Below are 72,089 nucleotides of genomic sequence, written 5' to 3'. Positions count from 1 at the left end.
TTCTTCCCTCTCTCCCTCTCCCTTCCTCCATACCCCTTCTTCTCTCCCACCCCCCTCTTCTCTCTCTCTCTCTCTCCCTCTCTCTACCTTCCCTCCCCCTCTTCTCTCCCTCTCTCCCTCCCTCTACCTCTCCCTTCCCCCCCTCTTCTCTCCATCTCTCCCTCTCTCTCCCTATCCCCTCTCTCTCTCCCTCTCCTCTCCCTCCCTCCCCCTACTCTCCCTCACCCCCCCTCTTCTCTCTCTCTCTCTCTCTCTCTCTCTCTCTCTCTCTCTCTCTCTCTCTCTCTCTCTCTCTCTCTCTCTCTCTCTCCTCTACCTCTCTCCCTCTCTACCTTCCCTCCCCCCTCTTCTCTCCCTCTCTCCCTCCCTCTACCTCTCCCTTCCCCCCCCTCTTCTCTCCCTCTCTCCCTCTCCTTCCCTCTCCCTCCTTCCCTCTCTCCCTCTCCCTTCCTCCATACCCCTTCTTCTCTCCCACCTCTCTCCCACCTCTCTCTCTCTCTCTCCCCTCTCTTCTCTCCCACCCTCCCCCCTCTTCTCTCCCTCTCTCCCTCCCTCTACCTCTCTCCCTCTCTCTACCTTCCCTCCCCCATCTCTCTCTCTCTCTCTCTCTCTCTCTCTCTCTCTCTCTCTCTCTCTACCTTCCCTCCCCCCTCTCTCTCTCTCTCCCTCTCTCCCTCCCTCTACCTATCTCCCTCTCTCATCTTCTCTCTCTCTCTCTCTCTCTCTCTCTCTCTCTCTCTACCTTCCCTCCCCCCTCTCTCTCTCTCTCCCTCTCTCCCTCCCTCTACCTATCTCCCTCTCTCATCTTCTCTCCCTCTCCCTCTCTCTCTCTCCCTCTCCCTCTCCCTCTCCCCTCTTCCTTCCTCCATACCCCTTCTTCGCTCCCACCATCCCCCCTCCTCTCTCCCTCCCCCCCTACTCTCCTCTCTCTCTCTCTCTCTCTCTCTCTCTCTCTCTCTCTCTCTCTCTCTCTCTCTCTCCCTTTTCATTCACATCTTTTCTACTACCAATAGCGCGTACGGGGTACTAAAACTATTAGTTCACTACCCTGCCATAACTTTTTTAAGGCAAAGGAGCGTGTACGTGGTACTTATTACTTATATGCGCGTACGGGGTAATATTCCCATTATTCATTACCCTGCGATAATATTTTTTAGGCTTAGTAGTGCGTACGCGCTACTTATCAGTCCAAAATGAGAAAAAAGAATACCATTGGGCTTGTCAACATTTTATGGTCTAACTGCGTGTACGCAGTTATTAATGTACCCCGTACGCAGTTTATAGACATAGTTTTAGTTGCCCAAGAGCCTCAATGGCCTCAAAAGAATTTTTTGAGGTCATTGAAGGCCCCACTGGAACTGTGTTTGCACTTCTATCACTGTTGTATACATAAAAGTAAATGAATTTTTTGTTTTTGCATGATTTCAAATGATTGAATTGTTGTTTTTATTAGATTTTTGTTTTTGCATGGTTTCAAATGATTGAATTGTGATTGTTTAATAGTTTGATTCCAAAAAATAGTGATAAGATGCATATTTATGGTTATTTGTTTATTTATGAATTTTTCTTTACATATATATGTAATATGATTCTATTTAGGTCAACCGATATCAACCATGGAAAAGAACAAGCGAGGAACGATGGAACAACGAGAGGCTCAAAGGGAAAGACAAAGGCAGCGTATGAAGAAATTGCGTGACATAAGAACAATGGGAGAAGAAGGTATGTCATCCTCAACATCTCAATTCGATTTACCAAACGAATATAATGCACCTAATGCAATTGAAGAAGAAACATTTGATAATTTACCGTTTGAACCTAATGCAATTGAAGAAGATACCACATTGAATAATCAATTAAATGATGAACATATTACACCTTCTCTACTTGATGAATTGAATGTACATAATGCACCGATGTTAACACCTCCTAGAATCATTCGTAGGAAACCAAAGTATCTAATTGACATTGATGAGAATATATTGAAGTCAATGCCCAATAAAATGAATGAATGAACATGTAGGAGAATGGTTAAAAGAATATGGCAAAACTATTTTAAAAACAAATCAAACCGCAAGATGTCAATTAATTGTTCAAATGATTAAAAATTTGAATTTTAGAGAGACAATGAAAATTCTAGGCCTAAGATCATCTGAAAGTAACAGTGAAAGAACTATTGTCAGAAATCTATTTGATGCATATCAATCTATTGGTTCAAAATCACGTTAAAGATTCTAATGCTACTTGATGTGTCATTACATCAACCATAATGAGCAAGAAAATAAAAAAAGATCGTTTGATAAGCAAAATAAGTAAGTCATTAAACGTTAGTAGAACAACATTAAGTAAAGCATTAAAGAGGTGGGAACAAATAGAGGAACCTAACAATAATTCCCTTTGGGCATTCTCGAGTAGACTACCACGCAAAGACAAGGTTGTTGTTGATGCACTAAAAACATTAATTGAAAATTTTTGGCATGACAACACAAGAGTATCGCCCAACCAAAGAGATGTTGTTAGAAGGCGAACTGGGTCTAAAAATCGTGAGCCACATGCCAAACACTATTTGGATATGACTCAAACTAAATTTTATGAAAGATTCCTTCAAAAGTTTCCTCAAATAAGAATTTCTCAAAGATTTTTTGAAATGGAAAAACCTTTTTATATTAAGATTAATCATGTACGCACCACGTGTTGTTGTAGGATGCATATTGAATTTTCCATGCATTATGATATTTTTTCATCATATTTGTTCTACTTTGCACACTAACGATGTTTTGCAGGAATGTAATATACAAGCACCTCCTAAGTCGGTAAGAGAATTTATTTCAAGTGTGCTATGTAATAGACATGATGGTTGCATTTATTATAAGATGCCTTGTTTGGAAGGTTCTTGTGCTATATGTGGTGGTTTGCAATGTTTACCAAGATGTGTACATCTGGAGAGCATACATGAAATTGGTACGAAACTAGTTTCTTTCAGAAAATACAAGACAGACACATATGGAGTTAAAGATGGAAAAGATTTGAAGAGATGTGAGCTAGTGAAAAATGATATATGTGTAGCTCAATTTATGAAAATGTTTCAAGAGAAACTAGTTTATGAGTACATATTGCATACACATAGAGCTCAATAGTTAGATGAGCAATTCAACTTATGTAAGGACACATTTCCTCTTGGGACCATTGTCTCTATCATTGATTTCGCTAAAAATTATACACTACAACCTCAAAATGAAGTGCAATCCATGTATTATCACTCTACACAAGTTTCTATTTTTGTACACCTAGCATTCATGCATGCAGATGATAGCACAGAGGAGGATAGAAAGGTTGTAAGAGAGTATCACTTCTACATAAGTGATGATCATACTCATTCATCGGAGTTTGTACAAGGAAGCTTTAAATTTTTCTATGATAGTTTAAGGGAAAGGAACATACGATACAACCGACACTTAATATGGTCAAATAATTGCACCGCACAATTCAAGAATGCAAGGATGTTTTATTGGCTGACAAGGATCCATGTGACAAGCAGTGTACAACATTTTTGGAATTTCACCGAGGCTGGACATGGTAAGGGAGAGCATGATGGTGCATGAGCATGTGTGAAAAGAGCCTTAGCTAGGGAAGAGTTGAAGTACGAAGGTGGTGCTAAGTTGGTAGATGCAGAAACAATTGTGCGATGGTGTAAGTCTACAATGGGTCCAGGTATTCCAGGTATATCATTGGTTCGTAGATATTTTTGGTTAATCACTGAATCTAACATTGAAAACTATCTAGATTGTTGTACAGTTGAAGGATTGAGTGACATGCACTCATTTATGAGTTCAAATTCAAGTTCACTACTAATTTATACGAGACAAATGGTATGTTTTTGCTCTTCATGCATGTATTGTTTGTGGGAAGGATGTGAATCACAAGAGTGGATTGACAAATGGTCTTGTAGATCATTGGTTCCCATTGATTCATATCAAATTCCCAAAGCACTATAATTGACCCAAATGGAGACATCAGTGGATTTTGACCATGTATCCGACCTCGTGGATTCAGGTGATTTTTTGAGTTAATTTTTTTGCAAGTATTTTTTTTGGTTCATTTTGTTGTACATCATACTTTATTTTTGGTATTAATTAACACTTTATAAAATGCAAGTCATGTGTATGCGGTTGTTGCAAAAGAGAACAATGAAGAAGGAACAGATTACTATTTGTGTCGTTGTGTTGAGCCTAAAAGAAAATTGACAACCACAATCATTGGCGGAGAGGGTATTGAGTACCCAATAGGGTCTGTTATCATGACAGGAACATGGCTTCGGAGATACCTTATCAATAATTCTAATGTTTGGTTGCTCGAGGACTTTGAAACACACTGACATATTCTATTGCATGCAACTGACGGTTTTTGGAGTAGGCGAAAAAATGCTACTAATTGAAAATAGCTCCAAGTCGTCGAAAATCGAGATAGGCCATTGTAGAGGAGCCTCATGCGACCCCACGGGATCAAACAGATCGATCATATGTGTCCTGGATTGGAAGAAACAATTTGTCAAGTTTTGACAATTTTTTGGACTCGAGGCACTTGAGAGATCGCACCGGTACGGTATGACTCTCGATGTTCTGGTGCTTTGGGATGCACAACAAGGGCATGCCTAGCATAAAACTGCCCATCCGAACGCGCTCGCAACGTCGGTTTGTGCACACGACGAACTGAATCAATTCTAGTCAATCTTGCAACTTTTCATTGCATGCAACTGACGGTTTTTTGAGCAGGCGAAAAAATGCTACTAATTGAAAATGGCTCTGAGTCGTCAAAAACTGAGATAGTCCATTGTAGAGGAGCCTCAAGCAACCCCATAGGATCAAACGGATCGACCATATGTGTCCTGGATTGGAAGAAACAATCCGTCAAATTTTGACAATTTTTTGGATTCAAGGCATTTGAGAGATTGCACCGGTACGGAATGACTCTCGACGTTCTAGCGCTTTGGGATGCACCAAAGGGGAATGCCTAGCATAAACCTGTCCACCCGGATGCACTCACGATGTCAGGGTGTGCACACAACGAACCAAATCAATTCTAGCCAATCTTGCAACTTTTCATTACATGCAACTGACAGTTTTTGGAGCAGGCGAAAAAATGCTAATAATTGAAAATGGCTCCCAATCATCGAAAACCGAGATAGGCCATTGTAGAGGAGTCTCACGCGACCCCACGGGATCAAATAGATTGACCATATGTGTCCTGGATTGGAAGAAACAGTCCATCAAATTTTGACAATTTTTTAGACTCAGGGCAATTAAGAGATCACACCAATACGGTATGACTCTCGATGTTCCAGTGCTTTGGGATGCATGAAAGGGGCATGCCTAGCATAAACCTTCCCACCCGGATGCGCTCGCGACATCGGTTTGTGCACACGATGAACAAAATTTGACCATTGCGAGCATGAGGGTTCTCTCGCACCAAACACGTTGTTTATATTCATATTGTCGATTTTTGTTGTTTATATTCATATTGTTGATTACATATGCAAATATTCATTTAAATTTATAAAAGGGCAGCCACCAAATACAGCGAATACACAATAATGAACTGAATACAAGGAGTTTTGTAGGGTTAATTCAACATTTTACAAATTTTATCAAATCATATTCCACAATTGCAATGTTTTATCATATATTTTTGTTGTTTATATTCATATTGTTAATTACATATGCAAATATTCATTTAAATTTATAAAAGGACAACCAAAAAATAATGAACTCATTACACATTTATTGGATCGAATATCGATATTTATATATATATAAAAATGCATGTCTGCCAAATCAATACAAGTATTACAAAATTGTGGCATATGTCATGTCCAAATCGATATACAATATAAATGTAGGATATACCTACATGTATTGGTCATTCTATGACCAAAACTAACACTATATGATCCTAAACTTGTGGTGGATCATCAAAATCAAGCCTCTTCGATGCAGTACCTGGCTCTGTAGATGGTAGCAAAACCACAATTGAAAAGCCAAGTTAGAATTCTTTTGTAGAAAATAGTTCACAATTAACAACATAACTATGCATTTAACTTTAATTCTTTTGCAATTGAAATGTAGATTACCTCATCGGTTGATCTAGGAGCTATGTCTTCGCTCTCCTCTCTTTGTCACTCTTAGGAGTTTTCTTGAAGACATACTTAAATGGATCCACGTTATGGCCATATTGCAAAGGGGTCTATTGTAGATTAAATGTACAATTAATACAATGTACTAACATAAATATATCAAAAACACTTAAAAGCTATAATATAGAGAACAATGACATACCTGTGCTTGAGATGCTTCTCCAATGGATTGAGGATGGCTCACCATCGATGTAGAAACTATCGCTATTACCTATACAAAAAATATTCAAAGATTAAATACAATTAATATAATGATAAGTATTGAAGGTTAAAAACAATTAATTTTACATATCAAACAAAAGTGTACCAGATCTTGAGATGCTTCTCCAGTGCAAGGAGGAGGGTTCACCATTGACGAAATAGGTATGGATATTTCCTGTATGACAAAATTATAAGATTATAATATATCACAAGTTCACATGTACGTGTGCATATAATCATGAAATCAAGAAAATAAAGTAGAGATACATACCTTCGCCCTCTCTTGATCCGCGGGTGAATCAGGGGCATTCAACAAATCCACAAAGCTCAATGGTCGATGTACATGTAAAATAGACAAAAAACACTAATCAATCTACAAACCCCAACTAATACTTGATTTCAACATTTTCAAACAATTGTACAACTAAAAATGTGTTCAATTACCTTCTTCCCACGTTTTGGCGTCTTCGATAAATTCTTTTCTTAGGACGAGCCCTAGATGTGGAGAGGGTACCCTAAAAAAATAAAATTAACATGAGATATTAGTACAGATAATAAATTAAACATAATTTTAAAAATCTAAAATGAAATGACTTGCATATTCCATCAAAACAATACATAAAAAGAGTTGTACAAAATATGATACTGTATAGCCTTGTAGGCCAAAATCGATCGTTGAGAGCATGATGTCATCAATCTGGGACATTTTGTCCCTTGTCAACACCTACAAACCAGAAATTGGACCAAGCATTAAAGATAGTTAGTATATCTTGTATTTTTTTGAATTAAAAGTGTACTATTCTATTTTAACATGTTACAAAATTTATACCTCAGGCATCGAATTTGCAGCTATAATAACTAGGGGAGGTGTATGGGATACCATTGCTGCATCCTGAAATGCATATTATTTGTCTCAATTTAAATCGATGTATAAATGAAAATTCATTTATGTAATTACAAATTTAAAGTGACTGATAAATAAAATGTTATGAATTCAAATCAACACACCTATGTCTGTGGCTCATGGACAAACACCATGTCCATCAACTCATCTATCAGCGCGACATCCTCAATCATGTGATCTTGACATCTATAGCCGCAAATCATGCACAGATGATATGAGGATCCATCTGCACCGGCTGCATCATCTATCCCCGAGCAACTAACACACATATGTTGGATGGGCTCTCTGTCACCCTCTAATGGCTCATCATCCAATACAATAGGGTGTGCTAATGACATCTCATGCTAGATGATGGCACCAATCAATGTTGTGGCTGCCTGAAGAGTTTGTAGCTCCATCAACTCTTTCAGCTCTAATGGGACAGCTTGATGCACCTTGGGTTTGGGTGCTAGGGGCGGCGACTCTCCGCGGGTAATCACCTACGAGCTCCAGGTCCATCTTGGGTAGAGCCACCACCTCTACCATGAAACTCTCTCATGTCAAAATAGTTTGGCCGCACATTGAGCACAAACTCACAATATATTTTTCTCAAAAAATATAATGGCACCTCATAGTTTGGGCGCACATTGCATAAACCGGAAAGAAAGACAAAAATAAACAAAAACTAACCTTGATCCATAGCTTGGAGGACAAATCTAGCACCTCATTCACGGTTTAGGAGAGGAAATGGGGATAAAACGAAGTTAAAAATGCGCTATTCATGGGTAAATGAGACCCAGTTTTTTTTTTAAACTTTTTTTACCAGGGACCGCGTACGCAGTTTTATTTGGATTATTAGCGCATAGGCGCTCATTTTCCTATGAGCAGCGCATACGCACTCAATTTCCTAGGTGTAGCGCGTATGCGCTCATTTTCCTAAAAGCAACGCGTACGCACCACCTTTTCTAGCCTTGGGAAGAACAAACCTAAGCGTGTACACGAGAATTTCAAATTTTAAAACCGCGTATGCGCTGCTTGTTTTTCCATGTTTTTTTTGGGTGGTGTCCACTTTTCTGACCACCATCTTTGTGCACACACCTTCAAGCCTAACCTTAACTCCTAAGCTAACCTTTATGTCATTTCAAACATTTAATGCTTCTTCCCTCTCCTCTCAAGCCATTTCATATTGACATTTGTCATCTTGCGATTGCATTGAAAGCCTTCACATGGATCATAAATCCATCAATCCTGGCCCTTGTTGAGATTACTCAATCTCAACCATCCATTTCTCTATAAACAGAGCCCATTCCTTCATAATCCAGATCCAGAAATCTTGTATGCATATAATCTATAGTGAAATTTAAGAGATCATTTTAAGAGCCATTTAATCTACATTGTTGTTTTGGTTAAAATCAATATAGCTTAATTAGGTGCTTTCTCATATTTAGCTTGCATTTGCATCATTTTAATCATTTTCATAAATCTTGAATCTTCATAATAATTCCATAGCAGTGCAAAAAACTGAGGGCTACACTCATGTGGAACTTGGAGGGGAGAGGAACAAGGGAGGAGCAGCTATGAACATGTTGGCAAGCATTTGGAGAAGTTTAGTATCTTTCTTTTGTTTTTGCATGTTTTCCATTAAATGTTTGATATCTCTCTTGATATGCTTGCTTAGGATCGTATTTTGTTTATGATACTAACACTAACGTTTGATTATGTGTCTTGTGTTTGTGTTTCCTAACATCCTTTTTGCAGAGCATCATTTAGTAATCAGACTAAAAGTAAATAATTGAGATTGAAAATGCAACACATAACAGTACAAAACAACATAGCAGTACCCTGGGAAAACCTCCCTCTTGGAGGTGAAAAACCCAGCAAGCAATCTTAGATCATATTAGAATAAACACAGAAGAAAATTACAACTTTGTCTTCTCAAGGCATAGATCAATTAGGGCACAACTTCTCTAAGACAATCTGATCAAAATATCCTTGAAGTGCAGTTCATTGTCACTGGTGTCTATACGAGACCTCTAGGATAATATGCCAACCCTTTGACAAGTTCTGCAACCTTGGAGAATGATTCACTCAACCTTGAACCAAAAAATCATTGTTCCTGGATGATTCACCCAAGTGATAGGTTGTTGATCTAACTAAAGTAATTCATCGCTGATACTTAGGAGAAATTTGTTGCTAATCAGAACTAGATCGTTGAATGAATGAATATTTAAGTTGTATGTTTGATTGCCTAGATTACATTTCTTATATAGGTGATTATGTCCTTAATCACCCTTGGTCGGCCTTGTATATTTTGGAGCCAAGTTACATTTCAAATATGGGTCAAGGCTCATTCACAAGTTACATCAATTGTTGCTTATTACAAGTTTCATTTGGGGTAGGACTCAATATGAGTCTCACTTAATTACAAGTTACATATACCAGTTAGTTATACAAGTTACACCCATCGCCCAAATAGGGTTTACACAATAAAGTGATCTGTCAAAATGTGAAGGTCGACAGGCCACTCAGCATTTTGTGTACTAGGTCGGCCCTAGAAGGGATCTGACCTAGCTACAAATCAACACTCCCTCTTAGCTAGGGAGGATTCCTTCTGAATAACCAAGTCACATAGTGACAACCATAATGGCTACTCCCATGAAAAATGCAAATGAACACAACCACCATGGCTACTCTCATGGATGGAAACCAAATAAACATGATGCTCATCATAGCTACTCCCAGAGGGTGAACAAACACATCATGGAATTTCTTCCATGACATCCACCATACCTACTCGTAGAGGGTGGATCCACCATGCCTACTCGCAGAAGGTGGAAGAGGGCTTTCACCTCACACTTCTCCCAGAGAAGAATGCAACTCCACCATGCCTACTCGCAGAGGGTGGATCCTAAGTACATCATGGACTCTTTCATGATGGCCATCATGCACACCCGCAGAGGATGGATCCACCTTGCATTGCCTGCAGAGGGTGGAAGAGGTCTTACACCTCAAAACTTCTCTATAGAGAAGTATAAACTATCACCTTACACTCTGCAGAGGGTGAAAGAGGTATTATACCTCAAAGAAACTACCACCTTGCACTCCACAGAGGGTGGAAGATACACACAATGTTATCATAGGAGCTGAAAACTCCCTCTTGGCCAAAGTATATTTCAAAGAAACAAGGAACACATGTTAGTTCTATCATAGAATCATAGTCAAGAACATCCTTGCAATAATCAAATAACAATTATAAATTCAGAACTGATTTAAATTCAAATGGTTAGCCATACTTCTCAAATCCACCACTAGAGATATCAATTTGTGTGTAAATTAGTTTTCAACATCAATGGTTAGAAAACAGCAACAAATTTAAGCTTTACTAAATATAATCAAAAACAATGCATGCACTGAGGATTATGGGAATATGTAACTCCCTCTTAATCCTTATCTAAGTAATAAGTTCACATGATTCAAAAAACTAGTTGATTTACTCCTATCATAGTTTTAAGAATCTATCAACGATATCCTTAATTGAAAGTGTGAGTTGAAAGCTTGTATAGGCTTTCATATCTAATCCGGATGGCACGAGTTGATTTGATGATGGACTCCTTAGGCCATGCAAGAACTCTTCCTTCAGAAAATACAACCTGATAACCTTTATCTTCTAGAGCAGATATAGAAATTAGATTCCTTTTTATTCCAAGTACAAACAAAACATTACTGAGATGAAGGGAAATACTAGAATATAATTTTAAGGAAGTAGAGCCAAAACCTCTTATGCATAATGAGCATTGTTACCAATAGTCACATGAAGGTTGGACTCCTTCTCCACCAAATCTAAGAGATGCTCCTGATAGCCTGTGATGTGTCTAGATGCACCGTTGTCAAACAACCAAGTGTTACTGACTGATTGAACATTGTTTGACAATGCTAAGACAAAGAGGAAGTCTTCATTATTCTATTGCTCCGAGACTTCATTTAGGTTCACCTCTCCTTGCTCAAGCTGAGATTGACAATCATTTGCAAAGTGACCAAACTTTTTACATCGGATGAGAGACAAGTCCTTTGGTTTCTTCCTTGAATCAGAAGTAGAGGGTCTAAAATCTCTATTTCTCTTGAAGTTATTCTTCTTCCAATGGTCACCTTCCTTCTTAGCTATGAGGACATGATGATCATTGTCATGAGGACTTCTAATTTTTCCTTTCCCAGCCAAACAAGATTCCTCTTGAATGCAATCTCCTCTCAATTGATCAAATTGAGGAAGCTCCACTCTTGCATTGATTCCTTGAAGGCTCCCATGTAGAAGGAAGACCATTTAGAGTCGTCATAGTTAAGTCATTGTCTTCAACATTCTTCCCAACGGTAGAAAGTTGATCCCTTAGCTCAAAGATCCTCATGAAGTAAGCAGCTACAGGTTCTCATTTCTCCAATCCAATGTGAGAGAGATGATTCCTTAAGGCAAGTATGTAGCTAGTGTTGTTGACTTCGTACATCTTCTCCAATGTGTTGAAAATCTCTCTCGCAGTCTTCTTCTTGGAGATGGATGACGCAATGTGATCTTTCATGAAAAAAAATAATCATCCTTTGTGCTTGGTATTCCTTCCATTCTTCCTTCTCCTTTTCATCTTGAGGTTCAACAACATCCTTGCTGACGTATTCAACAAGGTCATTTAAGGTCATCGTTTTTCTGACCTTCCATGAAGTGTAATTGGCGAAACCTTCCAACCTATCTCTAGCCCTAAGATAAGAAGCCATGTTGACCTGAATTGTAATTGATGAATTTGATCACAACTATTACGAACCAAGCTCTGATACCATGTTAATTTTTAATAATCAGACGGAAAGTAAATAACTAAAACTGAAAATGCAACACGAAACAACATAGCGGTAGCCTGGGAAAACCTCCCTCTTGGATGTAAAAAACCCAGCAAGCAATCTCAGATCATATTAGAATAAACACAAACAAATTACAACTTTGTCTTCTCACGACATAGATCAATTAGGGCACAACTTATCTGAGACAATTTGATCAGAATATCCTTGAAGTGCAGTTCGTTGTCATTGAGTGTCTATCTAGGACCTCTAGGATAATATGCCAACCCTTTTGACAAGTTCTGCAACCTTGGAGAATGATTCGCTCAGCCTTGAACCAAGAAATCGTTGTTCTTGGATGATTCACCCAAGTGATAGGTTGTTGATCTAACTGAAGTAATTCACCATTGATACTTAGGAGAAATTTTCTACTAATCAGAAGTAGATCGTTGAATGAATGAATGTTTAAGTTGTATGTTTGATCGCCCAGATTACATTGCTTATATAGGTGATTATGTCCTTAATCACCCTTGGTCGGCCTTGTATATTTTGGAGCCAAGTTACATTTCAAATATGGGTCAAGGCCCATTCACAAGTTACATCAACTGTTGCTTATTAGAAGTTTCATTTGAGGTAGGATTCAATATAAGTCTCACTTAATTACAAGTTACATATATCAGTCAGTTATACAAGTTACACCCATCGTCCAAATAGGGCCAAACCCAAATAGGGTTTACACAATAAAGTGATGTCAAAATGCGAAGGCCGACAGGCCACTCAGCATTTTGTGTACTAGGTCGGCCCTAGAGGGGATCAGACCTAGCTACAAATCAAAATTGTAGAAGGTTTCCTTGAGAGCTACAACAAACCATTCCATGTGTCCATAAACACATCTATATCATCCTCATGTATTGTGCAATAGTTATTCCACTATTTTTGCACGAGGTAAACCTCACACTTCCCCTTTTCTAAAGGTGAGCTTTAGATAGTTCCCTTTGTGGGAGTGGTTTTGGAAGCCTTCTTGTGAGCATCGTGGGCATAGAAAGCGTCAATGTGTTGACATTTTTCTCCCATCTAAGAATATTAAGGAAGGCACGAGGAATGGTCACATCTCTCAAGCCCTAACTTCTTATATTCAAACCTTGTGTAAGTGTGCATTAAGAAAAATATTACTATTTAGTATCACCCCAATATCAATAAAAAAAGAACAAAGTGAAACTATTGTGGCACTAATAATCTAAGGCCCAAGTGTAAGGCTCAATGGACAATCCAATGAAAGAGATTTAATCGAGTTATAACGTGAAAGAATTAGTTACAAAAGAACATTACAATAACAAAGAAAAGAGAGTCACATCGAAAACTATGAGAACAAGATTGTTTTATGCTTAGTTATATTCAATGATATGTGAGAATGCATGCATTGTCCTTATGTTCCTTATTGTGTCTACAATGTCTAGTCAAATATCTAGCCTTACAAAGAATGGCTACCAATTGGAGACATAACATTTCAGATTTCTATTGTAACTATTACAACCACTCACAACTACCAACAAGAAATCAAACCATGTGGTATTGAGGAGATGGGGTTATTAAGTGTAAGCGTAAGTGTTGTCTAGGATAAATATTATGCTAACAAACTTGCTAAGACGACCATACAACACCCAAGACTTGTGATAAGATTCAGTGGCATAAATCCTCTTAAATCAATTGAATTGAAGATGGAAATGGGAGCATGTGATGCTTCTTGATCTTTTGCACGAGGTAAACCTCACACTTCCCCTTTTCTAAAGGTGAGCTTTAGATAGTTCCCTTTGTGGGAGTGGTTTTGGAAGCCTTCTTGTGAGCATCGTGGGCATAGAAAGCATCAATGTGTTGACATTTTTCTCCCATCTAAGAATATTAAGGAAGGCACGAGGAATGGTCACATCTCTCAAGCCCTAACTTCTTATATTCAAACCTTGTGTAAGTGTGCATTAAGAAAAATATTACTATTTAGTATCACCCCAATATCAATAAAAAAAGAACAAAGTGAAACTATTGTGGCACTAATAATCTAAGGCCCAAGTGTAAGGCTCAATGGACAATCCAATCAATGAGATTTAATCGAGTTATAACGTGAAAGAATTAGTTGCAAAAGAACATTACAATAACAAAGAAAAGAGAGTCACATCGAAAACTATGAGAACAAGATTGTTTTATGCTTAGTTATATTCAATGATATGTGAGAATGCATGCATTGTTCTTGTGTTCCTTATTGTGTCTACAATGTCTAGTCAAATATCTAGCCTTACAAAGAATGGCTACCAATTGGAGACATAACATTTCAGATTTCTATTGTAACTATTACAACCACTCACAACTACCAACAAGAAATCAAACCATGTGGTATTGAGGAGATGGGGTTATTAAGTGTAAGCGTAAGTGTTGTCTAGGATAAATATTATGCTAACAAACCTGCTAAGATGACCATACAACACCCAAGACTTGTGATAAGATTCAGTGGTGTAAATCCTCTTAAATCAATTGAATTGAAGATGGAAATGGGAGCATGTGATGCTTCTTGATCTTTTGCACGAGGTAAACCTCACACTTCCCCTTTTCTAAAGGTGAGCTTTAGATAGTTCCCTTTGTGAGAGTGGTTTTGGAAGCCTTCTTGTGAGCATCGTGGGCATAGAAAGCGTCAATGTGTTGACATTTTTCTCCCATCTAAGAATATTAAGGAAGGCACGAGGAGTGGTCACATCTCTCAAGCCCTAACTTCTTATATTCAAACCTTGTGTAAGTGTGCATTAAGAAAAATATTACTATTTAGTATCACCCCAATATCAATAAAAAAAGAACAAAGTGAAACTATTGTGGCACTAATAATCTAAGGCCCAAGTGTAAGGCTCAATGGACAATCCAATCAATGAGATTTAATCGAGTTATAACGTGAAAGAATTAGTTGCAAAAGAACATTACAATAACAAAGAAAAGAGAGTCACATCGAAAACTATGAGAACAAGATTGTTTTATGCTTAGTTATATTCAATGATATGTGAGAATGCATGCATTGTCCTTATGTTCCTTATTGTGTCTACAATGTCTAGTCAAATATCTAGCCTTACAAAGAATGGCTACCAATTGGAGACATAACATTTCAGATTTCTATTGTAACTATTACAACCACTCACAACTACCAACAAGAAATCAAACCATGTGGTATTGAGGAGATGGGGTTATTAAGTGTAAGTGTAAGTGTTGTCTAGGATAAAGATTATGCTAACAAACCTGCTAAGACGACCATACAACACCCAAGACTTGTGATAAGATTCAGTGGCATAAATCCTCTTAAATCAATTGAATTGAAGATGGAAATGGGAGCATGTGATGCTTCTTGATCTTTTGCACAAGGTAAACCTCACACTTCCCCTTTTCTAAAGGTGAGCTTTAGATAGTTCCCTTTGTGGGAGTGGTTTTGGAAGCCTTCTTGTGAGCATCGTGGGCATAGAAAGCGTCAATGTGTTGACATTTTTCTCCCATCTAAGAATATTAAGGAAGGCACGAGGAATGGTCACATCTCTCAAGCCCTAACTTCTTATATTCAAACCTTGTGTAAGTGTGCATTAAGAAAAATATTACTATTTAGTATCACCCCAATATCAATAAAAAAAAAACAAAGTGAAACTATTGTGGCACTAATAATCTAAGGCCCAAGTGTAAGGCTCAATGGACAATCCAATCAATGAGATTTAATCGAGTTATAACGTGAAAGAATTAGTTGCAAAAGAACATTACAATAACAAAGAAAAGAGAGTCACATCGAAAACTATGAGAACAAGATTGTTTTATGCTTAGTTATATTCAATGATATGTGAGAATGCATGCATTGTCCTCATGTTCCTTATTGTGTCTACAATGTCTAGTCAAATATCTAGCCTTACAAAGAATGGCTACCAATTGGAGACATAACATTTCAGATTTCTATTGTAACTATTACAACCACTCACAACTACCAACAAGAAATCAAACCATGTGTATTGAGGAGATGGGGTTATTAAGTGTAAGCGTAAGTGTTGTCTAGGATAAAGATTATGCTAACAACCCTACTAAGACGACCATACAACACCCAAGACTTGTGATAAGATTCAGTGGCATAAATCCTCTTAAATCAATTGAATTGAAGATGGAAAAGGGAGCATGTGATGCTTCTTGATCTTTTGCACGAGGTAAACCTCACACTTCCCCTTTTCTAAAGGTGAGCTTTAGATAGTTCCCTTTGTGGGAGTGGTTTTGGAAGCCTTCTTGTGAGCGTCGTGGGCATAGAAAACCCAAATAAGGTTTGCATCTGTCCTAATTGAATAATTTATTTTACTTTACATGTTTATTTTCCCTCGGCTTGGGAGTCGCTAAGAAACACTTATTGGTTAGACGAGGCCTATGCTAGGGTGGCAAGCTTTTTGTTTCGTGCCACTACTTGAGGTTTGAAGATTAAATCTTGTAGCTTGGCTTTAACCCTTTACCCTTTGTGTTCTTTTGGTTGAAATATTACAACAAAGTTGTATTAAGTCTATGTTATAGTTGGTTATTGAGATTCTAAGAACTTAAAGTTGAACATGTGGTATACATAATTGTCATTAATTCTCTCTTCTTGTGTAAATGTATGTAATGATATGTGACATTTTCTTGTATTACATTATGACAAGATAAGAAACTCCATTGAATCGGTAACCTTTTCCTTCTCTTATTCTAACCTTTATCACAAGAAAGAAAGTAGTTTTTAATGAGAGTTGATTGGTAAATGTAATGATGTGTTATTTAAGTTGGAAATAAATTTCCCTTTACTTCTCTTGCTGATTTATTATGAATGAGAGAAGTTTTCCTTTTATCTTGAGGAAACAGATACAAATTGGTATAGTTACAATGTTTACTCCACACTCAATGTTTTTGATTGAAAAGCGGCATTGGGTGAACTCACAAAGCTAGTTCCCACTTTTTGGTACATCCTGATTTTTGCTGAAATCATACATTTTTAAAAAAATATAATGATTTAAGCTTTAAGAAGTCTCATTTGAAGTAATTAATTGAAGAGAGTTAAATCAAAGGCTCTTAGATCAAAATTTCTTAGATAGAACCTCTCTACTTCTAAATCATACTTGCAATCGAGTTTCCTTTGCATCTATCAAATGCTGATAAAAAAACAATTTTACATTAATTTTTGGGGGATAAAATTAATTCATTTAAAGTTTTTTTTTTATAACTATTTAGTCCGTATTATAAACTTTCCAAATAGTATAACTTTTAATATATTTAATTTCATTAATATATTTTTATTTTATTTCTTATGAATGTAGGTTTTTCATCGAACATGAACTTCTTTGTTCAATCCATTGGGAAAAATAGTAAAATAATTCAAAAAAATTCTGAAAAATATAAATGCACTAGGTATTGGTGTTTCTTTCTAACAAAAAACAGAAAATTGAATTTTGATATATATAGAACAAGTTATGTGTTCAAACGTACACCTATATCCAAATTATAATTAGTCAAACTTCAAAACTTAATAAAATACAAAATATTCAACATATCACTATAAAACCAAGTGCATGCCCTGGGTATTGATGTTACAAACCAAAATTCAAAAGAATTAAGTTTTTATCATTTGTAGAAAAAAAAATTATGCATTTTAGGATACATATCACTCTTAAAAAATGTTGTTTGCTGTAAACAACTACTTTTTGAGGGAGATGGAAAAATCAGTAAAATTTTATTCAAACAAATTTGCAAAAAATATATTTAGAATCTACAAACAAGATGTTAAAAATCACTAGTTTATATCATCTTCAAATTCTTAATGGTTTAAAAGTTATAGGTGTCAGAAAATGAAGGTTTTTTTCAAAATATTCATCTAAATGTCAAAGTTGGTCAAAGAGTGGGAGAACCAGTATTGTCAGTTCACCCCGTTAACTAGGGTGTCGACCCTTAACATAGTCAGAGACTATCAAAAAGACAAAACTAATCAAGGGAGCAAGCTTGGAAGTTGAGAAATTAAGAGGTTCTCCCACAATTTCCACTTTTCTTGATTACAGTGGTAGTGGAGGAGGTGGCAACACTTTTGGTGGTGATCATGAACATACCTCTTTTATTGTAATTAAGTATGCGAAGGGGTATGAATGCAAGACTATGCAGGCGGACTTGTCACTTTGTCAAGGTACTAAAAATTCGGCAGGAGATGAGACCAATAAGATCAGATCTTCAATATCTGGAGACGGAATATACAAGAAGTTGATCCCAAAGCCATGCTTGATATAATGAAGGGAATACCAGTGGGTGTTGCCAGTCAACAAATCCCACCATCAAATGCAATTTGCTAGCCTAGTGCAGCAACAATGATGAAGAAGCTCCAGAAATTGAAGTAAACAAGAAACATGTTCAACAAGACTAACATTTCACTTGTAACCAACAGTATGCTAAATAAACCAGTTTCAGATTCCTATCTTAGTTGGATGTAGGTCATCAATAAGTCTTCATGCCCAGCTAGTTTATGTTGAAGTTCTGAAAGATCTATGATGTAATTGCTGGACGTTATTGCATTTTTATAAAGACATTTTTACGTGGTGAAAAACACAGTTTTGGAAATTTGAAAAAGAATAACATAGTAAAAGATATATCAAGTTACATTAACCACATGAATGAGGAAAATAAATTGAAAGGACTAAAATAAATAAACAATAGCAACAAAAGAATGATTAAAAACTAGCTTACCTAAGAAAGTACAATAGAGGCAGATTTATTACAATGGCAGAGGGAAAACTTGTCCCATGTTATTCCACCAAAGCTGGCAGTAAATTAACGCAACTCATTAAAATCAATGTGCCTGAATAGGTAGTAATATGTATAAATATGTCCGTAGTCATCAAACAACAGTAACACAAGGAGTGATTAAGAAATCTCTTTCCTAAGAAGGTACAAAAGAATCAGCCTGATGTAATGGCAGAGCGGCCTTGCTGGCCAGTGGTTATTTATACAAGAACTTCCCCATGTTTTGCCAAACCAATATGCTTGACATGCTAATGGTTAGGTAGAAGGCTAGTTGAACTAATATGAACTAATAATATGACTGATCCATTTATGACTTACCAAACAGAAAGGTGGTAAATGATCTTATTGCTGAGCTGTAATCCACATCTGGCCTGAGCTTCCGCAGCTTTATTTGGGCTAAATAATCAACAGAAATCCATGCAAAACTCAAAAGAGGAGCACTGGGAGAATCATCTGGCTCTGTTAGTTGTTCCATGGTCTTTTGCAACCATGTTGGATGATACGTTACATGGTACCATGCAGATGCTTTGGCTTCATATTTGGACTGTTCGTAAGAATCCATATTTTGGCAATTTATTGCTTCCTCGAAAATCAACCGGAATTCTTTTCGCAAAGCTTTGTATGCATTCTGCAGCCTATCCTTGATTTCACCCTGCCGCCTGCTATTGTGTTTGGAGAGGGAAGAGATCTGTCCAGTGACAACCTCCCCCTCTTTCCTAACATTGAACTGACCTAACAAAGCATGAAGTTGTCTATCATACGAGCATTTGCGTAGCCAAGCCTCTTCAACAAATTTTTCAAACCCATCAACTTCTAAATCAGTATCGTAAGGCAAGCTTTCAGATGCATTGACAAAGCCAGCAGAACAATTATGTTTATCAAACTCTTCTTCAAACATATTCTTCACTTTGCGATACAGTTTACCTAGAACCTTCTCTGACTTGTAAGAAATAAGATCCTCTTTATCCATAAAGTCTGGATATTGCTTGGGTCTCAGATTGGGTGGCATCACTGCTACCTTTCCAGTTTTAGGAAAGTCTACAGCCATGGCTGCCAACTCTGCAAGTTTAAGACAACCTTCATCCAGTGCACCATAATCACTTAGATCTGCCAGAACAACATGTGCATTGCAAATAACACCCAAACTATCATTGACCATGTGTCGCACAAAAAATTCAATTATGTCCTGCAAAAAGTCCATGCGTTAACAAATGATTAAAATAGCATTTTAAATAAGCATCTTCTTCCTATTTAATTCTGGATCTAATGACAAGCAACGCCAATGTAGAAACATATGAAAAACAAGAAAAGATGGTTTGCCAGAAAGAGTCACATAAAAGACAATTAATTCCAGCAAAGTGCCCAAGTGTTTATGAATGATTGAAGCACAACATTCTAAATCCTACAAGTTTAGCTTTCGACTCTAAATCTGTCAAGTGATGAATTTATACAGATTGTAAGTGCAAGCATGCATTGTAGATATAGAAAGCAATAAAGACAGTTCCGCCACTAACAGAAAGCATCACTGTCAGCTCACACTGTATGGGAGTAACTTGTAACAGAAGAAAAAGAACTAATATGAGCTCAAGTTCCAAATAATAAGATTGCTTGTTAACACCTGGATCCCCGTAGGTTCTTCAGCTGCTGTCCCTTAAAATTAGGGTTCCCTTTCAAAAAACTGTTTGTTTCTATTCACCCCTAACGATCCACAAGGTTAGTTGCAATCCAGGTTGATGAGACCTACCAAAGAATAATAAGAGTTAAAAGAGTAAGTTGTCCAAGTCAGCCAGTCAGTCCGAATGGGTCAGTGACTCAATTGGTCATTGTGAGTAAAGTCAAATTTATTGACCTCTAAAGTCAGATTTCTTGACCTCTAGATTTGTGCACTAAGTGTGCTCTTGGCAGGGGAGAATATGTTGGTATAATGGAAAGATCATGCAAAAGTGAGTGGGCAACTCGAAGAAAAGTTGGAACTTCAGAGAATAATGCTTTCATTGGCTTCAGTTTTCAGGAGCTTTATGTGATTTATACCCCCGATGAGATGGTGCTGACAGAGACCCAATATTTGGTTCAGATCATCAGCACCTGATAGCAGCTTGGCGGCTTGAGAATTAATCAAATGTTCCAAGGAAACATTACCAGTGTAATGTTCCCTTTTGGGATTGCCCTAGATTACTATTCTCAATTGATAAGGGAGGGTTAGAGAGAGGATGCCTTTATCTTCTTAAAGGGAAAACAGTTTGCCGGTCCCTTTATTGTTTTCTGTTCTGCTCAAGTATTCTCCCTTTTAATTCTTTTTTTATTCAGATCAGAGTGTAGATCGAACTTCTGTATATATTTGCTTATTAATCTATTTGTATGTGTTTTCTATCTGCATAAGGAATTCATTGGTAATCATACATACCCAGATGTTGTTATAAGCAATTAGTTAATTTTGGTGTGGCTTCCTGAAGGTCTATGTCTTTAAGTCTGATCCGCCTGTGATGTTGATGTAATTCTGATTGCAATCTATTTCTCTCCAACTGATTCATGAGTTATGGATATGAAATCAAGTATGATTGTCATACATATTGAAGTCAAAATTAATATTACTACTGAATTCTGCATAAGAACGTTATCAGGCTTCATATATTAAGCATACATATTAAGCATACATATTAAGCACATCTCCAACCAAGAACAAAGATGTTACTGCCTGTAACTAAATAACAGTTCTAATCTAATCTGATCGATGGCGATCTCAATGGATGCTTGGATTCCTTTCCTTTATATCTCTCAATGTGATGGAGGGGTCACACCTCTGCATCATGTATGCCCTTTGGCAAGAGGCACACCCTATCACCATCAGCACCCTTTTAAAGAGTGCAACTCTTAATTATTTCTATCCCTTTGAAAGGGACACGACCTTTCACAATCGGATCTGCGCTTTTATTTAAATTAGATCTGCACCTCTAATTCCTAAATTATCCCCCTAAAATGAGGTTCTCTTCTCCCTTTTATATCTCATGTTTGAGGGAGTCAGCAACTTTTCATTTCATGTATTTGACCATTTATTAACTTAATTATATTTAATTATTCTTTTATATTTTAATTTTATTATTATCATTTACCATTAAATTGTATTTCACAGTAGGGACATTACAACCAGGACAACCAGGATGTCCCTGCTGTGCAGGGGGCATTCCTGGCGATATTCTCGCCAACAAAAGGCAACCAGGGGACTTCCTGCCATCCCCAGGATGGCAAGGGAGGCCACTCCATGGCCACTGTGAGGGTAACATCCCCAGGGCCAATTTCTGCTGCAGCAGGCAGCCAGGGAATGCCTGAGCATCCTTTGACTCTCCCAGGGACAGCAGGGAATCCACCCACCCTAAAAACTGTCATTCAGCTTTTTTTAAAATACTTTTAACAAAACTTTAAGTGCAAACTTTAACCCTAGTAGGTTATTACTGAGATTTTTTTATGTCAATAGTGCACATCACTTTTTCACGACAAACGAAAGTGAGAATAAAGCAAATCGAACAGTATATCAAGTCAAGTGACTCTGGTTTGTATCTTTCTTAAACAAACTTTAGTAGAACACTAATTACACAGGATGAGAATAATGATCAATATTAGGTATAAAATATGCAATACCATCAAAGATTAAATGGTCAAACTACTTCTAGCCACCTGGAGAACCATTTTAAAAATTACTAATTGCTTCAACATAAACTTTTGACGAGATGCCCATATAAATGATAAATAGTCGTATAATGCAAAGATTCTGTGAATTCAAAATCCAATCTTAGAAAGCCAGAGAGGAGCAATAAGAAGTGAATATCAGAAGACTTGATAAGCCTGAAGAAACAGTAATGAAAATATTAAAATGCAAAGATTATGAACATTTCCTGGTATAGCCATTGTCATATTTATACTATCATCACAAGTACTCACCTAAATATTACTCCTTCAGGAAGTATACAAAATTATTGATCATAGTATGGGTAGATAAAATTCTGCACAATCTTTTAAGCATATTCCCCCATAAATAATAATAAATAAAGAGCTATGAAATGCAAAGTTTAAATAATAATATAATAACAGCCATAAAATGCAAAGATTGAGTTTCCAATATTTCAGGATACCCTTTGATTTGATGCCAACGTAGTACCTCGTAGTGTCTATTGTGTGCAGTTAACTATTATGTAATAGAAAAATTGCTATTTCTTATATTTTTATAGCTATTTTTTCAATCACTTTATTATATTTGTGCCTATGTCCCCAAATTTTGGAACATAGTCCCCAACCCCATCCCCAAAAGCCATCGCCGATTCCAAAACCCCGTAGAACTATAGTATTGATGACTAATAATCATTAGCTAAGTATTGGATTATTGTATTTGGCTTCTGGTTTGAATATAATCCTCCAAAAACCCCGTGGAACTATAGTATTGATGACTAATAATCATTAGCTAAGTATTGGATTATTGTATTTGGCTTCTGGTTTGAATATAATCCTCCAAATACCCAAGACTAACAAATGAACAAAGATTGACAAAGGCATGAGGATTTCAGGAGTAGACCATAACGAGAAGGGAATGAAAGGGAACTCGATGCCAAAGACAAATCTGACATGATCAAAAAATGGTTAAGAAATGTGTTATTGGGAACAATTTATGGCAAGAAGGATTCAAATGATTCTTTCGATGAGCAAGGTCAACACCAGTTTGGAAAGAAGGTGACAATGTAATATTGGAAGATAGGGGGTGACACATGGCACAAACATGGCTATATATATATGCCAAGCATTGATTTCTCATGTCAAATCAAAATTAATCAGGGTTGCCTATGACAACCTTGAGATTTAAAATTTGAAATTCATATTATGATTTCCTATTTAAAGGTGCTAATGTGAGGCGATGTGGAATTAACAAGAAAATCACCCTCAAAATATATGTTTAACAAATAGATTTGCAAAGATCTCATCATGACAATTCAAAAATCTAGCCTTGTCAAAAGAGCTCAGGCTGCCAAAGCAAGAGTAGCATCAAGAGAGCTATTTTGAAGCTATGTACCAGCAAAGCAGCAGATTGCAAAAGCCTCCAAGCTGAATTCATCAAATTTGGTGTGGCTCCCCTGGCCACCCCTTTGGAAAAAAACTGAATAAGTGATTTGTTCAAACCTTCCTCAATCTTGGCCATAATTCATAAATCTAGAGATCTATCCAATCTTGAAAACTACATGACCATCATGATTGGGCATACATGTGCCAAAATTTATGCTATATTGTTAGCATACAATCTTTTGAGCACTTGGAGAGAGGAATCTCAAAACTTAGGGACATGCCAACTTCATGAGAGATTATGTGACCTTTGACCACATCTTTATCCTCCAAGCTCTTATTGAGGAGGTTCATCACTAGTCTTTCACGGTCTTCTATTGTTTCATAGACTTCAATAAGGCCTTTGACTCAGTTCCAACTTCCAAGACACCTGCTCTGCCAAAGTATGCACAAGGTTGGCATTCCTTATTCTTTCATTACCGCAATTTGAAAGCTTTATGAAACAACTAATTTGGCAATTTCATACTCCTCGTAGTCTTTCCAACTTTGTGAGAATAATACCATTGGGGTCAGACAAGGGTGTCCTCTCACCAACCCTCTTCAACATTTACATTGATGAGTTGGAAGAGTTTCTTCAATAGCATACTCGTATGGAAGATGGTTGTATTTTACACAAGGTAGTCACAGCCATTCTACTGTTTGCTAACAATGTTGCTCTCTTTTCTCGTCTACTTATGGCCTAAAATGGAAAATTAATGCCCTTGCTTGCTTATGTGAGCTTCAGCAATTTGTGGTCAACCTTGCTAAAACTAAGGTCATGATTTTCAACATCTTCCAACATTGTCTTTCTAGATTCCAACTCTTCTACAAGGGGGCCGCTATGGAGATCACATTAGCTTATACATATTTGAGGGTCCAATTTTCATATTTGAGGAGCAGCCATGGAGATCACATTAGCTTACACATGAAGCCTACCTCTCATTTGTGCCTTCGCAAGTTTTATGCCTCTTTCTGTCTTTAACTGTCAATGTTTCCAAGTCCAATTCCAAATTATCCCTTTGAAGATATCTTTTTGATGCCATCACCAAGCCTATAGTTTTGTACGGGTCTAAAGTTTGGGGGCCTAGCTTGGGACCCAGCAATTGGGCCCATATTGAGATGATTCAAACTCTCATGCTACAACCCATGCTTTGTTGCAAGCAAATTGTTCCTCAAAGCATTATCCAAGCTAAGTTTATTGCCAAAACCTTATGTCTAGAGACTATCTTTCAACTTATTTCCTACATCCACGAAGCATTTAACTTCGATTGTGCAAGGTATCCTTACTAAGCTCTTCATTCCTCTACGTAGATTGCTTCATTGGGCTCCACTAGGTGCCATCATTCTCGGTACTCTAAGAATAACTTGCTCCTTTAATTGATATCTCCATTTATAGACTTACTCCTTTCATGTATTCCTTCACCACTCCTACTTGGCTACTTCGTTCAAAGGAGACCATCATTAGAATTGCCAAAAGGGACAATTAAAAGCAATATATCTAGGTCATCTAGACCTCCCCTCCCATGCTAATCAGTTAGAACTTAGCTTTTTACATAGACCATTTCTTGCATAATGGTATCTTATGTTGTCGTCACCATAGTTGAACTACTTGCCAAAAGAAAAAACTCGCCGAGGCCCGAAAAAAAAAAGTTGGTGAAAACTCGGCAACTTAAAAAATTGCTTAAATTTAATTAGAAATGCATTTTTTTTTTGCAAAATTCAATGAAGAGATGCATCCAATGAGTCAATGAATGAGTACACGAGAGAAATAAGTTGAGTCTATATGTATTTGATTGATTTAAATGCAAGTTGGATACAAAATGGCATCCTCTTGTGGAATACTAATGGCTGATAGACCAAAACAAAATGAAATAGCAAATTATTTTTGTAAAACTAAAAGTAAATACTACATCAAAACATTTTGCATCTTCCTCTTCCCAACTCAAGTAAAAACCAAGGGAGAGAATCGAGAGATAGAACTAGAGGGTCTAGTCCTAGGAGTCCGATGTGGCTCCTCCACCTTGCCAAAATGAGGTTGAGGGTAGCACCCCTCGTGGGGTTCAGGGTGAGAGAGAGAAGGGTAGAGAGATATATCTAGATCTTGGGGAAGAGAGGAGAGAGTGAGATAGAGAGTGGTAGAGAGAAGGTTTAGAAGAGTAATAGGGAGATAAATAGGTCTAAAATTCGGGGCAGATAAAGTGAGTGAGATAGAGAGAGCGAGAGAATGCTGATAGGAGCCTATTGATTATTGAAATTTGACTGTCTGAAAATTTAAAAGATCTTCTAAAACCTAGAATTTGCATTATAACTCCCAGAGATCTAAAACCGCTCTCAAACATCCTGCCAATACATACATGAAATATATTGAAATGTGACTTGCACTTAATGTTATATTTCATGTATATAGTCTAATGAAGAGAATGAGACTGACTTGAAAAAAAAATTATCTAATTTTTTGACATGTTTGGGCCCCTTTTTTTAGGTAGCCGACTTTTTGCCAGAGACTCGTCAACTTTTTGTGCAAAACTCGCCAAAAACTTGGTAACTTTTCTATGCGAGTTAATGGTGTAAATACTCGCAAGTTTTTCAAAAAAAGTCACCAAGTACTCTACGAGTATTTCATCTATGGTCCTCACCATCTCCAACATCATTGATCAAAGAGCTTGAGATTCTCCCTTGGCCAACTAAGGGTATGTTCCCACCATCTATGAGTTGAGACAAATCATCGTATTCTTCGCCAAGACTAAATCTATTGTCTTTGCTGCCCCCGGGCATGGAGATCAAGGAGCACTTCATTTTCAAATCCCCAATTTTCTGTGAGATCCAAAGGAGATATTGTTGCCTCTCAAGTAATATTCTCTCTAATTTCTTTAGATGTTCAAACCAACAAATGCTTGGCACTCTATCTACCAAGGGTCGTCACTCTTAACAAATCCCTACAATGGGTATCTTGAGACCCTAGAGCCCCTAGATTGATCACCTCCCTCCTTCCATCCCATCTAAGAGACTTATGGCTCTAAACATCCCTTGGATATTGTTACTTCACATATAGACACAAGTAAACCTATGTGATGGCATTTCTCACAACTTGCGCCTCAACAAATTCCCCCTTAGCAGCATAGTTTTGCTTCTTCCTACCATTGCAGTTTAGCTCTTTCTCAACGAGATAGATCAACTCATCTCTAGCCACCCCCAAGACATGAGGATGATGCATATTATGAGTTTCTTCACTGCTACCGGAGTTAACTTTGACATCAAATATTAGGTGTAGTTCCAAAGGTAGTAACTCAATTCCTCTTAGAATCCCCCAGCTCAAGTTTCTTGGCCTTAGGCAATCCTTTCATATTGATCGAGAATGTTATAGGTGAACCTCCATTTCAAGCCCAAACAATGATACTCAATGAGACTTGCCTATCTCTCCAATTCTCCTCGGCTTAAGTTCTTTGGGGTTCTTGTTCCCCCTACTTGGTTGTTTGTATTAGATTATTGACCACTTATATTTGTGATCCACAGCTATATTGTATTTTATATTCCTTTGTTTTTGGACTGTGTTTCTTCTCCTTTGTGGGCCTCTATAGGATCTTTCAAGTAATAGAATTTTCTATTTTAAATTTGTGTACTCTCATGTCCCATTGACCTACTTTTGGTCATCTATGCTCATTAATATAATAATAATATCCCACAAATAACTAAAAAAGGACATATCCATGCCTTCATCTATATCTTGCCCAATGGTTAGAGTTTGTCATACGTTTTTATGGATACATGGAAATTTACATCATGATGCTCAAGTTCTAAATTCAATTTATTGGACATATCATACAATCGAATTTATTGAATTTTGGCCAAGAAACTATAGAGAGTTTACTTGCATTTGATGGGCCAGACAAAAGAATTTCCACCTGAATTGGTGTAGGCACTTGGCGCACTATATGAAAAATTCCTTTGACACATTTGACTTTTCATGTCATTAGGAATTTGGATGAACATTCTATAACCATTTTAATTTCATTAATCCAATCATAAATGATCCCATTTCGAATTACAGCTCCCCAATACAGGAGTATTTATCTTCCTATAAAGTTGAATAATGATGAGAAATACAAACTCCAACTTCCTGATGCAAGAATGACAAACCACTTGCTTCCAAACACAAAACTCTAACAAGATACAAGCAGAGACCCTCTGCATGCTATTTTTAATTCACAATCAAAGAATGATTTGCAACACAAAGATCTTATTAAATTCAAAATAACATTACAAAGATGGCCCTCTTATTGGCCTTTTTCTTCCTCTGCGAATTACCTCTATATAGAACATCAACAAACTTTCTATTTTATGCTTCGATAGCCCACACAATTCTCCTCTTCCGCCTATCCTACTTGTTCCACACATTTCTTTAGCTTACAAATTGTCACTTACCACCTCATCTACGCTTGTCTTCTCTCTGTCTACTTTATTTCTGCATAAAATGCATGAGCTGCCACACCACCATTTCTCTACCTATCCTGCCTTCACACAGTACTCTGCAGCATTACCTCTGTATTTTCCTTTCTCCCACGCAATGATTCGGTTCTCCTTGCACGCGTCCTATCCAACCCAACTCACGTGCCTTTTCTTCCTTCAACATTCAACTCTCACTTTCCTACAACCACACACCCATTCTTTCCCTATGCACTCACCGTTCTAACTCGCTGGCCACCTACTATCTCCCTCCATACTACACAACCTCCTCTTTCTTTTTATCACCTTCCCTTAGTCTTCTACATAGCTCTTCTATTCTCTTCTTTTTTGCACGTTTTTCCTCTCTTCTATCGGTTCTCCCACTTCGCAGCCACTTATAACCTTCAATAAAATCAGATTTCCTTTAACAAATTTGACTTTTCATGTCATTGGGAATTTGGATGAACATTTTATAACCATTTTACTATCATTCTTCCAATCATAAATGATCCCGTTTCGAATTGCACCTCCCCTATTCAGCAGTATTAATCTTCATGTAAAGTTGAATAATGATTTGACATACAAACTTTAACTTCTTGATGCAATAAGGACAAACCACTTGCTTCCAAACACAAAACTCAAACAAGATACAAGCAGACTCTACGCATGCTATTTTTGATTCACAATCACAGAATGATTTGCAACACAAAGATCCTATTAAATTCAAAGTAACATTACAAAGATGGCCCTCTTACTGGCCTTTCTCTTCTCTACAAAATACCTCTATACAGAATTTCAACACACTTTTTGTGCTCTGCTTCGATACCCCACACGATTCACCTCTTCCGCCTATCCTACTTGTTCCACACATTTCTTCATCTTACAAATTTTTGGTTACACCCTCATATGTACTCGTCTTCTCTCTATCTACTTTATCTCTACATAAAATGCATGAGCTGTCAAACCACCATTTCTCTACCTATCCTACCTTCACACACAACTCTACAGCGTTACCTTCGTATTTTCCGTTCTCCCACACCAAGGATAAAATAATCGTGAAAAAATGGGCTAAATCGCGATATCGCGATTCAATTGCGGAAAAGATTTAATCACTGTTTATATCGCAGACGATTTTCTTTACAAACTCGCGACTTTAGGGTGCAAAAAATCACAATAAAACGCGATTTAAAACTGAAAAATCTCATTTAAAAATGCGGAAAAAAAAGTTGCAAGTTGCAACCCTAAAAGCGACTTCGGCGACGAAAATAAAACACGCGATTTCGGCGACGGCGACGGCTTCCACGCATCCATCGTTTTAATATATTTATTATTTAAGAATCAAAATAAAAAATGATGGTGAATTTAATTATAATTTTTTAATATATTTATATTTAAAGAAATTATATATTTTCAAACGTTCCATAATTTTGTCGATTTTTTCCCCATTTTTTACAGGATTTTTCCTAATTTTTTCTCCCAATTTATTTAAATTTTCGACCAAAAAATTTAATTAAGATATTTACATCTTTGTCCCACACAATGATTTAGTTCTCCCTCCCTGCATCCTATCCACACTTCTCTTATGTTCCTTGCGCAACCCAACTCACATGCCTTTTCTTCCTTCAACATTCAACTCTCACTTTTTTACACTTTTTAACAGCCACACACCCATCCTTTCCCATGCATTCACTCTTCTAACCTTCACAAGCCACCTAATATCTCCCTCCATACTACGCAACCTCCTCTTTCTTTATATCGCCTTCCCTTAGTCTTCTACACAACTTTTCTATTCTCTTCTTTCTTGCATGTTTTTCCCCTCCTCTACTGGTTCTCTCTCTTCGCAGCCACACTTATAAATTTGATCACGACTTCCCTTCCTTCTACTAGGCTGCTACCTCCAACTTGTTGTCACTTTATGCCTCCCTCTTTATATAATATGAAATAATCTATTTCCATCGATTCATTGTTTCAATCAATGTCTTTACATGTATGCCGTCGTTCTCTCCTGGCACGCGTTTCAATCATTTAAACGATTGCAATAAATTTGAGATTTATTTCTATGCAGTAACTTAACCCACCATTCAATGAAAGGAGTTTCGACCTTTTTCTAAGGCATTTTGTCTTCATTTCACGCACGCCATAACTGATTTCCCAACCTTACAATTTGATAAGGATGTTTTGTCTAGCTATTAATAGTTGCCACATTTTCTTTTGGTCTTCACATAAAAACATTTCGAATGTAGTTCCTTCTTGGATTGGTTATGGTTCAGCCTGAGGCGTTTCCTTTTATGTCGGTACAGTACTCTTCCCTTAGTTATAACACTTCCTGTTTAACGTACCTCTATATTTATTCATTAATCTGAAATATCTCTTCATTTTCCAGGTATCAGATTACCATTCGATGAATGTCCATACCCTATTTTGATGCTCCCGTTCTATCACGAGCAGACAAGATGCTCGTGCATCATTTCCATACTACTTATTAAACATCATCTCTCTACGATGAATGTCCATACCCTATTTTGATGCTCCCGTTCTATCACGAGCAGACAAGATGCTCGTGCATCATTTCCATACTACTTATTAAACATCATCTCTCTACGATCTATATTGCAGAATAAGAAAGGCTAAAAATAACACAGAGATTAAATATGGTTGACTCAAATGTGGGCACATCCACATAGAAACAATCATCCACTTTTTATCTATTATCCAACGAAGAGCAAATTCCACTCTAATGATATTTTACATTACACAGTCACTTATTTATCATGCCTTTTGCTCGTTAATAAAGGTCGGTTTACATGCCAAAATAATAACCGACTTCTTGATTATATAATGGAAAAATTTTGCCCCCTTTGTCATACCCCACATAAGACTAGAGCAAAATACATATTAATTGCAGCTTAAATACTCAAAAACTAGGCGGTGTAAAAAGTGCAAGTCCAACCCAAATAAAGGAACGAATATTGGGCATAATTAATTTGGGAGTTGACTTGTTTAAAGGTTAATAAATTAAAAATTGTTTCAAGCCGACTCCCTTGAAATAAAGTCAAAGGGCATGTGTTTAAAAAGTGGAAAAGTGTGATTGCCTCTAAGGGGAGAGCATAGAATAATTGACAAGCAGTGGTTAAAGTTAAGGGGCAGAAATCCACCTTAAGCAGCGAATTTTTTAACAACCGATAATTAAGATCAGTCAAGATGTGGATAACAGTGATTTAATTAAGATAAGGAACCTTGAAGAGTCACCACTCTTGCCAAGAAGGTGACCGCCACAAAAGACACAACCCTCCAATGATATTTAAGGAGGAACCACGATGAAATGGAAGGGGGCTATAGGGAATGAGAATCAAATAAGCAGATTAGCAATTCGGATCATATATAAGGATCTATCGAGGGAGAGAAAGACAAGTCAAAATCAATATTAAGGAAGAATTCTGAAATCAGTAATGACATAGCAGAAAATCAAGATAAGTTCTCTTTTCAGAATTATTCATAGAATTATTAAGTTAAATATTATAATAAAATTTCATCAATTTAGATAAATTTACATTTATGATATAACGCAGTAATCACTCTAAGTTGGAATTACTGTTTTAGGGCAAAAATTGGAAATGTCTCAAAATGGGAACATTACACCCCTACAACCCCCATCAATTGATGGGGAAAACATGGATGACAAAGTCGCCAAAATTTAAGCCAAACAGCACGATCAGTCACTACATACCAACAAGAACCATTCTTGCTTGATCCAAGAACTTCCTTCTTGAAGGTCATTCCTTCCAAGACTCAATCTCATGCCTTGTCAATTGGACATAAATTCACTTGGATTATGGCTCTAAATCTCTCTCCTCCTGAGCTAATTCTTCTTGCATTTGCAGCCTTGGTTGCTCAATCTGCTCCCTTTCTTTCTCTCTTTCTCTTCTCAGCTACAATGTAATGTCCCCTTTTGTAAAATGCCCTAATTTGCCCTAGATTACAATTCTCAGCCAATAAGATAGGGGTTAGAGAAGGAATACTTTTATCTCTTTAATAGGAAAACCCAGAGAAGGAATTTGCCTTGTCTTAATGATAATTGCAGATTCGATCTCTCCTTTTATGCTCTCTTCTTCAAGGACTGTTTGATGTCCATTACCAATTCACAGATATAGATATATAGTCATTTCACAATCATTATGAATATCTAAAATTATCTAAAATTATCGAAACATAAACATGTTCATTCTGTATTTGTGTTTATTATATTATGGATATGTAAATCTACATATTGTTCTATTACGTATTTATATTCATTGTAAAAATATATTCATTTCACATGTGCACAGAACTTCATTAAATATTCATACCACTTGCTGTAGCTGCTTACTGAATAACCTGCCTGTAATAATGGTGTACTCCTTGTGGTCTCTTCATTAATCGAATCCCCATGCAAACCACCAAGAACAAGGATGTTACTGCCTGTAACTTAATAACAGTCCTGATCTGATCTGATCAATCATGTTCTCACTGGGTGCTTTGATTCCTTTCCATTGTATATATCAATGTGAGGGAGGGGTCACACCTCTTCATCATGTATGCCCTTTGGCAAGAGACACGCCATTTCACTATTAGCATCCTTTGAAAGAGTGCAACTCTTCATTATTTCTGCCCTTTGAAAGGGACACAACCTTTCACAATCAGATCTGCACTACTTATTTAAATCTGATCTGCACTTTTGATTCCGAAATTATTCCTCTCGAATGAGGTTCTCTTCTCCCTTTAATATCCCATGTTTGAGGGAGTCACAACTTTTCATTTCATGTCTTTTGACCATTCATTTACTAAATTAAAAATTAATTATATTTAATTATACTTGTATATTTTAATTTTAAATTTATTATTATTATTTACCATTAACTTGTATTTCAAAGTGGGAACATTACATACATCTTGGAAATTTCTCTTTGTTGATTTTATGGTAGTGCTCGATAACCATAGGCAAACATCAGATCTGTTGCCTTCCCAACCATAGACGATAAGCTCTTATCGTCACCCCCGAGCACACTACATGTCCTTCATGTTATTGAATTCATATCTATTGATGCAATCATGACCTTGCATATATTTGAATCAATACCTCCTAATAGACCTCAAGTTGGCCATATACTTTTGGCGCCAAGGATAGCATCACACCTATATATTACAAGTTACATATGAGTCTCCCTTAGTTGCAAGTTAAATTTAACTTAATCATAAATTACACATAAGTGGTTCGCCCAAATAGGACCTGCCCCAAATTAGACTCATACAACTGAGATATCCAAATGCCAAGGCCGATAGGCCACTTGGCATTTTGTGCACTAGGTCGGCCCTAGAAGGGATCCGACCTAGCTACACAACATCACTCCCTCTTAGCTAGGGAGTATTCCTTCTTAATAACCAAGTCACATTGTGACTACCACCATGGCTACTCCCATGAATAATATGTTCACCATAGCTACTCCCAGAGGGCGAACAAGCACATCATGGAATTTATTCCATGATACCCACCATACCTACTCGCAAAGGGTGGGCTCACCATGCCTACTCGTAGAGGGTGGAAGAGAGCTTTCACCTCAACCTTCTCCCAGAGAAGGGTGCATTACCACCATGCCTACTCGCAGAGGGTGGAATGAGGGCTTTAACCTCTAACTTCTCCCAGAGAAGAATGCATCTCCACCATGCCTACTCGCAGAGGGTGGATCCACCATACCTACTCGCAGAGGGTGGAACGAGGGCTTTAACTTGAGACTTCTCCCAGAGAAGAATATATCTCCACCATGCCTACTCACAGAGGGTGGAACAAGGGCTTTAACCTCAGACTTCTCCCAAAGAAGAATGCATCTCCACCATGCCTACTCGCAAAGGGTGGAACAAGAGCTTTAACCTCAGACTTCTCCCAGAGAAGAATGCATCAACAAGGGATTGCACCTCGAACTTTTCCCTCACAGAGAAGAACTCATTAACAAGGGATTGCACCTCAATCTTCTCCCTCACAGAGAAGAACTCATTAACAAGGGCTTTCACCTCAAATTTCTCCATCACAGAGAAAAATGCATTAACCAAATCTTCATGATGACGTGGCTCCCTCTGAAGCTGGAATGTCAGGCTTCCTCTGAAGCTGAACTGTCAAGCTCCCTCTGAAGCTGAAATGTCAAGCTCCCTTTGAAGCAGATATCAACCTTTTGATCTCTTCGTCCAAGGTTACTTCTGACGATATGTCAGACTCCCTCTGAATGTTGATTCTTCCTCTACGAAGAAATGCAAGCAATCTTCCTTCCTTGAATGCAATCTCTGATTCGTCTTGGAAGCATTCCAGAGAGAGATAATGATAGTCAAGGGAAATGTCAATACATGATTCAATATTCAATGATGTAGCATTATTCAAACATAAAGAGTACTTATCTTTTATAATTTTGCTCAATAATGGAATTTCCATTCACTTGGATTGATCACACCGAAGCACCTAGTGATGATCTGATGGCTACGTGGCCTTTGGCCCTTTCCATAACTCATCATCTGTCCACAATACCTGCTCCAAGCATAGCTTAAGCATCATCTGAAGAACTGCCTTTAATACCATCCACAACAAAGTGATGGACCAACCACATAAATGCGACAGAAATCCACTTGTAGCAAGGTGTGCCAGAATGCTAAGCTGCAGTGCCCATCCTAGGACAAACTTCAGATAATCTTCAAGAGCATAAGTAAGAACTCGAATAATTGGACCTTCAGTTACAATATCATCTGATGCCTATGCAGGCTTCAGCAAAATGGATGCTTCATGTGACACTCGAAGCTTCTAGGACGATGTGAGTTGTTGCAAGGCGTTATTGCATGAAGGCCTTCTCCACCATTCCTGATCGTTAGGTGCATCCATTCGCTTTCATCCCCATACGCACACATTTCACATTTGTATACGGCTTAATGTGATCATCACAAAACTCGCCACTATGTTGTTGCTTGATCTCAACCTTCCATTATACTAAGCAGTCAATAGCATGCATACCGACTCGCATTGCTTTGTTGAATCCTCAGAATGCTTGCTGCCACCTTGTCGATGTCTCTAGCCACGAGCGCCATGAAGCGAGCGAAATCCTTCACTTTCATTTGCTAGTAAAATGTTACGATCGCCGAAGAGAATCCTCCACAACATGTTCTCCTCGAATGAAGAATTTGAATATAGAATGTTAAAACGGATAGAGATGTCCATAGCGACTCCACTTACCGTTAGCATTTCGATACCAAGCTTGGCGACTTTCAACGCCAAGGCATTGGACTGTCATTAAGCACTAACGACAAATCTATGGCGATCATCAACACCTCAACGGTCATTACTTGCTGCAAAGCATATGTGATGCTCACGACTGAGTTGAGAGGCTCGGTAATCGACTTTTGCCTCCACTTAGATTTCTCAGTCTGCAAATTACTTTGATTGAACTCCCCTCAAAAGCACAGGATCTACCCTCAAGTGGTTAGGCTCTATAGAAGGAACCCGCTTTGATACCATGTTGATTTTATGGTAGTGCTCGATAACCATAGGCAAACATTAGATTTGTTGCCTTCCCAACCATAGACGATAAGCTCTTATCGTCACCCCCGAGCACACTACATGACCTTCATGTTATTGAATTCATATCTATTGATCCAATCATGACCTTGCATATATATGAATCAATACCTCCTAATAGACCTTAAGTTGGCCATATTCTTTTGGCACCAAGGATAGGGTCAGACCTATATATTACAAGTTACATATGAGTCTCCCTTAGTTGCAAGTTACATTTAACTTAATCACAAGTTACACATAAGTGGTTCGCCCAAATAGGGCCTGCCCCAAATTAGACTCATACAACTGAGATATCCAAATGCCAAGGTTGACAGGCCACTTGGCATTTTTTTGCACTAGGTTGGCCCTAGAAGGAGTCTGACCTAGCTACACAACAACACTCTTGTCGTTTAGCCTTCATATCTTGTCTACTGAAGAGAGCATCTTGTTTCACTCTCTATTGAAGAGATACAATTATCAAGACATATACATAACTCTCTCAAGACTTGTAAATATCCCACAAGCTTAAAGAATTCTCTCTGATACCAAATGAAATCTAATTGCATTGAGGATTCCATGCAACTCATCAGCATTGATCTTATGTGGAATAATTAAATCAAAAATGCCAAGCAAATTCAAAATGTTCATATAATATAAATAAATGCCTCAAAAGCCATCAGCACAAGCATCAATGGCCATTCTCATGCCAAAGAAAGGAAATCAAACGCAAAAATATTCACGCGAGTATTTACCACGAAGAAACCCCATCTTAGGAAAAACCCTGGCATCCAAAATAAATTTATAATTTTACATTAAAAAATATAAAATGAATTATTAGAATCATAGTTGGACTACTCACGACTTGGCTCGGCTCGCCAAGCCCCTGGGAAAAAAACTCAGGAAAAACTCGGCAACTTAAAAACACGCTTAAATTTAATAAAAAATGCATTTGTTTTGCAAAATTTAATGAGAAGATGCATCCAATGAGTCAATAAATGATAACACAAAAGAAACAATCTGATTCTAGATATATTTAAATGCAAAGTGTCTACAAAATTGCATCCTCATGAGGAATGCTGATGGTTGGAAGCCTAGAAGCAAAATAGTAAATAGTTTTTGTAAAACCAAAAGTAAATACATCATTACAAATTACAATTACAACTTCCTCTTCCCAGCTCTAGCAAAAACTAAGGGAGAGGTAAAACTAGAGGGTCTAGAGGGTCTAGTCCTAAAAGTTTGCAGTGGGCGTGACTATGCCTCCTCGCTCAATATGGCTAGCTCATCCTCCATCCTGGATGAAGCTATGTCTCCACCTGCTTGTGGCACTGGCAATGACTCCTCATCCTCATCCTCATCCTCCTCAATGTCATCCAGCGTGAAACCAAATCCACCCCCTCCTCCTCCATAGCATGTCTCTCCAAATCAGTGATGCCATCCTCGGAAAACAATGGAGGATGCTCTTGTGATGTCCAATAACTGTAAGGATCTATATCATCCAAGTCAAGTGGACCACCTGCTACTTCTTCTACATTCCTTACGGGCAATCGAAGATTATATTGAACAAAGACAAAGTCGTTGAGGCGTTTTTGAGCTAACTTGCTCCTCTTCTTTGTGTCGATGGCTTCAAACAAGCTCAAATTGCGCTCACAACTTGATGAGCTACAAGGTTGACATAAGATTCTGAGGGCAAATTTTCTGAGATTTGGGGTATTTCCACCCCAACTTTGCCACCAAGCATCTGCAAATTAAAATTAGGCTAAGAGTAGCACCCCTCGTCGGGGTCTAAGGGTGAGAAAAAGAGGGGTAGAGAGATAGGTCTAGATCTTGGGGGAGAGAGGAGAGAGTGAGATGGAGTGTGGTAGAGAGGAGGATAGAGGAAGAGTGATAGGGAGATAGATAAGTCTAAAATTTGAGGCAGATAAAGTGTGAGAGAGAGAGAGAGAGAGAGAGAGAGAATGTTGATAGGAGCATAATGATTACTGAAATTAATCTTCTAAAACCTAGAATTTGCATGATAACTCCCAGAGATCTCAAACCACTCTCAAACATCCTACCAATATATACATGAAATATAACTTAAAGTAAATGTTATATTTCATGTATATATTCTGATGAAGAGAATGAAACTGACCTGAAAAAACAAAAATTAATAATTTTTTTACATGTTTGGACCTCTTTTTTTAGTCTAACTGAGTTTTTTATAGAAACTCGCCGAGTTTTTGCTAAAAACTCGGCGAGTTTTTGCTGCGAGTTAAAGTGGTAAAAACTCGCAGAGCTCAAAAACTCGCCAAGTACTCTGCGAGTGTTCCATCTATGATTTAGAATAATGCCAATAAAAAAAGGTATATTGTCATCTTGTGAAGAATAGAATCTGAAACTGATCACTCCTATAACTCTTGGCTTTGCTTCTGATATAATGCTTCCCTCTTTTCTACTGCCACGCTTGCCACCATAGATATTCCAACTCGAAATTAACTCTCCTTGTTTCTGTCCTCAGGGCAGAGAACTCCTATGGAAATAACATACAAATGAAAAGATCCATTTGGTATGTGAAACAATCTATTTATCTCAGTTGGTTGATACTTGGGCTTCTGACCTTTTATATCCAGGGTTGCATGCTTCCCCTTCATTTACAAAATGTTTTTCCCTCTTTTCACCCCATTTTGACACCTCATAATCCTGCAATATACAAAATAAAAGACATCTCTATGCCTGCACCTATTTCTTCCTGGTCTGAAATATCATGAGGATGAATTTTGACTTTATTTGAAATCGTCACATGGAATTCTATTTCCATTCATTTGGTGCCATATTGGGTTCAAAAACAAACTAAGGATTTGGTCTTTGTGCACTCAACTTGCGCCTCTTATCACATAGGACACTTGATTACGATGAGGGAGTGACAAAGAATTGGGATATAACTCTTGAGTATCACATGATGTGGCTACTAGGAGTGGCACTGCAACTGATTGTAGTTCAAATGGAATCGAACCAAATGTGCTTTGATGCTATTGATGAAGAGCAATATGAAGATCACTAAATACTGGTTGTAATTTTCATTGTGTATTGACATTTGACAAATCACTGAATTACAAATTTGTCAGTATTTTTGTTTTTGAAATTTTTAAGGTCTTTAAATATTTTGTTTATGGACAAATTTGTCAGTATTTTTGTTTTTGAAATTTATAAGGTCTTTAAATATTTTGTTTATGGGCAATTACAACTATCACTGTTTTTATATTTTATAATTTTGACTTTTACAATTTTTAATACCTTTAACTCACTGCTTAAAATAGACCTTTCTCATGCAAGTGCTGCTCTAAATATAACAGGATACTACAAAACCACTGAAAGGGAACAAAAGCTGCTGCATGCATGCCTAGGCAAGAATTACTGCATTTTCTGCAGGCAGTTGCTTATGATATTATCTAAAGGAGATAAGGTTATTTGTGTGCTTCCAGTAAAATTTTGTGTTTCATATTGTGGATTTGGATCAAAAGGATTTACTTGCGAATTGTAATTGTTCCTTGTATTTCTTCCTTGGATGGTCTCTTAAAAGTTAGGGTTAAATTCATTCAAGCGGTCTATGATATAGACATTGAAGTAGAGCTCATAAGAAACAGTAACTGACAGACTCATCGAGATGGGGTGGGTTTAAAAACTGTCTCATAAGTTTACACAATAAGTCCTAAAGAAATATAAAGACTCTGTAGCCCAAACAGCAAAGAAAGGCACTGATCACCTATAAAACACAACTCATCAGTTCATACTCACATTAAAAGTAATAGGAGTAGCTGAGTAGGAATTCTAGAATAAATTAGCAATAGTGTATATATATAGATTTCAAGCACAAAGATCAAATAGTTTCTACAACAACAATCTTGAACTCATCTGCTATATCTCCATCATAGGAATTTATGCCATTCTGAGATAGGAGGAAGTCAGATCAAGATACTTAATCTGCTATAAAAGGCACTAGTCATTGAAAACAGCTAGTGAGTAGGTATACCCGCCTAGGTTCTGCAGAGCCTAAAGTGAGAGAGTTAGTAACCAAATAGGTTCGCTCTATAAGTTGGCCAAGTCAATTGGAAGGTTTGATCATAGGAGTTGGCATTTCCTTAGAATCTATCCAATCTGTTGATTTGAGAACCAACAGGGTTCTTGGCCATGGAACTATTAAGGGTGGTGATTATAATAAAGCAATCTCCCTATCTTAAGAGGGAATCATATGTGATCACCCCACTCGTACGCTTAAAAAGGTAGAGATGAATAATCTTTGACGGATGATGCAGAGGATATCGCTTGATCAACATAAATGTTATGTCATGAAGGAATTAGAAGTAATAAGGGGCACCAGTATTATAATGACAAACGAGCAATCGATATGCTTTAAGGCGTACCACTATACCATGCTTATTATCAAGTAACGTAATAACAGATGATTGTCATTTAATAGTTTGGAATGGAAGCTTGTGAAGCATAAAGAATGGTGCCCGCTTGCTACCTCTTAGCATGAGGAACGACCAAAGGGAATATATTACTATACTATTCGGAATGAAAAAAAGAACAGTCTATTATCTTGTATGAGGAATCATATCCGAATCAGGATCAACACTTTTAGATCTGCAGACATCATTGACTCTGTCAGTCATGATATATCTTCCATTGTCATATCAAGGAAGATTATAACTGAAATTATTTTAAGTTAAATGTTATAATAAAATGTATTCAGTTTGATAAATTTATATTTATTAATATACTACAACTTTCACTTGAAAGGTAGAATTGTTGTTTTAGAACTGAATTATGGTAAATCCTAGTAGGGGACATTACACTCAAGAGTGCATGGATGATTATATGCATAAACAGGAAAAGAAAAGAAAAAATAATCAATGAGGATTAGGAGGTGCCTGATTTGGAGGCTCTGATAAGGGAAGAGAAAGAGCTGGACGCTATATCAGCTGGATTTGACAGACCGTCTGAGGAAGAGAAGTAAGAGTGACAACAGCAGCAAGTTCATTCTAATCCTTTTATGAGATTCGTATTATATATAACATACTATGAAATAGATATCAAACTGTGGCAGTCAGTCTACTGTTGGCAAGTCCACATCTATACAATCTGTTTAGTGGAATGCTAGACAAAGGCTCATGAAAAATTTATCGGGCTCTGATTTGGAAATGACAATAATGGAGAGCTTCAGACAATAAATATCTCATGGACCAGATCATTAATGACATTATTCATTGATGCTGAATTTCGATTTTTTTCGTTTCCAATACAAATGACTGGTTGGTTTTGTTTACAGTTGAGTAGACATAGTTACTACTTCAGATTTTCACCATTGAAGGAACAGGGTTTTAATTGTTATGCAAGTGCAAAAAAACTATAAGACACTTTCAAAAACTCATTTTAATAATTTGTTTCGACTCAATATAATGATAAGAGACCGATAGATAAATCTTCCTTGATGCTTGGAATTTTAAAATCTATCCTGCCACAAATTTCTTGTTAAAAAACTTGGATTTTGCTTTTCTCTCATGGTTTTGGTGGTTGTATGAGCAGCTGTTTAATGATAGGACGGGGATGTCTTTTTAATTTACCTATCAAAGGTCAGATGTCCTACTTTAAATGTTGTAAACAAAATGAATATGCTCCTTTTAATTTTCATATACCACATAAATATTGCTTTTCTCTCATGGTTTGGTGGTTGTGTGAACAGCTGTCTATTGCTGGGGCACTTATGTCTTTTCTTAATTTACCTATCAAAAGTCCAATGTCCTACTTGACATATTGTGAACAAAATCAACATGCTCCTTTTAATTTTCACAAACAACATGATTCTACAGAGCACTAATATTATAGAATTTGGAGGAGGTGTTACTAAAGATGTTGCAAATTAATAATATTTAGAGAGTCTGACTTTATATTCTACCCATTGTATCTAAGTTGCAGGGTTCGGCCCTCCAGGCCCTTGGTACCGGTCCAGTCCGGTCTTGGTTCAGATCTTGGTCTGGTCCACCTGTGAGTCCGGACAAAGTTCGCTCCCAACGACTTGTTCGACCTGGGCAAACCTAGGAGGAACCTGGGCGAACCCAGACGTCTGGCAGCCCAAAAAGTGAATTTTTTTTGCAAAATTGAATAGTTTTTGAAACCACCACTTGGAAATGAAAATTAAAACCAAAAAAGTGACATTTAAAACATAAATTTAGTTCATTTCTCCTCATTTGTTTCTCAAACATCAAATTTATTGCAGATATTCTCATCTCTTCCGTTGAGACAGTGGGACCCCACAATGTTGTTCAAGTCATAACGGACAACGCAAAAAAATATAGAGATGCTAGTTTGTTGGTTGAGGAACGCTATCATCACATCTTTTGGACACCTTATGCAGTCCATTCACTCAATCTTATGCTACAAAAGATTGGGAATAAAATTGATTGGATCAAACAAGTGTCTGCAAAGATTGAGGACATCCAGATGTTCATCACAAACCACCACATATCTCAAGGGATTTCTAGATCTTTTTCGAGTTTGGAGCTATTGAAGGTGAGTAAAATAGTAATTTAATTTTATATTTTCTAATTTTTTTTATTTTCAATGTTCATAATATGATTGTGTATTCTTTTTTAAAGTTTGGCTTTATTTTTTAATCATTATGGCATTAATTTGTGTTATAGGTTGTTGAAACCTGTTTTGCATCACACAATTGTCTTGAAACGACTTGTGAAAGTTAAAGTGGCACTTTGCAATATAGTGATCAACTGAAATTGGGCTATATGGAAGCAGAGCAGCACTGAGAGGGCAAGAATTAGGGTCGGGATATTGGATGAGTCATGGTGGGATCTTGTGACATATATCCTTAGTTTCACTGAGCCCATTATGAGCATGCTTTGCTACACTAACATGGATAGGCCTTGCATTGGAGAGATTTATGATGCCATTGACTCAATGCTTGAAAAAATGAAGTACATCATAAATGCAAAAGTGCAAGACCCCGAGGAGAAATTCTTCAAACAAGTGGAAGCAATTGTTGTAGAAAGGTGGAATAAGATGACCACTCCTTTGCATCTTCTTGCCTACGCCTTGACACCAAAGTACTACAGCAGTCAATTTATTGATCAACCAGGAAGGCTTGCACCATGGAGAGATTTAGAAGTGTTTGATGGGTACAAGGTAGCATTCCTTAGACTCTACCCTGAAGATGATGTGCAAGATGTGATTACAAATGAGTTCATAGAATTTGCAAACGGAAATGGTCTAAGTGTTGATGCTCTTCATCATAGATTCAAGAAGGATGCTCATAGAATTTGCAAATGAAAATGGTGTAAGTGTTGATGCTCTTCATCATAGATTCAGAAGGGATGCTCATAGATGCACATGCTTCCAAAACCTACAACCCCTTGCAGTCAAAGTTTTATCACAAGTTTGTTTAATTAATTAAAATTTATCACAAGTTTTATTTATAGTTTACTTTGTCTTCATAGGTTGCTAGTTCATTTGCATTAGAAAGAAATTGGAGCACATACTCTTTCATCCACTCAGTAAAGCGCAATTGATTACAATCAAAAAGAACGGAGAATTTAATATATGTGCATTCCAACCTACGTCTTCTTTCACACAAGCAACATGACTGCAAGAAAGGGGAGACGAAGATGTGGGCTATAGAGCCAGAGCAAACTTATAGTGCAAGTGCAAGTGCAAGTGGCATTGGCATAGGTTCATCTAATGTCAATGTCAATGATGAGGAGGATGAGGAGGATGAGAACGATGTTGATGAATTAAAGAATCCATTTGATGATTAAACTTTAAATATTAAAACTATAGTTCCAATTGTTGAAACAATGATACTATTATTTTGTCATTTTGATATTGAACTTAATGTATATGATGCTATGATGCTATGCTTACAAGTTTATGTTGCTTTTGTTTTTTATATGATGCTATGTGACATTGCTTCTAGGTTGTGTGTGTGCGCACGCGCGCGCACACATATACCCCTTTTCAAAATTTGTTGCACTGACGTACCGAGTTCTCGAACCCAAACCGACAACTTAGCATTGTATTATTAAAGTTGCATGATATCTTCCAAATATAGATTTCTAATTATATTCAAAGTGTTCAAGGCACATTCAGAATGTTAAAGGCACATGCCATGTCCCCTTTTCGGGATTAGATTTGCGAAGAAGACCTTTAGCCTGTCACGTTTTCCTATAGACAAAAGGATAGAGCAAAGGAAATAAAAGTACTAATAATATTTGAAGGTACCGAGTTCTCAAACTCAAACCGGCAACTTAGCATTGTATTACTAAAGTTACATGATACCTTCCAAATATAGATTTCTAATTATTTTTAGAATGTTTAAGGCACATGCCATGTCCCCTTTTCAAGATTAGATTTGTGAAGAAGACCTCTAGCCCATCAAAGGATAGAGCAAAAGGAAATAAAAGTACTAATAATATTTGAAGTGGGAAGATCACTTCATTCACTTAAAAATCATTTTAGGTCCTATGTAAAGTTTAAAAAAAGCTTTTAACACTTTAGTCAAAATGTAATGAAAGGCTCACATCAAAAGATCCACTATCTCTTATTATCAATTTCAATTTCAAATTTCAAATTAGCGCTCTCAAGGACAGAAACCCTTTGGAGGATGAAAACCCTTTTGAAATGGTTTTTGAATTTGAGGACGAAAACCCTCATCTTCAATTGACCAATTTTATGCAACGATTGCATTTGGATTTATTGGTTGTGGTTGTTCAATTTATATTCACAAGCAAATTAATCCACCTCATCAAATCAGCATTTTTGGCCAAGATTTCAAGTTTACATGCTTCTACAGTGTCGCTACAGTGCCACTATAGTACAAGTGTTAATTTTATTATTATTTAACATTATTTGGAGCTTGCAGTCATCAATTAGCAGAATTTCAAAGGTTGAGAACTATTGTTTGCATTGAAGGAGGTTTAATTTGCATATGCCTACATTTCCAGTATTCAAGCAACCCATACATGCCTCAAGGCTGGTTATGCGGATCTGGTTTTTCTTGAGAATTTATTGCTGTCCCTGTGCCTTGTTTCAAATATGATTTGCTATACAGTAAGTTCATTTATTACTGCCTAACTAAGTGCTGTCTTTGGGGATTAATTTGCCATTTTTTTTAAGATTGTATTTTAGTTGTGAATGAGCGCTTTCAGTTACTTCTGATGTTATATATCATTCATAATGGTTTTATACGTGTTGTGGCATTATTATCCTCTAATTCTGTTGTTTACTTAATTCCTGATCGAATGAGGAATTGTGCAAAATATCAAAATCATTATTCTTGACCAGCAATCATGCATGGAATTTGGATTTATAATTTCACATTTATTTTTAGTATTTAAAATGCATTATATTCTGAGAATTATCATTAATTATAAGCATAGTAAAGAATTTGAGTTTCACATATTATTTTCAACATTTGTAAGTGTTATTCTGGAAATTACCATAGATGATCAGCTTTTTCTTTCGGTTTGCCTATCCACAAAAATATTATTAAAATTAAATATTGTTCAAGATCCTGATCTGGGGACATTACACCACACAATAGAAAATGAAAAAGGATAAGCTATCACATGGTTTGTATGGCACACTTTTTGTGTTGTCATTGTTTCTGAGATTCAAGACAAAATTAAAATAAACAAAGAATTTAGACCATACAAGCAAGATAAAGAGCCATCGAAGCGGTTGTCTTCTTGCAATGCATTTGAAAAAAAAATATAATTGTTCAGCAAATAACGATTCATAACAGTAGACAAAGAAACAAAAAGGAAGCCATCAATAGAAACCATAGTACAGGAAGCCCTTGAAAATATATATTACATATAAAAAGAGTACTACTAATGTGAAAAATAAAACTTGTGGCAGAAGGGCGATTTTAGGATAGTAAAAATAGCCATACCTCTGTTTTCACAGGTTCTTTTGATGCTACCTCTTGAGCTGGAGTATAGTCCATTGGGTCAAAACTCTCACCACTTGGTGGCATGAGCCTAGAGTCCCAAGAAACAAAGTAGATATCACCATCAAGGTCACTACCTGAGGCTTCGTTAGGATGAGGTCTATGCCCCTTCTGTGGAAAGATTAAGCAATCAACCAAGTGATGCAATCCAGGAGAATCAACTGCTTCTAAGATTCGTACATCACCAGGATGTAAGCAAGGATTTTTTGCCACAATCACTTTTCCTGTTATAATTCTCGGGCTTATCTTTCTGTCTACAAAGCTTGATCCATTTTCAAGAAAGCAGCCTTGTAGGGGAGGGCTCGAAATTTGTATGAAACATTGCCCATATTCAAGCTCCTCTATTTCGTCCAGACAGCCCATTAACCATCTTCCATCAGAGACAAAAATCCTAGATTTTCTGCGAAGCTCTTCTAATTGGACAGCTCTTATAGAAGAAAGCATATCTTTCAAATGCGGTTCTGTTTGAGGCTTAAAACCAGCACTCAGCATCATAGCAGCAGTGTTTTGTAGATCTCCTGTGCATGATGTGGTTAATACATCAAATGCCACTTCCACATTTTCAATCATTTGATTAAGCTTATCCAGCATTGAATCTTGCAATTCATAGAAAGTGGCGGCAGGAACTAAAAGAGCTGATAACAAAGTAATTATCTGTCTGTTCAGAAAGCAGGGCTGGAAACGTGTCCAGGTGATTACTTCAAGCATGTCATGTCGAGATTCAAACTTTTTCATGCTGGGTCTCAAAGACAGCTTATGTTTGCTTCCAGGTTCAGCTTCCCAAGTTGCTACCACACCTTTGTAGCCACCATACCTGATCTGATAAGCTGACGGGGGGTTGATATTCAACTGCAATCTCTGAGCAACTTCCCTGGCAAGATCAGGCGTGATCTTTCCTATACCATCAGAGAACTCATGACCATTCCTTTTGATGTCTTCAAAGTCTTTTTCAAGCTTTACTTTTGGAACCTGTACCGTGCAATAGGTGGAAGAGAAACATTGACCCATTCTAGCAGCATGCTTAGCAACATTGTTTTTAGGAAAGGTCCCCATCCAGGTTTTAATTTGATGTATTTCGATATTTTCAGTAGCAAAAAACCATGCAGAGCGGTCTCTCAACTGATTAGAAGAAAAAGCTAGAAATGAATATTTTCTACCACAGAGCTCAAATCCATGAAGAAGAATTTGCTTCACTCGCCTATAAATTGCAGTTCTATGTGCAGGAGAACTAGATGACACCTCTCTAACAATAGGGGCTGTAGGAACATTTAGTGCCATTGATGACATGGCTTCCATGTTATCATCCATGAAAGTTACTCTTAGAAATCTATCTGCATACTTCTTGAAGTTCCTTATGACACGGTTTGACAGCTCTATTTCTGGAGGAAGACAGTAGGCCTTTGTAGGAGTGATGACCAATCTCCTAACTTCAACTGTTTCCTCAGCAATCTTTGGTTTTTTCAGAAGCTTTGGGCTGTTTGAAATCCACCTAAGTACAGTTTTAAGTCTTTCGAAGGCATCAAAAATTGGATAGGTGTAGGATAGCATGTGCCTCAGTGCTATTGTGGACAATTCAGGTAATGTCACTTTAGGATTCAACAAATTATAAAACTCGGGAGTTAGTCTGTGGTAATTGACAATGCCTTTGTGTACAAGAGCATTTAACAGGAACATGGTATCAAAGAGAATTTTCGGGAGTAGTGGCAGCACAAAAAAGAATCCTGATCTAGGAACAGCAGGTTCGTTCTGAGTCCTCAAACTAGAAAACTTAGGAAACTTTTCATCTATCAAGCGATGATGCTTAAAATAATCTTTGGCTTTCTCCATGATGTAACCCAAACGAGGAGATACTAAAATCTTATATACCAAACATCTACCAATTGCATTGTTAGGAGTAAAATCAAGTGTTCGTATCCATGGATCATCATCATCTAACAGAACAAAAGGAGCACCCACATGAATATCATCATCTGCGGTTCTATAATGTATCCAAGGTGGCACCCAAAGCTGGATTAACATGACCAAAATCCCCTTCTCATTGAGAAACCTCACATTTCTAATATCCTTAATCAAAAACTCAATCTTAAAGTCGCATTTTATGAGAGTATCTCTACCAATGTTAGGCATAGCAAACAACTGATCCCGAGTAAGAATAATCCTACATCTTTTGTCAAATGGGTCTACATGAAACTCTACCCCAGAAGTGGGTCCTCGCCACGCAACCCAAAACTCATCAAGACTATACAATGAACCTATTTCAATCATAGCGGAAGAAAATCTGAAGGGTTGAGTTTTTCTTCTTTTACGCATTCTAGTTGAGGTTTCGCTACCAACCTTGACTTTGAGAGCTTGGTTGCGGAACACCAGCCTTCCCTTTTGAGCCAGCTTCACGACCTCTTTGACAGCTTCTGGAGCTGCAAAGTGAACAAAGGCATGAGGAGGCACCTTGGCTTTGTTCTCGACCAAATACTTGCTGTCACTTGTGAACTTTGGATATGCAAAGGGAGGAGTCCATGATGTCTTCAATCTGCATCTCCACACCATTCCCACAGTTTCTTCTAAGTACTCTGTGAGTTCCTTGGCACTCACTCCTTCTCCGAATCCTCCCAGGCTTATCTGTGTCGGCTCCATCACTGCAACTCCACAACACCCACCTGCACAAATGAATTATAAACAATACCCACCTCCAGAAATGTGCATATACCCTAATCCCAACTGGACAGATTATCCCGTGTGCATGCTGGGAATGTGTCTCAGAGATGAGATCTATGTGTGAACTTGTCGACAATGATTCGATCCTTTCTGTAAGGATAAAAATGTAAATTCCTCTCACACTTCCAATTCCATCATTCGTGCTGTTCTTTCTGAGCAATCTTTCATTTCCTTCCACGACAAACTAACTAATTAGCTTATTACACTTGTCCGTTGGCCATTCTGGGCATTGTTGGACCTTGTTGGATTCCATTAATGACCTCACCATTGAGAAAGACAGACGTTATAAATAAAATAAAAAAATATTCAAAAGAAGAACAGGTACCTGACCCTGACCAAAAGTAAAGAAATGGAATAAATTAAGGACGGCAAACTCGGAAGACAGGGCAAGTCGTAGTGGACAATTACCCTTTTTTTCGCTAGTGCGCACCTATATGTTAAATCAATATAAAGAAAAACATTACTTTAGCTAAAGGACATTTAAAGAAATATTTATTTTATTAATAAAAATTAGTTAGATGTCATTTCTTAAAATATGAAACTAGGGGAAGATCATCATTAGTCTTTATGTCAAAAGGCATCTACAAATAATTTGACATGCAAATGATGGGTAAATGCATGAAATATGTCATTTTTCAGTTTTTGTGGAGGTGTTATTTTATTATTCCAAATAAAATAGAACCCTCGCCACTTCTCTCCAACTAGATTCACAACTTTTTGCATGCAGCAGTTTAATGGATTTGTATTTTTGGTGTTTAGTATTTTAGAAGAACATTTATTTTACAATGATTCTCTTCTATTATAAGATATCTCTCGGCATATTTTACATATATTTTTTAAATATAAGTATACTAGTTAATGTTGAAAGGCATCTACAATGACATTAAAATGTCTGTAAACAAGAATCCATTTTTGAAACAATTTGGCATGCAAATGATGGGTAAATGCATGAAATATGCCATGTTTCAACTATTGTGAAGGTGTTATTTTATTACTCCAAATAAAATAGAATCCTCGCCACTTGTCTCCAGCTAGACAGCTTTTTGCATGGAGGACTTTACAAATGATTCTCTTCTATTATAAGATATCTCTCGGCATATTTTGCATATATTATTTAAATATAGGTCTACTAGTAGATAATTTTGTGCATCTACAAAGATGAGATGGTACATAGATTTTGATGATTTTTTTTGTCTTTCTATGTTATAAGGGAAGAGCACCAGTAGTCGTCATAGTTCCAATAACTACACACTTATTGTCATAGTTCCAATTTTTGAAAAGCCCATTAATAAATTTCACATGTACCAATAGCCTATCATTTTTTGTCACCTTTTGTCAATTTTTTGTTCATAATTGGCCCATTTGTGTACCACTATTGGAACATTTGTGAAAACCTATTGGAACATTTGTCCACAAGTGCTTGAGATTTTGAGTGGACAGTTACTGGAACATCTTTATTTAGGTATCAGACGACACTTTGAAATATGTACTTTTTGACCTTTGTTGGCATAACTGATCCCACAATGTGCATCGTTACTACCAAAAAACCAGAACAATAGCTATAAGCAGTTAAGTCGCATATGAAAACAACTAAAAAAAATTGTGTACCATTTAGGATCAGTGGGTGCATAAAATTAGCTATGACGACTACTAGTGCTCTTCCCCTAGCTATCCATTGTTCTATTTTATGTAGTTTGCATTACAACCATCTCAAAAATTGTCAATTCTTATGTACAAATGTCCGAGTAGTTTTGGGTACCAATAAAGTTGCACAACTCCTTCACGTAAAGTCTACAAATTTTAACTGGTAGGGATACATGGGAGACTACTAAGACATGTGAAAAGTATTAATGAGTTTTTAATTATCATTTTTTTGGTTTTTTAAAGTTAGTAATTGGATAGGTGAACAAGGAGTAAATATTGGAACATGGTCAGCGTCCTATTGCTCTTTTCTTTTAAGTAAGATTATTATATAATACTATTGCAATCATCTCATGTTTTTAGTTTTAACTTATAAATTTGTTTACACCAATTAAAATGTAGTATTTTTTTATTTTATTAAAATTTTGATTTTTTGTATAGTGTACATGCAATATTTCTTTAGTTTTTAAATTTTGTAAATTATTTTTTGGCTATTCCATTAGTTTAAACAATTAGATTCTTATACACTATTTCACCAATCTACTATGATTAAAAAAATAAAAAATCATAAAATCTTTAAATACAAAATTATTTAATTTTCTTTATTATTATTTATATAATATTTTAAATAGAAAGTGTGTTTTCTTTATTATCATCAAACTTATAAGTTTTAAATGCAATTTTTTTTGTTTTTAAAGCACAAAAAGTATAAGAATGACTTCCAAAAAAATGAAAAGTCATTTATTCTTTTTTTTTTTTTGTATTAAGTATCATAGATTCACAAAGTTCATTTTTGCTCATTCGAGCATCCACGTTACAAACTTATTACGAATACCAGCTCCTTTCAAGAAAACTTATTACAAATACTAGCTCCTTTCAAGCACAAATACAAGCTCTTTTCGAGCACCAAACTAGAAACAACAATTGGAAGACCAAGGGTCACAACTTAGAAATCCACTTTAAACAATGTGACAAATACAACTAATGGAAGACCAAGAGTCACAACTTAGAATTCCACAAAGATGTCCCTCATGGGAATTGAACTTGGGTCTCCACGTTGAGAACTCAATGCTTTAACCATCTAACTAATTTTTATTCTTTTTTTTTTAAAAAAATTAATATTTTTTATAATAATATTATAAAATGATATATATTAATATTATAATATTATATTATTTAAGTAAAATATTGAAAAATTAAATTATTATATATATATATATATATATATTTATTTTTTTTATGAAGACATAAGTATAGTGTAACACCGCACTTTCTTATTTGTGTCATTAATTTTTTATTTTAAAGATAGAAAAATGATATATATTAATATTATATTATTTAAGTAAAATGTTAAAAAATATATATATTATATTATATTATATTTTATTATTTTTTGGTTAAGAGCTATCATTGTGGGGATAGCACCCTTGTATTGCTTTTAAAAAAAGGAATACACACAAAAACTGCTTCCGCAATGGCTACTATTACCAGCCATATCCTACCACTGCTATCTGCAGCGAGTACTACTACCTTCCACCCTAATTACAAACACAGACAGGAACATATCTGTTTATTATTGCCCCCCATTGAGGGTCTACATGATAACCCTTGCATATTCCCCAATGTTGATTACATTAGTCGTGGCTTCAGCCGAGAACCACCAAGTCTCTGAGTTAGTTACTCTACAGAAAGGAGCCATATTGTCATTCTACACTGCACACTGAAACACTTCCCATGCATTTTTCCCAAATGTTCTCATCATTTCTTTCGACTCTTCCCTCTCTACGCGTCTGCGTTCTGCCCGACTTGTCCCACTGGCATCTGATTCTTGGCTCCCATATCCTCACTCACCTCATCATCCTCTTCAGAATCCGATGGTAGAAAGTAGCTTGGCTAGAAATACGTTTTGAGTATGCTAATCCATTCATCCTTCGGCAGGCTTAAGATGGAATCTGCAATGTTGTTGTCGTTGACTGGTTTGACAAAGCCACTCAGAATTTCCACTGCCCTTTCCCTACACTCAATAATGTCGACCAAGGGCATAAGGACGACTTCATAAATCGTACTATCACACCAATGGCGATCAAAGTTAAGTGTGATCCCCACAAGCCCTTTGATAGCATCAAAGACATAAACCTCTGTGACAAACAGGCTGCGGAGCTGCGTATCCAATGTTTCTTCACAGTCCATGCATCCAATATTGCCAAAATAAGCCATGGATAAATCTCAGCCCAACTCTTACACAATTCAGTGTGAGGAAACCTTCAAAGCGCCTTACTAACCATGCCCTTCGCATTTGCAGGGGCCAATATATAAAGTCTTACTTAGTTGTAGAAGATTCTACCTGCCTAATTTACCTCGGCCCCATACTCTGCAAGAACCTGTCAATCTATCACTTCTGCCTATCCTCTGCAGTTCAGACCGCTATCACTACACCTTCCGAGTGTTTTTACCTGCATACGACTTCCTCCATCCGTCCTACATCCGCAGACCTATACCGGAGGGCCATCATCCCACTCCGTCGCATTTCCTTATCCATAGGTCTTTCTTGTACAAATCTGTAATCTCTTATCTCAGTGACGTGGGATCAACTGACACTTCCGCATCCTATGAATTGACGCCTAGATTAGCTAATAGGTCTGCTACTTTATTTCCCTCCCTGTGTATATGTGTTATTTCATACGGTTCAATTGCTTGGAGTAAGGTTTGAATGCGTGGCAGTCATTTGGCTAGTTTCCAATTAAGAAATTTACCATTGGTCACCCTATTTACGATTATCTGAGAGTCCCCTTTAATCTATACATTTGTCAAACCTTTCTCTTTGCATAGTAAAAGCCCAACCTCGAGAGCTCTTATTTCTGCTTCATTGTTTGTGGCATGACCAATACTGCCATATGTGCCTGACACCACATTCCCATCCTTATTTCGAATGACTGCTCCAAAGCCAGCCTGTCCTGGGTTGCCTCTAAAGGCCCCATCAAAGTTGAGCTTTACCCAATTATTATGAGGTTTCTCCCATCTGACCTCTTCCCTGTTGATTCTTTTTTTGGGATAATGGAATAAAGCATTTTTGAAGGACCAGTTCCTTTCCATTTCCATATCCAATCATTGAACTTGAATTTGTTGATATTTCGCGACTTACCACATATGACTTCTTCTATGCTCGTCTTAAGATCCTCTATGACTAGATCCACTGTTTTGGCCAATTCTTGGAATATTCGTTTGTTTCTCTCTTTCCATATCGCCCAAACAATCATTGTTGGGCTGATCAACCATAGGACTCCCCATTTTGATTGACTGGATCATGGTCATGCGACAAGAAATTCTTTTAGAGTCGTGCTTCTAGCTGTATAAAGGCTAACCATTCCAAGGAACCAATCCCAACAACAGCAGGCGAACCTACAATTGAAGAGTAGATGATCCAATGTTTCTTCCCCATTGTTGCATAACACACACCAACTCGGCCCTTGTATGCCTATGGTTTTTAGCCTGTCTCCAGTGAGTATTCGCCCATTTAATGCGATCCATAAGAATGCCCCTACCTTGGGCAGCACCCATTTATTCCAGCACAACTTGTTGGGCCAGTTCGAATTCAAAGCTTTATGCCTTTGGACTTCATAGCCCAACTTCACACTGTACTCCCCTGATTTTGTTGCATGCCAGAATGCTCTGTCTTCTTCTTTTGACACTAATATTGATCTGTTGTTAAGAAGTTCTTCTAATTTTCTACACATCTGCATATTGTCAATAGTTATCTTTCTCCAAGTCCTCATACCATGATATTCAATATTCTCAAAATAACTGGCAACTTGCATGCCTATAGCAGCTTCAATGGTGTTGACCCAATCTTGATCTTCGAAACTTTCTGCTAGCGGCAGCTCCCCGTCCCATGAATCCCACCAGAATTTAGCTTTATTTCCATTGCCAATCTTCCAAGAAATATGACTCGTTATTATGTCCCTGCTGCTCCAGATGAAATTCCAAGTAGGAGAGCCCCTATCTATGTCTGCAATTGTGAAGATACGCTCAGGATCGCCAGAGTCCAAATACTTCTTCTGAAAGATCTTGCACCATAATTTGTTGGGGCACTTATACATTTTCCAAGACAATTTCGCTCCTAATGCCAATTTTTGTAGACTCATTTTCCTCAGCCCTTCTCCCCCATCCTCTTTCTGCATACACATTGTATCCCGATTTATCAAAGGTATCCTTTTATGCTCCTTGGCCCCGTCCCACACGAAATTTTTTAATAATCCATCTAATTTTGCTCCAACCAAAACGGGCATTTGGAAACACTGCATACTATATATTGGTATAGTTGATAGCACAAATTTTATCATTAGTAGTCGTTCAGCTCGAGCAAGCCATTTATTCTTCCATTGTTCCGATTTGATCTTACAAGAGTTAAGTACATCCTCCCAAATATGTGTTTGCCTACATCCCATGTTAAGTCTGATCCCAAGATATTTGAAGGGAGGAATAACAGATTGAAATCCAAGCAACCGCGAAATGCGATTCTGTAGTAATCTTTCAATGTTAAAAAAGAAAATCTGCGATTTATCCATATTCATTACCTGGCATGACAGTTTCGTATATTCATCCAATACCTCTTTACTTCCTTTGGCTTCATTCATTGTTGCTTCACCAAACAAGATAGTGTCATCCGCAAACTGTGAATGTGTGATGGGTTCTATTGATCGATGAGCACATACCCCACTCCACTGCCTGGCAGACTGCTTGGTTTTAATTAGATTGCTAAGAACTTCTGCCATGAGTACAAAGAGGGACGGAGATAGAGGGTCCCCTTGCCTTAAACCATTGGTAGCTTTTAAAAAATCACAAACCGCTCCATTGACAAGCAAGGAGAAACTAACCGTGGAGATGCAGAAACTAACACAGTCAATCCACTCCTTTCGAAAGCCATAACATCTAAGAACCTTAACCAAGAATTTCCATACCACCTTATCATAAGCTTTTGCAACATCAAGCTTAATAATCATGCCTTTTAATTTTTCTTTATGAATAGAGTGCATGACTTCTGACACTAAAATAATGTTGTCCGCTAATTCTCTTCCTAGGGTAAACCCATTCTGATTTTCTGAGATGAGGTGGGGTAGAAGCTTCTTCAGTCTATTGGCCATTGCTTTCGAGATGATTTTGTATATGGTGTTGCATAATGATATGGGTCTCAGATCATGCATTAAGGTACAATCTTGTTTTTTAGGAATCAGAGCAATGATTGTATTATTTATTTCTCTTACAAACTTCCCTTTTTTCCTAAATTCTTCTACAACCAACCATACATCATGATCCAGAAAGTCCCAACACTTCTGGTAAAACTCAGTTGTCATACTATCCGGACCCGGAGCCTTGTGGGGGTGAAGCTCGAAAGTGGCCCTTTTAACTTCTTCTAGGGAATATGGTTCGCATAGCATCTTAGCTTCCTCCACAGTTACTAGCTTATGAACAAGCTCAGAGAGCCTGTCATCTGGTGCGTCTCTTGTCTGACAGTCAATCCCCAGTATATTAACAAAATGTTCAAGTGCTGCTTGTTCTAATTCAGCCTCAGAACTTCTCAAAATCCCTCCATCATCCAAGATTGCAGCAATTTATTCTTATTCCTTGTACCTTTTGAGGTTGCATGAAAGAACTTTGTGTTACGATCTCGCTTAGTGATCCATAATGCTCTCGATTTGTCTCGCCAGTAGACTTCTTCTCTATTTAATAGTTCTGCATACTGTTGCTTAAGGAGCTTTTCTTTCAGATAGTCATCTCTGACCATCCCTACTAGCATAACTCGTTTGTTGATTTCTTCCAATTCCTCTTCTATTCGGAGTTTCTCAGCGAATATGTTCTTGAATGAGGACTTGTTCTAGTGTTTAATATTGTTTTTGATACTTTGAATTCTCTTTATAAAACAAAAGTTGGGGGAGCCCGAGAAGATGTCACTTTCCAGCCACCATGTTTTAAGAAGCTCGATGAAATTAGGATCCCTCCACCACATACTCTGAAATTTGAAATAGTTTTTGTTTTTAGGGGCCTCATGATTAATAGACAAAGTGACCGGGAGGTGATCCGATCCATCTTGCGAAATAATTCTTGTATCAATGGAGAAGCTACCATTAATCCACCATTCCCCTACAAAAAAATGATCCAATCTTTCTGAGATTCTTGAGAAGTTAAGCCTTCTATTGGTCCATGTGAACTTACCATTTTTCGGAATAACGTCCACCACTTGACATTTCGAAATGAATTACCTGAAATCATTCATTATTGTTGTTGTCTTTCTCAACCCTCCTTCCTTGTCATCAATATCTAAAATTGCATTGAAGTCCCTAGCCAGGATGGCCTTCTTCCTCTCTAAGGATAGAAGTTGCTCATGTAACTCTGTCCAAACTCTTAGTTTATCATTTATTTTAATCGAACCATAGACATTAAACAGGGGAAAACCAAAACCTCCCGATTTATACACAATGTTGCAAGCCATCCAGAATTCGCTGGACTCCAGTGGAGTGACCTCGAAAACCTCTGAGTTCCACAAGATTCCCAGGCCTCCAGCAGTTCCTCTGGCGTCTTGAAACAGTCCTTCCCACTTATTGCAATATCTGATAAATTCCGCCACCTTATGCCCACTTAGCTTGGTACCCTGAAGTAGGATCATTTCAGACTCTAACTTGGCCAAAGACCTTTTGACCAAGCATCTTTTGTTAGGGGCAGTTAAGCCCCTGACATTCCATGATGTGATTCTCATTTCTATCCAAGGGAGGGGCTTCCTCCCTTGGGGTTCTTCATATATTTCAAAACGCTCACAATACCTTTTTTAGATGCTTTCTCCTCTCTGATCTGTTTATTGCTTTTTCTGCCTTTAACTCCTTTTGCTCTGCCTAGGAGAGTATTCGTTGATTGGCTAATGCATCTGGGATCAAGGTTATCTAGGACATCCTCATCACCCTCTATGTCTGAATTACTCATATCAGCATCGCTTGTGCATTCCTCGATAATGTTCACGGCTTGAGAACCTGTTATAGGAGACATCTCCTGGCTTGGAATAGCCACTCTTTCTTCATTATTGGTCTCTGATTCTATTTGATAAGGATGAGTGATAGGTTTAGGGTGCTTGTATCAGGCAGTGACTTGTTTATCGGAGTCGGCCTCTACTTTTGCTCATTTATTTTCTTTAACCAAACTGCTTTTTCTTTATCTTTTGTCCTCTGCTTAGAGTTGTATGCCCTGCGCACAAAAATTTTGCACCTATTGGCTTGATGAGTTTTGCTTCCACATCTTTGGCAAACAGAAAGCTCTTTCTCAATTTCAATGCCTTGATTCCAAATTCCATTGGTTGTTCTAAGATTTATGTGGGAAGGGATTTGTTCAACCGCTGCTATTTTCATCCCGGCGTATATGTATGAGTCGCTTTCAATAATTTCTTCATCAATCTCCAGAAGGGTACCGAGCGTTCACCCTATCTTCTCAAGGCACTGGTCCCCCCAATACTCGATAGGAAGATTAAACATTCTGATCCATACCGTGGTTTTATATACTACGAGTCTGGTCAGGTTAAAGTTGGGTGTCCAAGGCTGGATGTAAAGTGGCAAATTATCAAAAAACCAATTCTTGGAGCTTAAAATTTGATCCCTTGTTCCTTTCTCTGTGAAGATGGCCACAAAAAAACCTTTCGATATAAATTTCACCACTACTTGATTACCCCAATTTCCCTTTATCCAATGGTTAATGTTTTGCCTAGATTTCTTTGAACCAATGATTCTAGCAATAACTGCGAGATCCTCCCACATGCAATTGTCATCGATAAATTCCTCTGTTAGATCAATCTCTACTGGCCTCGACGTACTGCTTTTTTCCGCAGGGCTCTGATTTGGGAAAATTAGCCTTTCCTTCTGCGAAACCCTCATTATTACCAGGTGTGTGTTTTGGTCCCTGGTTGTTCCAATTGGCTTCTAATAATCACCATTTTTCCTGCCTATCCTATGGATGCTCTTTGCCTTTCCAATTGGCTACACCCTGCTTGCGGTCATATGTCTGTTGTTGGAGATTGCCATCCACCAAGCGGCCGTCAATGGCTTCCTTTTGTTCTTCGCAGTCTGTTCTCTGCCTTTCACACTCAAAATGCTGCTCCCCGCTCGCCATCTTCATATTATATTATATTATATTATATTATCAATTTTATGTCAAGACATAACTATATAAGAATGGGTAGTTCCAAATCTCTAATTTTTCCAACTTTAAAAGATAAGTTTCTATTTAACCGCACATGTTAGATCAGTTTTAAAACACTACGTGAGGTTTTATTGCCTTAAGAAGAACACATGGTAGCCATTCTTCTATGAAGTTCTGTTTTGAAAACTTGGCAAATCCATTGGTAAACTGGGGCTTTGAGCACAATTTAACATCATAGGAAGAGTATCATTTGTTTATTTTGTTTATTATTTTCTTTTATTTTTGTGCATTATGGGTGGTGATGATCTTTGATAAAAGAAGGTAATTGAAACATGTTTTAATTTAATTGCATAGAACACCATTGATTCCTCTATGATGCATATAGTCATATATATTATAGTATATCTTACAGGCAAAGGTTCCTAAAGAAAGAGGTAAATTTCATTTGATTTTAATTTGTCTTGTATATTATCCTTTGAATTAAGGTTGCAGGTCCATAATGCAATCTAGACAAGTTTTATTGACCGAATTATTCAATCACAATCTTTAATCGAGTATTTGTCTATGTATAAGAAAAGATCACCTTCTTAGAAACTCTAACTTTTAATTAAGTCTTGTCATATGCATGAGTATAGAAATATTGAGAAACTTGATGGAAATTTTGATTTTGTAGATGTAATTGGTAATAATCTTGATTTTGTAGATCTAATTGGCGATAATATTGATTTTGTAAATGTAATTGATAATGATGACTTTCATCTTCAATCAACAAACATATTAGCATCTAGACACAACAAGGAATACAACTTTTTGCACAAATAAAACATTAAAAAAATACAATTATTTTTTGGTAAATTATGTTAAAGTATTGATTCAATAGAATATTATTGGTCCTATTAAAAAAATTCATTGATTCTTTAAAAAAAAACTCAAATTATTTTAATTGTTAAGCTATTATCCTCATACCAATGCTAAAAAATAATCAAAGGTTTTCAATTCTCAATTCCATGATGTTTCTAAAATTTAATTACTTAAAAGAAATTAAGATTATGTCAAAAGTATTTTTTGTATATTTATAAATATCAATATAGTATCAAAAATTTTGTTTTTAAAATATATATTTGTTTCTTTCTAAGTTCTAGAAAAAAAAGTAAGGAATGAGAATAAAAATGTTTTTATATTTTCAATTATATGATGTACCTTAATTAAAATTATGTCAAAGTATCTTTTCATATTTAAAAATATCAATATATTAATAAATTTTTATTTTTATTTTTAATTTCTATTTGTTGCATTTACATTCAATTCTCAATTCCATAATAATTCTATAATTTGATTACTTTAAAATAAATTAAAACTAGCATACCTATATTTTATAATAAAGGACACACAGAGATATCAAATTTAAAAAATAGTTACGTTAGCATAGATTAATTAATTTCATATGATTAATATTTATTAGAATTTAATCTTAGATTTGCATGAAAAAAAAATAGAAGTTTCTTTTAAATCTAGTATTTTTTAAATCAAAAGCTTCTTTTAAATCTAGATTTAAAGATATAATTTTTTAGAGTTTTATCTTAGAATATGAAACAATTTGCATGAAAAAAAAATAAAAATAGAAGTTTCTTTTAAATCTAGATTTAAAAACATATTTTTTTAAATAAGAATTTTTTTAAAATGTAGATTTAAATATATATATATATATATATATATATATATATATATATATATATATATATATATATATATATATATATATATATATATATATATATATATATTTACATTTAATAAATAATAATAATAAGTTGCTTTTTAATTTAGTTTTGTTTCTTTTAAATCTATATTTAATTTTTTCTATATTTAATAAATAATAATAGTAGAAAGTTTCTTTTTAATTTAGATTTTAGTCTTTAAATATTTTTAAATTTCTAGTCATTAAAATTACATGAAAAAGAGGGGTGGGTTCCATTGGCCACGTCAATTTTGGCTCCAAAAGGGCATACGATGCGACTAACATGCGATGTTAGTCCTACTTTTTTAACCGTAGATTTTCAATTGGATGGTTGAGATTGCGTAACACGTCGTTGTTAGTCTGGCATATTCATCCATTTTAGAACCAGAATAGACATGCCTGGTGCCATTGTAGTGTCACACCTCTCGACGTAATTATAAACCGCATTGACCTCTGACCTAAACAAAATTTACCTCTACCCCTAACACTAACATAAAATAAACCTTAATCATAAACTAAATTGAACTCTTTGAATAAATAAAAAAGTAATTAATAAAAATAAAGATGTTTCTATACTTCCAATCCCATGATATTTCTAAAATTTAAGTACTTACATAAATTAAGATTATGTCAAAAGTATTTTTTCATATTTAATTGTTATTTTTAAATATTTATTACTTACCTTTGCATTCAATTTTCAATTCAATGATTGTTTCTATAATTTAATTATTAAAAATAAATTAATATTATATTAGAATTGTTTTTCCATGTTTATAAATACGAATGTAGTAAGAAAATTATTATTTTGAAAACAAATCTATAAAAGATTTATTTCTTCCTATTAAATATAACCAGCAAAGAAAGTGGACAATAGTATCTATATCTTTCCATGAACAATAAAAATAATTCAATACTAAGGTTTGAAGGATGGTGAAATTTCTTGATCTTCACACAGACATAATATAGTCTATCATTAAAAAAAAGGAGCATGAAAATTTTAGAAATATTAATTCATAAATATCATGTAATTATTATAAAATCCTTTCAAATTTAATTAGGTGATAATTTCTTGAATTAACATTTTGAATCACATTATAATCTATAAAAAAGAAAGGAAAATAGACCAAGAAGTTCCTTGAATTATTACCCTAAACCAAATTGAACCCAAATCCTAAACTAAATAATTTCTTGAATTAACATTTTGAATCACATTATAATCTATAAAAAAGAAAGGAAAATAGACCAAGAAGTTCCTTGAATTATTACCCTAAACCAAATTGAACCCAAATCCTAAACTAAATAACCTAACATTAAACCGAATTGAACTCTAACCGTAAACCTAACTAAATAATAAACTAAACCCCAACCCTAATCAAATCAAATTGAACCCTAACACAACCACTTTGAACCTTAATCATATACCAAATTAAACCCTAACACTAAACCAAAGGAACCTTAAGCCAAATTCTATTTTAAATCAAATTCAAACTTAACCTATACCAAATTGAGTCTGAACCCTAAATCAAATTAAACTCAAATCTTTAGGTCATGGAGAATCCTATTGAAGATATATAAATAATCACCTTGAAAACCAAATTAAACATTGAACCAAAATGAAGTCTAACCTTAACCCTAAACCAAATTACATATTAAACTCGATTGAACCCTAACCTTAACACTCAACCAAATGGAACCTTAACCCTAAACCATGAATTGAGCCTTATACTAACCCTATTTTGATGTTTTTTTTAATTAAATGACAATCCTAATTAGTGTCTTATCAAGTGATCTCATTTCTAATTAATGTGTACTCATTACATAATTTTGAACTAATATAATCAAATCCATCATAAATCTTAAACCAAATTAAACCTTAACCCTAACACCAAACAAAATTGAACCCTAATACTAAACCAAACTGAAGCCTAACTCTAAACTCAAACCTAAATTGCACTCTTACACTTATAAAATCTTAACACAAATTAAACACTAACCTTAAACATAATTGAACATTAAATTGAACCGCTAAATCTTAAATTCATCATCATCAAGTTTATATACTCTAAGATTTAGAGTATTTGACTTTCTAAATTCTACAACTACATGGTGGATGAATTTTTAGAGTCATTGTTAGATTCAATTAAGTAATATTAAATAAAAAATATAACCAAGTTATAAATGAAATGATAGAATATTTAGTTTTGTATTTGATATGTATCTATCTTGTAAATGAGGCTTCATTGTCTCATCAATTTATCAATACAATATGATCCTTAAATCTACTTCAATTATTTTAAATAGTAAATTTTGTCCTTTATATTTATGAATGATATTTTTAAAAAAAATTGATATCTCTCAGCATCATCTACATAGATTTTATTTATAAAATATAGATATGTTAGTTTAGTTTTAACTACTGATTAAAAAAAAATATTTGGACCAATTAGAATATAGTATTTTTTCTATTGTATTGTAAAATTAATATTTTGTATATAGTCTAAATGAATATTTATTAATTTTTTAAAATGAGAAAAATAATTTCTGGCTATTTGATTGGCCAAAATAATTGGGCCCGTAAATTGTATCGAATATTATTATTAGTTCCTACCTAAAACTACGAGCAAGGTTGTTGTCTTAAAGAGTAAATAAACTTGTTAACTACAATCAATGAAAAACAAGAAATAAATCTTGAAATATAATTTTTTTAAATATTTGAAGATGGAAATTAAGAATTTTCAATAGATAATTAACAAAAAGAAACTTTTTATCTTTGTTGTGATTGGCTTACATTTGAAACCTCGCAATATATGGAAAGAGATGATCATTTTGAGAGGCATAAAACTATTTCTAATAACACATATACTAACTTATTTATCACATTTTTGACTTGCAATAAAAACTATTCTCATATTTTTAAGAGAATGTGGGTGGCTTTTCTCATGATAATAATATAATATAATTAAGATGATATGAACTATTCAAATAATCATTTTTTAGACTTTAATTCTAAACAAACTTTATTTTATATTATATTATATTAATATTAATATTTATAATTTTATTTTTTTTTAAGATTAAGTGTTTTCAAGTGGGGGGCAGCTCTTTACCACCTTTTGTGGTAAGAGGCCAACATGTTCATTCATGAAAGCTACAAACTCATCTAAGTTATATTTCTTCTTCACACCTTTCTTGTACACATTTTAGGCCTTGGTCATCAACATCTTTTTTCCCTCTACATTTAGATAGAACATGCCTAGCATTACATTCAAATCAAGAACAGTTTTGAATTTATCAATAGCTACATAGACTGCATCAAAGTAATCAATATGAACTATATCCCAATGGCAATCTGAATGTTCCAAAGAGTATATCTAAGTACTTGCATAGTTTGGGAGAAGAGACTCGCATAAATTTCCCAATATGTCCACCTGGTTAATAATCAAGACCCAAGGTTTTAATAATTGCCCATCTACTCTTCTTCAGATCCCTTCTGGAACAGATAAGTGATATGTACTTTCAGAGATTCTAAGGCGCACCTACACTTGACACAAAAATCGCTGTCATGGTCAAGGAACTAAGTGCAAAATATGAGGACGCAAAACCATAACAAGTGACTCTATAAATAGCCATTCCAGTTTTGTTCAAATTACAAAAGTTGCCCAAGAGGTACACTCATGACCAAATTCTTGATAAAATATGCAGTCTAGATATAGTCCAAATTCTTGATAAAATATGCAGTCTAGATATAGTCTCTAAGATGATTTCCTCAATCTATGACCAATCCATCTAATATTACAACTCTGAGACCAAGATTCAATTAGTCTATATCATCCATCTCTTGTCATAATCCTTATGTAGATACGCAAAACAAGAAGTGTACCTTTTGATCTTTTCATAATTTAACTTGTAGATTATGTTGCCACAAGGCTGATATTTTATAACGCTATGTTATCTCTAAAACAGATTGAATCATGAGAGATTGTTTCATTTCTATCTTAGTTTGCTAGACAATTGGATGATATTGCTCTTCAATATACTAGCATTTTGCTTGTTGATTTCAACAGGATTCTCCAGTCTCCAAAAAAAACTCTCACCTTCAAGTAATTTGTTCAGGAAAAGTATCCCTATTTGTAGGCTTTATGAAAAAAGCATGTATAACCTGATATGACAATCCCTTACTTTTAGTACATGTTGTTCCTCATGTCTCCTCAATCAATCCAGTACTCATATGAATCCGTGACTACCAACTTTGGGTGTGTTGTTTGGTTGTTTGTTCCTTATTTGTACTATTAATTCTTCTAATCCATCCCATCTCTTTGGATTGGAATAAATAGTAATCCCTTCCTCATGTTTGACTCCTAAGTTGACCAGCAGATCCATTATGTTATATTTGCTTCTCTATAAACATGTAAGATCAAGAAATCCTCAATTTTGTCTAATGACCTCCATATTTTCTACACCCAATTTTTTAGTTTCCAATTTGGTGTGTCAATGTTAGATATTGCTTGTATACATAGGAGTGAATCTCCTATTTTTATATTCTTAACATTCTCTTTTTACAAATTTATAATCCCAGAGCTAGTGCTTCCATTTGCATATCCAATATTTTTTAACAATACTCAAACACACCTCCTTCACTCTCCCTAATGATACGCCCTACTCCAACAATCCAAGATTACCTTTGGCCAAGCCGTCAAAGTTAATTTTAAATTTTTCTTAGGCTGGATACTTCCAAAAGGCCTCGCATATGCTTTTATTTTTATCTTTTAATTGACCTTTGGGTCTTATTAAATTCTCCCTCTTCTTGTGTAGGTCTTCATCCCATCTTGTGAAGATTGTTCCTAATTTTACCATGCCTTTCGTGTTTAGTAGTTCACTTAAACTCTCTTGTATCTTTTATATGAGCCTTTCTTCATTTATATGTTTTTCTAGGAATATTCTATAGTTCCTTTCTTTTCAAATGTGTCATATTATAATGGATGGAGAAACTTCCAAAGACTTGCCCAGAATGTGTCTTTCTTCCCCATTGGTCAGCTTATTAGCCAATCCTCAAGGAAATCCTGTCTTGCAACTTTCCATCCAATAACATCTTGAATCTAGTCCCAACATTTGCTTGTGTAGACACTAAAAAATGTCTCATTAATCATGTACTAATTATTTCTCTAATTGATTAGATAATTTTTTAATTATTTAATTAAGCTAATTAATATTATTCTTCTAAATTCATATTTCTTCGTCATCTTACTAATTATTTCAATTTCTATTTCTAATCAATTAAATCATTTAACCCTTTTCCTATATATATATATTGATCGGTAAAACGTTGAAGCCATAAAATTTTATTAGATTTAAAAAATCATTGCATTGCATTACAATCTTCGCTTAGTGCGGGCACTAGTAGGAAAGAGCGGAGAGGAGAAAATCTCCGGCCATGCCCGAGACATTAAGTTCAGATACAAAAAGACCAGATATGATTTCATCATTATATCTTAACAGTATTTTGAGATTACAACATAATCAATACAAATTGTCATCTTGTACTGATCATTCACTTACAGGCCCATAAGATTTACTATCCCTTATCTCAAATTGTAGCAATGGTTTGCCTACGGGGACCGCTTCTTATCAACAGTCTGTAAATGCCTTTCCATTTCTATCAAGACACTCAGACTAAATGAAATCTCAGATACCTGCAAAAAATAAAACCTCAAACCTGCCCTATAGCAAACCACTTCATGAATTGTTAGCCAATATACAATCCCATATCCAGGTTTGCCAAGCATATTCCACATCTACTGCTACAACCATAGAAACTTTTGTATTGAAACAACAACAAAGTATTGAGAAAACCCAAATCCTTAACGCAGCCTATAGGCTTCAGGCTATCATCTTGAACATAATTAAGTCAGACAGAGAAATAACAAAGCATGGATTTGGGGGATAGGGAATCTGTCGTCCTAAAAGATCTTAAAGTCAAATCACTCCTCTCAGCAAGTCTTAATCATATTTGATTTTTAGAAACATATTCCTTTACTTTCCTATCAGCTTATTTGAGTCACCAAAGAGAATTTTAAAAACAATTATCCACCTTTATACCAGAACCAAGCATAATCAAAAGCAGGAAGGAAAATTATGAGGGGAGATATCCAAAATTAACTAGACATTCAAAGAGAGAATTGTCAGCTATTATTAACAAAGAGTATCCTTCCCGTGCTTCTTTGTCCACTTTCAGAAAAAATAAATAAATTAATTAATTAAATTAAATTAAAATAAATAAAAAATAGAAGCGGTCAACCTCCCCACCTCTGCCTAAACATAAAGCTACATATGTATATATCATCTATGCCTTTGAATATATATGTTTGTCTATATATATAAAGAGGAGAGCACTGGTTCGCCATACAGAACCAAAAATTGAAAAATACTAAAGGAAGCTTTATTTTCAGACATAATCTGCTTAACCCACAAGCAAGGCCCAAAAAATCACACAAAAATTCGGAAGATTCATTTTAGGGCATATTGTGAAAGGAAAGCCATCGAACTAGAGATAGAAAAAAGCATATCTAAAACTATAGCAAATATTAACCTTATCATCCATAAGTCTATGAAAGTTAAGTCTGAAATAAAGTAAAAGTGTTACGGTAAACCATTAGGAATCAAAAGTAACGATAAGATAAACTCGGGACAACAAACCGACTATCTTGCCCGACACCTTCTCGCCCGCACCTCAGTTTCCTTCTTCCCTGAGCTAGCCGGAGAATTATCTGGGCTAGAGGCAAGGATGAAAGGGATGTCCATGTCATCCATGATACCTTCAATGTTTTCATCTTCAAGATAGTTGGTCAACCACCTGTTACATGACGGTTTTCTAACATGCAAAAGCCACATAAGAAAGGAAAAATTCCTTTGCCTAATCGGATTATAGGCCGCAAAAGCAGCCATATCTTCAATTTCCAGGATTGGGAATCTAGGCACTGAGTTATTCATCCATATGAGTATATCATAGTTGTGAGGCTTTGGTACAGTTAACTCCTCGTCAACATTGACAACCACCCTCTCCAGTTCACCCAGCAAGTCTTTCTTGAAGACACTTCTGCATAATTTTATCACCACATCCTTGTCGTTCTCAATGCATAGCAACCACTAAGAACATAGCTGCAATATCATAATTATCCCTAGTGCGGTCTTCATTCTTGATATATTCCTCCCCAAGAATTTTTATGACCGCCCTGATAACCAAGACATTTAGGAAGACCAGAATGCCTTTCAGTCTTTCTTCCTTGATTTCCCTTGTAAAAGCCATTTGAGGCTTGAGCCCTATAAGCCTTAGCAGAGTATCCATAATGAGCTCGAGTTTCTCAGATAACCATCTACTCAAAACACAACCTTTACTTATATTAATTGAGTTTTAAAAGCCGTTGAAAATACAACTCATCTATCTCGGTAAAGGACCGATTTGATCGCTAAAGAGTGTTGGAGGAGCAAGGATGAAGGGTCATGATGCAGGTTAGACAATCTCCAAGATCAAGGTAATAAATATTGCCACCGTTAGTTGAGCGAGCTCCTTAGTTTTAGTTGGCTCATACGGCAAGGGAAGCCACATCATCAATTCTAAGTATGCCACCAAAGAAGGCTATACTTGAGATAATGTGCTGACAAGATGATGACATTATAAATATGTCTATAGGCATTTAACTGCCCCTTAAAACTTGTAAATATATCTATAGATGTGCATTCCCATATATATATATATATATATATATATATATATATATATATATATATATATATACCTATTAATATATATACGAATCTAACAACAACAATATCACTTATGCATATCTGTATATAATATTTATATATGTGTATTAATATATATACATCCATATATATATACATATATATATATATGCATTCCCATATATATATATATATATCCATATATTTACATATACACCTATTAATATATATACGAATCTAACAACAACAATATCACTTATGCATATCTGTATATAATATTTATATATGTGTATTAATATATATATATATATATGTATATATATATATGTATATATATATATATATGTATATATATATATGTATATATATATATGTATATATATATATATATACATACATAAATTCTTGCAATAGATGGCTTTGAGTATATTAATAATTGTATATGTAAATATATGTGTGTGTGTGTATATGTGTACATACATACATACATACATACATACATACATACATACATACATATATATCTATGTATGTATGTATGTATGTATGTATGTATGTATATATATATGTATATAAATGTATATAAGCACATATACAAATGTTCACTATGTATTTATCCCGAATACCTCTGATATTTATAATCAGAGAGATAAAGAAGAGGACCATGTTCTAATATCCAACATGTCTTAGTTTATTCAGGATTTAAGAAATGCAAGATAAAATTACTCTACATCCTTCGACCTAGCCTTAACCACCTGTCATTGACTTATCTTTCTACCTCTTAAAAGGGGGGGGGTTGGCTCAAGGGACGAATCCCCGAGGAGATACCAAAACCTAACTTATAGAGAACAAAAGCCTAAGAATCTAAACCATGCAGCAGATTCTTAGGACAAGAGGAAGGGATCTATCTTAACTTATGAATCGTCCATCAACCCCTGCATTGGCTAATTCATCCGCCCTGGAGTTACCTTCTCTATAAATATGATTGAAGGTTCTTTTCTTGAACTCCTTGAGGAGGCTTAGAGCTCTTGACAAGATCACATTAAGCTTCCAGTTAGGAAGAAAACCTTTTCTAAGGCCATTGATAACAATAGCCGAATCTCCTTCAATGGCGAGCTTACTAATGCCCCTATTCTGACATAAGAGGAGGCCTTCAACTAAGGCTAAAATATCTACTTTATTATTGGATTCAATCCCTATAGGTTTGGTCATCTTAGCTAATTCTCTGCGAGCATCATCATGTAGACAACATTTGATCCCTGCAGGACCCGGATTCCCATGAGAAGCACCATCGAAGTTAAGCTTACCCCACCCTTTTTTGGGGACCTTCCATTTGTAAGCTTCTCTTAACTCCTTTTTATTAGAATTTTTTACTCCTATGAAGGGAGGGATCTTCAGAACTAACCATCTGCCTCTCATTTTCTCATCCCAGTACATCATCTCAGAAAGTTTACTAGGAAATTTAGAAGTCCTACTATTAAGAGTTTCTACTACTGAGGCTTCAATTTTATTCACAAGTTGGAGTCATTCCATTTTCTTATCCTTAAATATTCTCCTATTGCCTTCCTTCCAAAGTTCCTAGATAACCAAAGATGGGGCCAATTTCCATAGTAGCGTTGATGTAGAATGGGCCATGCCTGAAACATACCAAGAATGGAGTTAGGGAGAGTTAAGATCCATCCTAATTTGTTACATAACCAGAGCCAACAATTGGAGGCATAATTGCAATTGAGGAGGATATGATCCTTATCCTCTTCTACCTTTTCACACAAAGGGCATCTACTGGGTCCCTCAAAGCCCATTTTCCTAAATTTGTCCATCATTAGAATCTTATTTTGGAGAGCAAACCATGAAAACAGTCCTGCCTTTGGCAAACACATATTTTCCCAACACAAGGCTGAGGGGACAAAAGTGCTTGAGGAAAGCTGCTAACTAAGGAGAAGATTATAACCATCTTTTGAGGTGTACTCTCCCGATTTTGATCCATCCCAAACAAGAGTATCTGACCCCAAGTTGAAAGTGACCATTCTCTTCTTAAGGATGTCTTGGAGCATTTGTTTTTCCATTACTGGGATATCCACATGATCTAGAGATTTCCATTTCCAACCCTTAATTGGGTCCTTATCAATTGGCATTATGTAATCCTTAACATACCTACCCCATGTGGATTACAACACTACTCTAGACAACTCCAAATTTGCACTCTTATGAAGTGCCTTGAATCCTCCCCAAGAATCTGTCCAAAAAAGGGCTTCTTCACCATTACCCAAATTCCAAGATAATTTGTCTAAAATTATTTTTTTGCATTCCAACATAAATTTCCAAATGCGAGAACCTTTCAGGGGAGAAGATTCCCTAAAGAGGATAGAATGGTCCCTACCTCTAAGATATTTGTGGAATAAGATTTGAGCCCACTTGAGGTGTGGGGATCTGAACATTCTCCAAACTAATTTAGCCCCTAGCACTCTACTCTGGTCCTTAATATTCTTAATCCCAATAGCACCTTTTGACTTTGGCCTACAAATCTTATCCCAAGCCATGAGGGAGATCTTCTTCTTCTTCTCCTCAGCACCCTGCCAAAAAAAAGACCTAAGATGTCTATTCAATACTTCTGTTTTGGACTAAGGAAGGTTAATACATGATAGCTGATAGATTGGCATTGCTGCCAAAACTGATTTAACCATGGTAGCTCTCCCAACAGAGGATAGCCACTTGCCTTTCCAGGTTGCTACCTTATTCTTAATCCTATCTATCACTCAATCCCACAAATTTGACGATCCATTACCCTTATCTAGGGGCAGACCTAGATACTTGTAGGGGAGCCTACCCATATTAAAATTCAAAACTTTGCAAATGTCATTTTGTAAGCAGACCTTAGTATTAAAAAAGAAGACTTTAGATTTAGATGGATTAATTTCTTGTCCAGAAGCCTTAGAGTAAGAGTCTAGGATCTTCTTAAACGCCTTCGCTTCTCCTAAATTATTGAGCCCATATAACATACTATCATCCACAAATTGTTGATGCGTGGTAGGATCTAAGTTGCTAGTAATTCTAATTCCAGAAATCTGACTACTTTCCCTTGCTCTAGAGATCGCTCTACCCAGTCATTCCGTCATAATGATGAAGAGGAAAGGGGATAAAGGATATCCTTGTCTTAGACCCCTAGAAGAGCTGAAAAATACTTCAGGAGTTCCATTAACTAACATTGAGAATTTAGGTGTTGAGATGCATTGAAATATAAATTTAATCCATGAAGAGGGGAATCCAAAGGCTTCTAGGCATTTGCACAAGAATCTCCAGTCCACCTTGTCGTAGGCTTTCCTAATGTCTACTTTTAAGAGCATGCTAGGGGTTCCATTCTTTTGGACAGAGTGAATGGCCTCCTGAGCTATAATAACCCAATCATAAATAGACCTCCCAGGAACAAAACTCATTTGTTCTTCACTAATCAAAAGAGGAAGGAGTTTCTGAAGCCTATTAGCTAGAGTTTTAGTAAAAATATTATAGATGGTGTTACATAGTGCAATGGGTCTAAACTCATCAAAATACTCAGGCTTTTCCTTCTTCGAGATGAGGGCCAAAAAATTATTATTGATTTCTTTGAGAATATTACCTGAGTTCCTCATGCCCTCAAGAGCACCCATCACCTCCTCCGCTATGAAGGACTAGCATTTCTGAAAAAAACTAGTCGGAAACCATCTGGACCGGGGGATTTGTCCAGATTCATTTGTATTAGAGCTGCTTCTACTTCCGATAAAGAGAATTTTGTAGTCAGATTATGAGTTTGATCCTTACTGAGTAGTTTTGGTATACATTTTAGAAACTTGTCTTGGTTTGAGCAAAGAAAACTCAAATCAATGTTGAGAATATTGGAAAAAAAGTCTACTGCCTCCCTCGAGATGAGCTTAGGATCTTCCACCATAGAGCCATTACCAATCTTTATCTTAGAAATTCAGTTAATGACTCTTCTAAGTTTAACACTATTGTGAAGTAATTTAATGTTCTTATCTCCCTCATCCAGCCACGTCTCCCTGGATTTTTGTTTCCAAAAGACCTCCTCTTTTGCAAGAATATTTTCTTGTTCAAGAAGAAGTTTTTTTCTCT

General features: G+C 36.1%; 1 protein-coding gene across 1 annotated transcript; it reads right to left on the bottom strand.

Moving 5' to 3' along the window:
• Positions 1-18,930: 18,930 nt before the first annotated feature.
• Positions 18,931-49,017, bottom strand: LOC131072831 (RNA-dependent RNA polymerase 6). Its single transcript, XM_058009110.2, has 2 exons — positions 45,923-49,017; positions 18,931-20,076 (listed from the first exon to the last, which is right to left on the bottom strand). Exons 1-2 carry the CDS (start codon positions 48,608-48,610, stop codon positions 19,198-19,200), a joined length of 3,567 nt encoding a protein of 1,188 aa, XP_057865093.2. The 5' UTR covers positions 48,611-49,017; the 3' UTR covers positions 18,931-19,197.
• Between the last annotated feature and the right edge of the window lie 23,072 nt (positions 49,018-72,089).

Source organism: Cryptomeria japonica, chromosome 5, assembly GCF_030272615.1.
Source record: "Cryptomeria japonica chromosome 5, Sugi_1.0, whole genome shotgun sequence".
Classification (NCBI taxonomy): Eukaryota; Viridiplantae; Streptophyta; class Pinopsida; order Cupressales; family Cupressaceae; genus Cryptomeria; species Cryptomeria japonica.
Note: the sequence above shows the minus strand (reverse complement) of the source record. Positions and strands in the feature narration are given on the sequence as shown.

Bases quoted from the DNA above. Each gene is read 5' to 3' on its own strand.
- LOC131072831 (XM_058009110.2), bottom strand. From the start codon at position 48,610: ATGGAGCCGACACAGATAAGCCTGGGAGGATTCGGAGAAGGAGTGAGT. The intron at 20,077-45,922 runs GTATGGCTATTT...GACTTTTTGCAG, and splicing joins AAGAACCTGTGAAAACAGAG to GACATAATTGAATTTTTTGT.